The sequence below is a fragment of the Leptosomus discolor genome, chromosome 2 (genome assembly GCF_034619465.1).
Source record: "Leptosomus discolor isolate bLepDis1 chromosome 2, bLepDis1.hap2, whole genome shotgun sequence".
In the NCBI taxonomy this organism is placed as follows: Eukaryota; Metazoa; Chordata; class Aves; order Leptosomiformes; family Leptosomidae; genus Leptosomus; species Leptosomus discolor.
The window spans coordinates 109307079-109379167 of NC_141392.1; positions in this window are offsets into that span (position 1 = coordinate 109307079).

Genomic DNA, 72089 nt, shown 5'->3' on the forward strand with positions numbered 1-72089 from the left:
CTGAGTATTGTATAAATCTCTTTCTAACCAAGAAACCCAGCAAAAGATGAATTTGGGAGAGTAGTTTATATCTTAATTTGATTTTCTCCACATTCGAAAGAACAATATGCATATATCTTTTCAAGGCTTTTAAGTAACCAGGAAAATGATGGCTTTGTGTGCAAATAATAATTTCCAGACATACACTACTTAAAGCCACTGTTTGAAAGATGCCTTCAAACAATATTCTAGTATCCTAAATGACTTCATGATTCAACAGGCTAGTGTCTGTCTTCCAACCACAGGCAGCATCAGAAGAAGCTACAGAATATCCTGCAACAAGGTCTTGTGCAACCACCATTTCCATGGAATGTCTCAGACTCTTATGTAGTCACTAATGGTCCTCTTATATCATGAACCATAATCCTGGCCCTGATTAGTGAAAATTAAACAGGGAAATGCTGAAAGGATGCTTTAACAAATGTTCCCCAAATGTACAAACCAGACACACAAAACATCCTACTTTTCCAGAACTTTCAGTGTAACAACTTTCGTAGATACTGAATTGCATGTTGGAGAGGATATTTGATGTGGTTTAGACATTTTGAAACTCTTTGAGAGGTTAAAATACAGACAACACAGATATAACAGCATTTATTAATACAATTCCTGGGAAAATACCTATTTCCACATCCAGTACCTCACATTCTGTGGCAGAAAAAAAATCATGGTAAACACAGGCTGCTCTTGTTACTTGGAAAATCACATACCTCTTCCTGATCTCTTACAAGCTGTTAGCTACAGCTGGCCATGATAACAAGCCCTTAAAAATCACAATGCCCTTTAACATCTAAATTGCCATTGCAACATTCCTACTAAATGCTCAGCATGACTGGTGATGTTTCAGAAGCATGCACACAGCTGGTGCCAAATAAAACAAAAAAGTAGTAATTTGTAAAGTTCACATCCTGGTCCAAATAGTCGGATAAAATGTTCTACAAGGATTTAATCCTATGAAACAAATGGTTGCAATTAGTTTTTGGGGAGATTATTTTTAAATGTTTCCCATTTTATTTAGTGCTGTTTTAAATATCTCTTTATTTCTGTATTTAGCTAGACATGTTTCAAAAGCCATTTGTTATGACCCCCTGTTCTGTGGCAATTCTTTTGTCTAATGCATTAGTGGCATAGCACTGTCTAAAAGTGATGTAAAACAGATCGGTTCAGCCAGCAAGCAAGGCTGCTGAGAGTCACTTTAGTGACCCAAAGAAAATTTGCAAAAAAGCAGTACATTCAGTATCTATCTAGAACAAAATTAATGGGGAAACCACACTATTGTGTTCACAACTTTACCCTTTCTGTTCCCCATTCCAACCCCTGCCTCAGCATGACTCCTTCTATAGACCATTTGAACATGCAATGTTTTGGGGGTAGAAGGGTTTAATTGAATAATATGTAAAAGGTCAGGTTTTTTCAATTCAAAATGTAAAACTTCTGTTCAACTTACCCTCGGAGTATTTTGATGATTGGATGGTTCACTGCCCAAAGGTCTTGAATTGACTCTTGCACTGAGGGAAACTGACAATGACCTCACTTGGACTTTATCAGGGTGCAGGCTGCCCAGGGCATGTTCATGACCTTTATACAACTACATAAATCACAATATTTGGGATGAAGGATGTCTTTACCGAAGATATGCCATTCCATCCTTGTGGGTAAGGTTCAGGAGCTCACAAGAAAATATTCTTATATTTCTCTGGCTATTCTCTTACAACAACAACAAAAAAAAAATAGAGCTTTCACATTTCCAAATCAAAAGAAAGAAATAGAATAAAAACAAACACGAAGGAAGAAAGTACATCGTTCAGAAATTAAAAGGAGAAAAACATAATTAAAATAACTATTACCAGGTTACCTTCAGCAAGTGGTTAGGTAACACATCATTGACATAGCAGGTTTTATAACAAGATTTTACTTCAATAACCATTATGCAGAAACTGCAGACTGTAACAGTTGAAAAAGAAAAATGTATTTCCTTAAACAGTGGCAATCTGTGGAGGGGTCAAATTCGAACACAATCATTCAAATTCAGATACTAATTATACTATCTTTTACTGATTTGAAAAGATGCTCTGTAAGAAAATAATCACATTCTATTCTTCAAGTAGAGATAATTAGAAAGCTATAGGTATTTAAATAAAACAACATAACCAAATTTAATTTTAAATTCACAGTGGTTTTTCAGGTTCCAAAGAAAAAGAGCAAAAAAAGAGTCTTATAAAAAAATATTTTCTAATATTGAATCATTCTCAGGAAGCAAAAAGGTCCATGAAAAATATTTGAAGAATATAGGGATGTTGTCCTTTTAGAAATGTTCTTTTAAAGGCTGGCTTTTAAAACAACTTGAGTTCTAATTAGGATTGTCACATATTTTTTATTAATACAAATCGGATCCTGTGTTTTCAATGTGGTCTATCATCCGTGAGTTGGAAATCAGATTTAGTGAACTGAAGTCAACCTACATAATGACTATCACTGCACCAATGGAGTTACCCTCCAAGTAATTATTGTTGCGAAAGGAAAGCACATTAATATAGCCCATATTTGTGACTTTGTATTCAGAGGATCTCATGTTTTAAGGCACACAAAATAACAGGGATAATTTGCAAGGCTTCCCAGAGAGTACCTGGTTATTCTCAGCATATTGGTATAGAGCTTTCTCTATGCCTTGAAACAGAACAATACAGAAGAAAAAGGGCTAATTAAAATTTTTGATGATTGATAAATATGTATGATCTATGTGTTTATTTTCCTATAATGAGTATTATTTTAAAGAGAAAGAAAGTATCAGGCTGCATAAATGTCAGTGTAGAATGGAGATATATGAGGTTTAGATGAGATCCAAAGAATCAAATATATTTGTTTCAGGTTGTGCTTGAATTAATTCAGGATATAATCACCTCAGTGCATAATGCATCCTTGTGTTTCTTTGTACTGGAAGTGCAGCAGATGTGACTGCGCATTCCACAATTCAGGACAAAGCTGATAAGTCTTTTATCTATGCATCAACAGAAATGTGGCCAGCAGGTTGAGGGAGGTGATTCTTCCCCTCCACTCTGCTCTTGTGAGCCCCCACCTGGAGTGCTGTGCTCAGCTCTGGGGTCCTCAGCATAAGAAAGACATGGATCTGCTCTAGTGGGTCCAGAGAAGGGCCACGAAGATGAGGAGGAGGCTGGAGCACCTCCCCTGTGAGGACAGGCTGAGAGAGTTGGGGTTGTTCAGTCTGGAGAAGAGAAGGCTCCAGGCAGACCTTCTAGCGGCCTTCCAGTGCTTAAAGGGGGCCTACAGGAAAGGTGGGGAGGGGCTGTTTATCAGGGAGTGTGGTGATAGGAGGAGAGACAGTGGTTTCAAACTGAAAGAGGGGAGATTTAGATAAGATATCAGGAAGAAATTCTTCACTGTGAGAGTAGTGAGGCAGAACCAGAGAACAGGTTGCCCAAAGAAGCTGTGGTTGCCCCCTCCCTGGAAGTGTTCAAGGCCAGGTTGGATGAGGCTTTGAGCAATCTCATCTAGGTCTAGTGGGAGATGTCCCTGCCCATGGCAGGTAGGTTGGAACTAGATGATATTTAAGGTCCCTTCCAACCCAAACCATTCTATATAGGATTCTATGAATTCCTTCTGGAAAGATGGGTAGGAAAAACAGATTTTCATCTAAATATCGGCTTTGAATACATTTCTTTGACCCAATTTCTATTTTGTACTTAAAAGAAACAACCTATGTTTTGGGAAGAATATTCTTAACCAACATATCTGGCTCTTCAAACTCCTTCCTCAACACAGTAAGGGGATCACGAAAGCCCACAGTCTTCTGGAGCTGTTAAAGACCATGACTGAAACTCTGTTTCAGGTACCCTGTGGTCCTGGGCAGCCAGGGAAAACTTGGCACCTAATTTAAAAGAGATAACTCAACCAATGAGATGACAATGGCACAGTGCACAACTACTTGAGACACATTTTCACCTATCTCTAGCAAAATTACAAGGTTACTGGAAGGTATTTCAACAAAACAGTCCAGACCACCTACAGACCTCTGTACAAAAACTCCCTTTCCCAATTCTCTAGCACATATACAGCCATGTCAGGAGACAACCCTCAATACTATGTGTTTTAGGCTTAAACTATAGTACATCTTTAGTGGCAAGAGAAGGGTGGAGCCTAGAGGAAAATTTAGTTTTAAATTCCGGCTCTGATTCCATATACACGTTTCTTCTGTTGGGCCCACCATTTGCAAAATGAGAGAAGCAGAAATCTCATAAAGTACTTTGAGTCTTTAAATGAGGACTGTAAGACCTAGGAGCTGCTTATTAGGCTCCCAAGCGCAAAAACTGTGATTGTGGGTAGTCCCTGGCCTATATTTTTAATCCTCTGGAGTCCTTCCCCTTCAGGTTGTTAACTGGTCTCATTTGTGACAATTCAGGCATTCACAAACTAATGGAGTGGGGAAGAAATCTCATTTCTTAGCAAGCTAGACTAGTGTTGTTGAAGCATCCTCCTGATCATCAGCAAGTCCAGAGTATAATATTAGGTAAAAGCCTACACTGCTGCCAGTCCTTGTTCCAGAAATGTTTACTGGTCAGGGTTCCTTTAGCTACCACCTTGACATTTGAAGGAGGGTGTATCTGGTAGTCACAGTGGTACCTGTACAGCACTCCATCCTGTAGAGAAAAGGATGGCCTGTGCTTCCCTATTGCTGTAGTTGTGGGCCATTTTCTGAATTATTTTTTCATGTTTGAATAGAAAGAAAAAAAAGACTCAGAGACATTCTATTTTCTCTGAGGTTCAAAAGCAATTGGAAAAGAAAATTAAGAGATTGACGGTTTAATTTAAGTGAAAGTTTGTTAATGTCCCATTTAAAAGCCAGCATTCATGGTTTCGTCTTACATTTAGAAGCTTTTCCCATACTGAGATACTTAATGGTGTTTCTATCAGCATTTTGCCTCCCCTGTTCCCCCTTTCTTCATCCTTCCCCACTAAATCTGTGTAATTTTTCACTGTCTCTCATCAAAATTAGTTTTATTTTTTTATTTAAGAGGAGAGGTGGCAGAGATCCACATGGGTGAGATAGTGGTAGGCTCACCTCAAATGAGCTGTTACAGTTCACGTTTTTTCCCTAGACTTGCAATCTTTCTAAGATATCTGAAGTGGGAACCATCATGTCTATTGGTGTGATCAGTTTAAACAGGATTTCCAGAAGGCGGGTCCCGTATTAATGAACACACACTGAGAAAGGGATGCTTGTTTGCAAAACCCGTGGCTGTCTGGAATGATTTTTTTATGTGGATCCATGACCATGACTGGTAACTATACTGATTGTGGCCAAACCCTTGTGATTACTTTGTTAAGCTACACTGAAGTGCAACTGGTATATAAAATTTCCCAGGAACTACATAAGAATATGTGTTTAGTGACAGCATTTACCTAGCTGCTTCATCTCCTGGAAAATAGTTCGTGTCCCCTGCCACATAATACTTTGGATTCCATTTCCAATGGCATTTTGAAGCAAGAAGCCTGGAAGATAATCAGTTCTTCTCTGTCTTAAATGCCATGTAGCAAGGAAGCACTGAATGTGGCTCCTTGGACACTGTTGACCAAAAGATTCTTACCTCCCAACCTTGGTTCGCATGAATACCACACAAAGGACCTGAAAGAAGCCTGTTTTTTTTGTCACAACAGTTGCTTGCTCCTGACCTTTTATCATGGAACTTTTTAGGGTAGGGTTCATTCTGTTCTGCCACAGAGGCATTGCAGAGGCATTCTAAAACAAAAAAGAATCTATTTGCCATTTGCAGTTTTTCTTTTTACAATCTGACGATACGCTAGAGCTCTTATACTCCTCTAAGATATTTTCTAACCTCATTATCTTCTAGTTTAGATCAGTGTTCTGGCCAACTGTCAGATGGCTGTGAATGCTGCTGCTAATGAACTGTAAACTGTCCAGGGAATAAAACGTTGGCTTCATAGTTAGTATACAGATTTGGAGATTGTATATATGGGATAAGAAATGGTTATACTTCTTTTTTTTATCTTTACAGTTGTTAACACTTAAACACATTATCTGTAACACACCTGAGACAATTGTGTCCTTCCAAGGATATATTTCAGTTAAAGGAGGAAAAGAAGATCATAATTCACAACGCGAGTGCTCTTTCTGAATTCAGCTCAGTTAAAGCTATGACTTCATTTATAATGCATTATAGTGCACCCAGCTGATAAAGTTCTCCTTGAAATTTTGACTTGCACCATGAACTGCAATTCCTAGGAAAAGCACAGCCTGGACATAATTCTGATTGCCTGTGAAACCCCATTAGTATTAATACTCTTACAGTGGCATAGCTCAAATGAGAATTAGCTCCAATTAGGTTGTATCAGAGTGGTTTATGAAGGCTGTGTTTTCTTTGGTACTTTATTGTAATGTAAGACTAAAATGATGCCAAAAAAATTGAATTATGTTTTATAGCACTTCTGAATTTAAGTTTTCTGTAACTTGTTATTGTGAAAAGAACATCATCAGATATGCCCCTTCAAAGCTCCACTATACAAAATATGTTCATGTTCTGTCAGCCTGAATCCTGATGGACTGCATGTTGACAGGCATCTTCAGGGGAATAGGATTCAAGGGACTAATAGTCAGATTGACCATATGTAACTAGCCATGGATACCTAAATCCCAAACAGCACAGAATTTCACTGACCCCATTGCAGCATGCACACAACACTCATGTTTCTTGCCAGCCGGATTAGTTAGACAGATAAAAGTTACAAAAAGAATGTTTTGAGTAGATACGATACGTCTCTTTTATGTTGAATAAACATGTAATAGAGTGCTGCCAAACATGAAGGCATATTCTCCTTTCACGTCCACTGAGTATAGAACAGTTAGTAATGGGCTTAAATTTCAACAAAAGAGTTTTAAGTTATCCATTAGGAAGAAGACTTTACTGTATGGATAGTTAAACATTGCAAAAGCTTATTTAGGAAGACTGTGTAATCCCGCTTTCTATAGGCTCTAAGACAGGGCTAGCTAAATATCTGTCAAATATGGTTAATATGCATTCATACTGTCTTTGGCCAGGGGAGTGGGTTACATGGCCTCGTGGGATTTAACCATGAACAGCAATTTTTTGCTAGTGGAATAGTTTTTGCTAACAATAAAACAGTTTATGTTTACCCTAAAAATCCACTATCTCATATTTTAAATCATCAGATCATCTTGATAAAGTAGAAGATATTAAGTGTAGGTTACATCACATATCCATATCTAGCTAGACATCCCTATTCTTTCCCACAAAGAAATGGCTCATTCGCTTCTGCAAATGGTACGTGGCATTAATGTTTTGTATTAATTTGTAACTTCAAGGAAGAATAATTTGAATACAAAATATGCATGAGGTATTTAACTCCAGCGTTCATCCTACTCTGGATAGCGTCCTACCAATATACTAACATGATATATAATATACCAGGCTATTTAAATTCAAAGATAAGTTCTGGGCCACATACGGAGCATGGAAATGACAAATCCTGTTCACATCTGCTAAAATTCAACAAATTAATGAGTGCTATACCCCTTAATCTGTTAATCTGGTCTATTTCAGATATTTGCTTTAGAATTGCATCCTAGATGTGTCCATGTCTCTCTGATGACTATAAGAGGAATCTAGATGACTAGAACAGAGGTAGATGTTTCTACTGTAGAATGCTGAAGTTAGATCAGTTAAATCTTTGACTGGATTATTGTCCTACTGTTGACTTAATATTATCAGCCATCTAATTATTGGTCTAACACATGTCCTAAGGAAATGTAAAAGTACTGGAGTAGTTGTCTAACATGAGTGAGGACAGCATCTGAGAAACCTTCAGGGTTGGCCAACCTAAATCAAATTACCTAGTATTTGCCTGTGTCAGGAGCACTCACAAAGACAATTATCATAGCTCAGCTAACACACAGTAACTTTATAAGCCACAGTAACAATATAGTTCTTCCAAGCCCTGAGGCCTTTACTTTGGAGTTAGATGTAAACTTATCTGCATCTTGGTCTGAGCAGCATGTATGATAGCATGCAATTGCTTCCATAAGTACAATTATACTTAAAACTCCTTTACCTCATTAAAACATACCCAGTAACTTTGGCAGGAATGATTCAGGACCTGAAAGTCTTCTCTACACATTAATGCAGTTAACTGTCATGGCTAATATCCATTACAGATAATTGTTTATTTTGTCTCACGCTTTCCATGCTGTGCATTGTTTTAGCATGGATGCGCTTATTTAAACTATGTATGTATGTCTTATATTCTTTTGGTATTATAAGTCTCTAGGCTCAAAAGTAGACTACCTTGCACTTCCATTGAGATAGGCAAGGTAAAATATATCATAAAAATTTAGTTTTTAGTTGATCTCCTTCCAGATCCTGAGCTCAGCCAATAGCTGTCATAGTAACATATGAAAAAAAAAAGGGTTGGGTTTTTTTTAAACCTCTTGAAGAAGGCAAATTCCTCTGGTCAGAAGCTTTTTTCCCCCTTTCAAACTCTTCAGGGCCTTTTTTTTTTTAATCTCACCACTTCTAAAACACATGTGGTGAGAGAAATCCAACACAAATATGTAAAAATACATTTAAATTTTAACTGAAGTCATTACTTAATGTGATGTATAATATAAAATCTTATACTGCACCTCAGCATGACACAATTTGAGTCAAAGTTGTTGTTCTCTCTTAGAGTTTTGTTGCCTCTTTAATTTTGTTTTTTTTTTTCTTTCAGGCAGGCAACCAGTTCTTTATGGACATGTTGGTTTTTTAAGTTTTATATATTGTGTCTGCATACTTGCCTGTTTACTAGATGATAACAAGGAAGACAGAAGAGGGACTGATAATGGAAAATAACAATGGGAGGGAGAGGATTATTAAATACTCTTGAACCTCCAGAGGCAACGTATTTCTATTGCTACCTCTGGCACCAAAAGTAGTTGGCATGAGCACAACTGTCTCATTTACTCTTCTTTAGTGTAAGGAGACAAAGTTACTGGTAAGATTTGTACTACCCAAGCAAATTTTTTGAAAAAGGATTGTTTCACTAATTGTCATATCTGTACTGCACAGACTTCTTCCTTATGTGCTTTTCAAATTAGCGACATGAAGCATATGAAAGTGATTAATAGCTGCGTGAATTCAGGATCAAGCTAGCTGAAAACAATGGCTTGCACTTGTATGTCTAAAATTACGGGACATTGAATAATACTGGTAAAAGAAGAACGTATTCGTAATCAGTTAGAAATTAGTATCAAATTTTAAACGAAATTGCTATCACATCGACTTAAATTTACTAACGCCATCAAGTGTGGTGTTACATCTTCACATTGTTCTCTTAGATAAGCCTTTTGACCTAACTAGGACCTTGGAGGATCCTAGAAATAGGACCTCCAAAGAAATGTTTGTGCATAATATAAGCAGGACCAGATAACACAATCCCAGAAGTGTGTGATGCCAGCCAAGAGATGGAAATCTGAGAGTGTGGGAATGAGGCCGTGAGGTGAGATAGTATTTTGATTTAGTAGGAATCACTACAGCCCCCATGAACTTGAGGAATTAAGGCTCCCAGAATACAGTGGCAGTACAAAAGCCATCTGTCCTGTTTCTGGGTTGAATCACTTGCATGCAATTTGTTATACACCAGATAGACTTTGGGGTATTGTAATAATTACAATATATGGTCTAAACTGCTCATAGTTTTGTGTGAAGATGAAAATAAGAAGGAATATTATGCTTACAACACAGAAGACTTGAACTCGGGAGATCTTTCCTTTTCTATAGACTCCATGTATGACTTACATCATCTTCCTACAAATACTTATGCCTTGGCTCGCTATCTGCATAGCAATCCATATTGTTCCAACAGCCTACTAAGTGCATAAAATTAACTGTAGGCGTACAATTCTGCATGGTTAGCACTGTAATATCTTTCTGTACCTCACTTACTGCAGAATACTTGAACTCCCAATGTAAGGAAGGGACTGATCCTTGTCTTTTCCTTTTTTGGGGTTCTACCTCATGTTGGGTCAATCTAACAGAGCATCTGCATGGAGCTGCAAGAGGGATGTTGTGTGAGAGGATGTACACACATGTCCATGTGTTCTCTGACAATGGTGTATCACAACAACTTCTGCAGCTTTGAAGGAGCTAGGGAAAAACATGTGTGGAACAGGAGTTAGGAGAGTGTGAGATGCCACAGCTGCAAGCAGGGCTGTGAGGAAATGGCTTATTTGGTTTGGCAGAGCAGCAGAAGACCAAAACCAGGTTTTTGATGGCCCTCCATGTTTCAGTGAGCTGTTGAAGAATGAATGAACTGTGGATAAACTTGTTTTTTCTCCTTGCAGGCAGCGCTGCTACTCTTAGGCCTTATGGATGGTATTCATCTTGCCTAGCTTTAGAGCTGACAGCACAGATGTCTACAAGTACTCAATGTAGTGTCTCTTTATAATTCATAGAGGGCACCTTGGGGTGCAATTGATCTGATTCTAAAGTAGGCATCTAAAATAGGCCAGAAAAATCATGTCTCAGAAGTATAATATCAACCATTTACTGGATTTGAATCTGATCTATCATATCCATGCTCAGTATGCTACACAATAATTTGTGCATTTATAAGTATCTTCATTGCCTGTGTCATCCTGAGGAAGGGTCTTAAAAAGATTTGCAGTCATAAGAAAGAAGAACAGATGGTATAACAGCTTCATCTGGCAATGACTAACATATACATATGAGGCCTACTCAGGACTGATGCCTTTCTCCTCTAAGTAATTGAACAGCTTCTTAACAGGACAGCTGGAAGGAATGCTGAGCCCACTTCCATTCTTCTGGACACTGTGGCCTGGATCTGAAACAGAACAGAGGAGCTGAGTTCCCTGGCATGACCAATTTTTTTTGCTCACAAAATCAAACACAAAGAAGGAGAAAATAAGTACAGTAGTACCAAAAAAAAAATTGAAATGTGTTTCTATGTTCCTTTTGCTTATTGAAGTAAATTTTAAGGTTTGTATACCCATGAAGCAGGTATAAATTGGAAGTTGAGTCACTAGTGGTGTAACGAGCAGATGGACAGGAATACTCCTTTAGCAGAAAAAGAATAGATCTTGCAGCATCTGAGGAAGGTCATTCTCTACCAGGTGCTAAAGGTAAACCTAGTAAAGCTATTTTGACTGAAGACACTGGTAAACAGATTCAGGAAGGATTGAGCCAATACTCTAAATCTTGGTACTGATCATGGTTCATAGATAACACTAACAGTTGGTACCACAGCTGAAGATTTCCATGTATGCAGACCTAGGATGTTCTGTGACTTCATATTAAAGTTGCATCAATACTGATATACAGATAGTAAGTGAGCTCTAATATGAAATACTGGCATACAGATAGTAAGAGAGCTCTAATAGGAGGGTCCCTATATGCCTCAAAGTAAGCTGGTTTAAGCTGGGAACTATGTTCTCAAAAAGTGGAAAAGGGCAGTGGAAGGGTGTTTTTATTTTTGTAGATCTAGGGCAGAAATCCACCTTTATGTACCAGGATATTGCTGCTACCTTTTTGGCAGAAAGGAAGCTCTGGGAGCTAAAAATGCTGAGAAGTGTTCCAGGGAAGGAGCATAAACTATAAAATTTAATGAATAGATACAGGCACAGTACATTTAGAAGACTGTTCAAGGACAGGTAGAAACTTAGATTCAAAGCAGGTCTCAGTGATTTTTCTAATAGAAGAAGAAAAAAACCCAAACCAAACCAACAACAAAATAGAAAAAAAAAATCTTTTTTTTGGGGGGGGGGAGAGGGGAAAAGATCCCAACAAAACAGATACTCTGCAAAGAGACTGAGAAGGCAACTTTTCTTCCATGAAAATGTCAAACCTTGAAGAGGCACCTAGCTCAGCTCAAACATCAATTGAAAACAAACTAGGGACACAGAAGAGGAGGAGTTTTCAATCTATGTAAAAAATTGCAAAATATTCTTTTAACTACTGATCGTAAACTGTTTAAAGGGCCTTTCTGTACAAGGTTCTCCAAAAACTAAGGCAGAAGATACAAATATCCTGCCCACTACAAGTACCACTTAGTTATATCAGATGTTTCCTAAAGCAGCCACCAATGGAAACTGGAAATGGTCAAAGTTTTTTTGGCAGATCCTTACTGTAGTCACCGCTGCAATACTCAATTGTTGTTCTTCTTTATACCTTATTACATATTCATCATGTATTACCTCAGCATTTTATACATGCTAGTGAATTCAACAGATGTACTTTAATTCCTTAAGAAAACCAAAAATTCCAGGACTAAGGTTTTTTTTTTGGTTGGCTTGTTCTGTTTTGTTTTGTTTTGGTTTTTTTTTAATGCTTCCCAGGTAAAAATCCACTTAACCTGCTTCTTCATTAAGTCTCACACAGAATTATCGTGTAGACCTGAGGGGAGAATTACTAGTGTAGGCACATGTGTGAGCAATGGGAAACTGGAAGAAATATTAGGTATGAGAATATCCTCCACCACTACTACTGCTGAACATGGTTTGTCGTGAAACCACAGCCCCACTTGCTGGGTCACTGGGCCTGGCCTAATTGAAATACCAAAGCAATTCAGACTCTCCTGCAGAGATTGGCTCAACCATCAGTCTTGTACAACCACGAGCCTGACTGACATGTGCAACATTCCTGCCTTTCCTCTAGCTAAGGCAGACAATACCACTGCCCTCCTGTTGACAATGAAAACTGGAGGAAGCTATTCTATAGCTTAACTATCCTTTGTAGAGCCAACACAATTCCTACTTTCCATCTGTTGTGTTCACCTAACTATACGCTGGCTCTTTCAAGGTCACAAAACTCAACAAAACATTTTAAACCACTCTGTGAAAAGGAAGTATTCCACCACTGGAACTTTCTAGATGTGGGTTAATTTGCTTCTGAGACCGACTCTTTCCTATCCAGCTTCACTGAGTGCAAGATATTTACAGTCTTAGCCTGTGTACCTTAGGGAGAAGCATTGCCAAGTTTTGCAACCAAGCCATTAGGTGATATATCTGACGTATATGGTACCTCACACTGAACCAATTGGTAAATGATCTGAATGATCAGAGAATTGAGAGACAGAAGGTGCAATGATATATTTGAGCACCAGGGATCAGACACCTGACAGTGACAAAGCAAAGAATTGGAAACAAGTTTCCCTGTGGGTCCTGGCATTTTCCGGACATAAAGGTGACACATATTCAGCCTAGGCTTGGGAGTATGGATTTATATAGTGCAGACAAACACATCTGCTGCATGTGTAGTCCTCTAGTTTTGGATGAAACATTGCGGGAGGGGGCAGGTGGAAGAGAAGGGGAAAAGAGAAATTTGTTGTTCCCAGGTGGTTCTTTTAATGAAAGATTATTTTGCCACTGGAGACTAGGGAGAGTTAGAATAGCTCCCAAAGTTGTCCTAAAGCCTAACTTCACCCAGGCAATGTGTATGTGAGTTGGAAAAAAACCCACATGCAAAGAATGTCAATGAAAGTAAAAGATGAAATAAAGCTTTCTCCTTTGCCAGGTCCATGCCAGCTGAAAGAAAATCGTTTGACATGAGTGCCAAACAGTGAAAAAAATATTCTTCCAGAGCAAAGCATAGCTCAGTAGGCAAATGAACACTTCGTTTTTCTCTTTGTCCTATCATGAGAACAAAGAAATTTCACCTTCTGTCTGTCCCATCTCCTGTGACTCTATGCCTGTATGTGGTTCCAAGTTGTCCAGTTTTGAGACAGATCTACCTAAAATGTGTTACATGTTCATTAGAATATAAATAGGCATCTTTAACTTTCAAGTAAGGGAAACCCAAAATGAGTAGGCAAAATGCAATGGAAAAGAAAAAAATGGCTTTTAATTCAGTCTCCTACTGCCCACTCTGTCTGCTGGGAAGGTCCTTGTTATCAGGGCTTTTGGATAATATCTTGATTGTCTGAGTAGCAGAAAACTCAGCAATTCTCTTCTGGTCTTTAGGAAGTTGTCTTTTGGTGCCAAGGCCCAGCTCCTTGCACCTCTCTTCTCTCAGTAGCTTCTCTGTCTGGGCTGCAAGCTCTTAGTTGCTTCAATGACTCTCTCTTTTCTGCTTGCGAAAACAGAAAGCCCACACCCTTCTGTAGGGCCAGGCCCAGTAGCTCCGAGGGGAAGGGGCAGTCTCCCCTCCTTCCACCTGACCCCCTCATTCTCTCCTTGAACTAAAAAATATATCCCTAAGAACAAATTATAAAACAGATCAAGTAGGTTTGTGAAAAACAGTCTAAATAGCCTTCAATCTGCAATAATTTCCTGCTGTGTCCTCAACCAACAGTAATAATGGACTTGAATCTGAAGAAAACATCTGCAGCAGAACAACTCCATAATTTATACAAGCTAAAACACTTGCACTTAGTGCTAGCCCTTCTCTATATACTGAATGCGTGAAGCCAAATGCCCCCAGGCTTCAGGAAAGTTTGCATTTGTAGCTGAACTTTGTGGCTTATATCCAGCTCTGATTACCAGCCAGACTTTCTGTGTTGGCCCCTCACAGATGATGTGTTGCAAAAGCGTTTGAGATTTTGCTTCTTCCTCACTTTCTCCAAGTATTTTTGGTTCAGCCTTTATATGTCATCACAGCTGGCCACTTTTCTTATAGTTTTGGAGACAGATATACCTTGGAGGCAGACATACATTCATATTGCTTGGCAGCAGAGGGTATATTGCTGGAGCCAGGAGAACAAGATTAGAAGGTGAGATAAACTTATGTTTTTCTCTCTCAAATAAAGATTGGCTTCTGTAGTACCCTAACTGTGAAACTTTGGAGCTTTCAAAGGGCCTTGGAGCTATGAATTTATAGGAAAGGGAGCCTTTTTTTTTTTTTTTCTCAAGTTAAAACATCAGGTACTTTCTACCATTTTTAGCACTTATTATAAATCAAACAGAAATGTGAAACTTGTTTTTATCACTCAACACAAAGACCATTTGGGATGTGTAACAGATGGGAATTTTGATCAACAGTTATCGATCAAAGTTAGTTAGAAAGTGGTTAGTAGTCCTAGAGAGCATGTAACAACAGTGTAGGAAGGTCCTAGACAGAATGTAGGAATAGTACAGGCTTCATTTCATAAACCTCCTGAGTGACTTTGGAAAAGTCTTATATTGACACTAGTGGTCTGCTGAGGTCAACATGCGATTTTCAATTAATTACAACAGAGTGAAGAATGAAGCATTAATTTTGCTACAATTGTGTTTCTCTGTATAAAACAGAAGTAGAATAATTTACATTTATGAACAAGATTGCATATGCCATGTTTTAGGATGCTTAAAGTGGGAGCAACTATATCTATATATACTGTGCAACTCATATACTATACATAGAGTCAGCCCTTCATGTCTGTTTCGTAACATAAACATACACACACACTTGTCTTTGTAGTCAAGGTGATGAAACAGCTTTTTCTTACACAGCTTCCTTCTACAATACTAAAAAGGCTATATTTAAAAGGCTATATCGGTTGCTCAGCATGTGTAGGTAACGTATGTTATTTTGACACACTTCTAAATCGAAATAAAAGCAGTGAGCTGTATTCTTTCATTTCTTGAGATATTTCTTCTGTAAAGAGTGTTGCTTTTTCTCCTATTTGGGATCAAATGAGCTTTTGAAGCACCAAAGGCATCTTTGAAAAGAAATTTAAAAGGTTTTTGTACTTCACAATACCCCAATATTGTTTAAATGGCTGTGGCTGTACTGCTAACACTGAAATAAGATAATACTATGAAAATCAAAACGGTCAGCTCAATGTGAATACAAAAATTTTATGTTCAGTCTGCAAGTAAATAAATCAGCAAAGAGTTAGGATGCTTTTAGGTCTGAATCCATCAATGTACATAACCACTTTTAGCATTAATCATATAAGTGCTTTGATTGATTTCCATTGAAGTACTCTAAATCTGAAGAACTTTGCTAATGACTGAACATAACACTTTGCAGGACCATATGAAACTATAAGGGTTTGTAAATATTCTCTTCTCCCTAGCACAGGGACAAAAGAGAGAGTCAGACAAAAGGACAATGGACACAATGGACAAGTAATGCCATTTCAGAAAGCTATAATTCTTATAAATACAATTTACTTACAGTTTACCAAGCTGTTATTTATCTGATGCAGCAAATATAACAGAGAAAAAAAGATGGATTCTGGCTCTCTTGATGTTGATTTTACATGACACACAATACTTGAATAGCTGAATGGCTATCATTCCAAATGTGAAATGTTAAAGTAGCGCACTGTACTCCCAACAATTAATTACTTAGTTGGTGACTGTGTTTTTGCAAAACTCTCCTGAGAAAATTTACCTACAAAGTCAAAAAATTGTGAATGACATATCAGTTTCTATATATTCCTTCCTGCACTTGCAAGAAAAGGAGGTAAGTGTACAGTGTACTTATGTTATAATATTGGCAAGCTTCGGCTTTGCAAAGACAAGTGCTGTAAGAGAACAAGTTAAGGTGCATATGAAAGGTGTTGTGCTGGGTGTTTAGAAATTCTTATGTTAGAAAGCAAATCTACTTTGATCTAGGCTGTGCAGTCTTCACAGCAACTCTGTTCAGTTTGCCACAAGTAAGTTCATGTCTCAGGATTTAGAAAAACATACCAATCTACAAAAACATGATTCCATGATTTTGTTCTTGAAGTAGAGTGTGCCTTAAGGCTCTGCAGAATAAAGTATTTAAAATTTAAGGTTCAGCCTCAAGCATTATTGTCCTTGATAGAACAGCAGGAGGTAAGGACTGCAGGCAAAATGTTCATAGCCTGAAGCCAACCCAGTTGCAACAGGAGAGAGAAGAAGGAGCCAGACAACCTGAGAGAATCATAAGCCGGCAGCAGGACAGTAGTATGAAAAGGTGAACCCAGCCAAAACTGGAGCCACTATGCTATCAGCAATTGGAATTGAGGGTTATAGGAAGGCATTGTTTGATTTGTGAAGAAGAGATGACATAACTGTGATTCATGCATTAAGTTCACTAGGAAGTGAACACTGCAAAGAATTACAAGAGTCATTTCCCACTAACATTCAATGAGGAAATGAGTAAGACTCGCAAAAACCATCAACAAAAAAAAGCTGTGTTATAAGTGCATGATTAAGTTAAAAGTTCAAGTAATGCAAAGTTTGGACCAAAAGTATTCAGAAGTTTGGACGGTCTTTTTCTAACCCCTTGTGTGCGTACGTTATGAGATGACCATTAATTGCACACTCATTATTTTCTGAATAGGAACCCTTCCTCATTGAAGTGCACAAAATGGGTGATGTTCACTGAGCAAATGTTCAGAATTGTCTAATTTTGCCAAGGAATGTTTTTCATGATCTCATTCCTTTGTTCTTCAAGATAACCTAATTGGTTTGGCAAAGCTTTTAAAAAAAACAGACAGAAAAAAAATGAATCATCCAAAATGCAACAGGCAGAGTCAGGTACCCAGCCTGGAAAAGCATAATTGAACCCATTAAGGTTTTCCATATTCCTTAGTAATTTTTAAAAGTTTCGTATAGTAGGCAATAACAAGAAGTTCTAGTAACAGGTGATGTTAGCAGCCACATCTAAAACAAATTATCTGCAACCTTCCACGCTGAATCTTCTCTTGTTCTCATGGGCTATCTACTGTAAGTTCAAAGACTGTATATAACTCCTATCCTACTTTAATTTTGTATTTTTTTTTAATAAAGGTAATATTTACATCAGGTTATAAAATTATAATGACTGACTTTGTAAGGATATGTGTGTCATCCAGTGAAGTGTGCCCGTCTGAATCACGTGGGTTATCAAGCGTGGCCTACCACTGAACGGACATAGGTCTTTTCTCAGAAGGTTAGCTCCCTTTGAGTCTGTGATGTCTTGATCTGACTGAAACATCTTAAATGCAGCATCTTTCACATCCGTTAATCAGTACTGCTAAACGTGAGAAATATTCTCCAGGACTACAAGCCCTGCTCTTTGTCTGTCTGTCCAACAGAAACTGAACTGGATGTATAGAGAGAGAGACCTGTAACAGCTAAGTAGTATTGTGTTAACATTGAACTCATCTCGCAAACATTTTAGTCACTTATACTGTCCTCCAACAATAATTTTTTAAGAACATTTATTCATCATTCCTGCTTTATTTTCCTACATGGAGGAGCAGAAAATTAAAAAGAACAGGTGGAATGTCGGAATGGTTTCTGATAAATAGCAAGAAAAGGCAGAACTGTATGCAACACCATTTCTGCTTGTGCTAATGTGGGACACCAGAGGGTGTGGGAATAGTGGGAGGACTCCTAATTCTTCCTTCTGGTGGGAATCTGATAGCATAAAAAATACAATATTTCATCTTTGTTAAGTTAAGAAATACTACACTGTTTGTAAGTGCTACAAATATTTGGGAGTTTACCTAAATACATTAATATCCAATAATTTTTCCCATAGAAGACATAAGGATAATTGTGAATTCACAAAAGCGCAGCATAGAAAGCTGAATGTTGATTGACTAGTTATGGGTAGTAAGTAGAGTACTGTTTTAGAAAATTTTCTGAGAAGGCACCTCTTGCAGAAAGATTATATCTCCTGATTTTTTTTTTTGCTTGCTGTATTCTTTTTTCTCTTTACCTTTCTTTTTGTCTGTCTGCCAGTCTTACTGTCTCTCTATCTGTCTCTTTGTTTATAGCCACCAGCCTTGTTGTCATCCAGTTCACAGCATTTTACTGGATTAATTGTGGCCAAAGTACAGAATTCATAGATGTGTATTTACATTGCGGCTAAAATGCCTAATTTAATTCTCCCAACCATATATCTCACCCAAATGGACACATCTGAGTTTGCCCTGAGTGGTAGTTTTGTCTTAAATTTCATTACCTTCGTTTTTGGCGTAAGTAGAAAGTGGCACTCCATGTCTCATCTTACCCACAGTGAGCTTCCAGTTGTTTTTACTCATATTACTGCTAGACTTGGAAATGCAACTTCTGGATGTTCAGATACTAAAGATTTATACACAATGCAAATATTCCATATTTCTGTGAATATCTAATAATGATGGATTTTATTTGGGTTACATGGAAAGAAATGTGTGAAGTTAATGAAATCCCTTGGGGACCTTTTTCACACAAACTTGTTTTTCAATACATATTCATCTGAGGAATACTTTATTTTTACTACTTGTCTTGAAGTATTCTTCAGGTAAATTTTTTATAATACAGAGCTTATGAGTTGTGTTTTTTAACTCTTTTTTTTTTTCATATTCTCAGTTTAGCTAACAATAAAGGAAACATTGAGCTGATTATCAGAAAACTTTATAACCCAAAATTCAATTTTTTAAAATCACATTTCTTGCTGTGGAAGAAAAACTCGCTATGGAAATCACAGTGCTGATTTGGTGCACATTCCTACTTGAAAGAAAGTGACAGATTCAGGTGGCAGATATCTGGGATGAATAAATATTTTGCTTATACACTTTTTAAAATTGTGCTTTTGGCAAATGTACTAGGATTTCTTTGATTTTTTCTGAATTGCGGTATCATGTGTCAAACCAAAGTCACCGTAAATATTACTAACAGTAAATAGTGATTGTTGGTGCTGTAGATTTTATCATTAGTGATACTTTTTTGTTTTGCTGTGTTTTGTTGCACAGGTTGGGGCAAAGCACTGTGTGATCTGAAATGAATGGTGCACCTGAAGATGGGAAGGAGCAGCAACAACACGATCCCATAAAAGCCATCACAAATCCAGAGGATCCATTCCTTTCCAGAGCTTTATAATTTGCACACAACCTTTCTGCATGCTCAAGAGGAAGACAATAGACAGCAATCAAAATGTTCTCTATCATTAAAAATAGACAGGAGGCTCCCTAGGGGAAAAAAACATGACTCCAGATTTTCACCAGGGGACACTTTCCTCAACACTGTTAAAGCATATTGTGATTAGTCCCACAGGGAGAGCATTAGCTCATCCACCATTTGTCATCTTGTCTATGCTGCTCGCTGAGACCTCTTGTCTAAGTAATGGAGAAACATAAATGGAAGAATTCCTTTTTTGCAGTGACTGTCTCCCCAGCAGAGGAGTGACCTGGCCAAGTGGCTTAGTCTAGGCATCCAATTTTGGTGAGGAAAATGTAAAATGATTGCTATTCCTAGCAATTTAAAGGAACCTATCTGGAACCTTATAGCTGAAATTCTTCTGACTCCACACTTGGAAATGTGACATTCCATGTCTCCCATACACAGATGAGCTGTTTCATTTTCTCTGAATTATGATACGTTTTACTCACAGCCCACCATTTTGCTGTAGAAATGGAGAAAAATATAAAGTGAACACAGTCTAAAGGAGTTCAGGAAAACTGCAGTTCGGTGTACTTGCAACTAGAAGCCTTCAACGGTCAAAACTACAATGAATTTTTGCTAGAAAGCTGCTTACTATAGCATGAACACCTAAGAATGTATCCCCATCTTTATGAAAATGAGCTGTTCTGGTATCAGCAGAACTCATAAACTTTAGTTTTCATTAGATCTTTGCTCTGGAAACCTCTACACTCTTCACCACAGGAGTAGACCCTTCTAAGGCTTGCTGTGACAAACCCAGGGTCTCCAGAAGAACAAGCACTGTGGAGCTGTGTACTGAGATACATGCATGGGCAACAGTCAGCCAATTCATACATGCTGGTGCGTTCTCAGGCTATCATCCAGCAGTGTGGGTGACAACTGTGTTCTACTTGCCTTTCTGTTATTGCAAACGGGTAATCTCTCCATTTTCTTTTCCATCCAGCTGAGTTTCTGAGTTGAGTTACCTCTATGATTCTGTGCCTTTTCCAAGGATGCCTGAGAATGGATATGACTTTGCATTAGACACTGGTGGTTGACTATGTCTTCAAAATAAACTAAACTGTCATCATAAGTGTGATGTGCCAATACTAGGAAATTAAAATAGTCCAGAGTGAACACAGACAGTAAAGCTATGCAGCACTGTGGTATTAGGAAAGGATTATCTCTTTTTTTTATGAACTATTCAGGACAGTGAAACTGTAGATGCTTCTCAAATTTGGGTAAAGCCACTGGGTGCCAGAAATACTGTCTTCAGCCATGAATTGGTGCAGGTCTGCTCTCTGCCTAACCAAATCTCACCACTAATTTCACATACTAACATACATACTGACAGAAACCCAAATGCAACAGCTCCCATTCTTCTTCCCCATTTTTTAATGAAACAAATGTCTGTGAGACTAGAGAATGCCATATCAACTTACCAACTTGCTAATGCACATATGAGAGTTCCTTTCAGCTCCAATACATGCTGGAATATCAGTATGTCCATATAAATATATGGAAAAGTATTTCTATTTATTAAACACTGTAATAGTACTTTTAAAATATACATTCTCATTTTTCTCATAGTACTTTTAAATACATATTCTTATTTTCTTATATCAGTAGAAATTATTTTCATCAGAATGGTGCATTGATTTATCCTTTGCTTTTCTTTTAACTTTCTTTCCAACTTTATTTTACAAAGGAAAACCTTCTCTGCCATTAGCTTTTGACACTATGCATTAGCAATTTGGAGACTGTTGGCATTTTCAGAGCCATGATTAGAAAATTTGTTACCCCCAGCACTTACAATGCCTTTGCATGTCATAGCTTGACAACATAGAAAAAACCCAGGTGATGTTTTAGAGAAGAACTCTGGAACTGTTGGCAGCTCTACCATAGCACATCAGGTGTCTGTGGTTTGCCGTCAATGGATAGTAAGTTTTCTTTATTAACTTGCCTGATCACGAAAAAGTATTATGAAATACCACACAATTATCTTTGTGAAACACAAGGCACTGTCTGCTGATGTTTAATTCCAAATAATTTTAAATCTCTGTTTTGGCCAGAATAATTCTGCTCTCTAGAATTTAATTCCATAATGATAGCCTTTAAAAACTAGAAAACTATTTTAGTATATGTAGACATTTCCTTTCCTCCCCACAATAAAGAGTTTATTTAAAGAAAAAAAAACATTCTTTCTCTTTCCAGCCCTTGTTCTAGCTCCCACTTAAAGAAAAGCTTCTTTTATCAAACTTCCTTTGAAGACTGGATAAGATATAGCCAAGATGTCAGATCATACCATTGACTTCATGCAATGACATGCTATAAAACATACTTAGATTGCAAAGTAATCAAAGACACACAAGGGTTTTCACCTATTTCTATTTCTTGAATTTTACAACATGGAAAAGTTGATTTGGACACTATTAAAGAGTGCACTAAGTTTTAAATGTAAAACCAGACTTTGGAACTTACAGCAATGGAATTGAATTAAACTAATTTTAGGGAAAAAAAATTATTCTGCTGAAGATGTACTCCTCTAAATTACTGTTTGGGACCTAAGGACAATGAAAAGAGATACGCTTTCCTGGGAGAGCTGATCTTCCCAAGTAGACAGATTTGACAGATCATTCAATTGCAATGTTAATCAATCAATCATTTAAGATGGTCCATGTATGAGCATAAAAAGTTTTTTCAACCACTAAATCAATTGGTAATGGGGCCCAGCCTTCTAAAACAAGTCCATAATTTGGTAAAACATTATGATTTCCCTGGGTGAAAGGAACACAATGGCCATTCCTGTTGACCACGGTGCCCCTCTACTGGGTTGAGTGTGACTTTCTGCATTAAGGAAGTCATCCTGTGTTAACTGGCTGTCTAAACAAGCCTTTGAAAGAAAATAGGAATTGTCAATGCACTGGGTGGTCAGTACCCCTGTCAGGTCCAGTGAGATGTTCATCTTAACAAATATTGTAGACAGAGGGGGTTCCTCAGTGCCAGTCACTTCTGCTCCAGGACCTTGTATGAGTCAGGTCACTGCTCCACAAAGAGAAGTAACAGAAACCTTTGCTTAGGTTTTAAATAATTTATTTGTCTCTTGTCAGTGTTACAGAAAACAATGCACAAAATGGGTTTGCTTCCTTCACAGGTTTAGTTTTTCACGAAGTAAGGCATTGACAGTAGTAGATGGCTATAAAAATAAACTCCGGTGTGTGACTTGTTATATACATTTCAAAAAATGAAAGAACACAGTAGATTCTAAAAGCTGATTATTCACTGTCTACAGGACTGAACTCAAGTGAAATGCTGCATTAAAACTTTTGAGTCTTCCTTTGAACAATCAGGTCTAAGGATTTTTGTTGATAAAGCTGAACAGATCAGTGTGGCTAACAGTGACCTACTTGGTTTTATGCAAAAGTTATGATTAAGTGTTTTCAACTTATACCTGGTAAATTATTAATTTTTTTTAAAAATGCCTTTTTAGTTTTCTACTGCTGTAATAAATTCACAGAACATTCAGGAATAGCAGTCTACCAGCCTGACATAATAAATAAATACATAAATAAATAAATCTAATAGACAATAAATCAGAACAGTTGATTATCTGTCTCTCTGTCTCTCTGTCTCTTCCTACTCTGAAGCACCTGGTGTTCTTACCTCTCCAAAATAAAAAAAAAAAAAAAAAAAAAAAAGAGAAAGAAAGAGCATAATTTTCTAAGAGTCGTTCAATGGAGTGAAGAGTGAAATCCTGGCCCCATAAAAATTGATGGTAAAGTAATGGAACTCCACTGCCTTCAGTAGTGTTTCTTATTAAGTATTTAGCAAACCATTGATTCAGACCAGTTCTTACTGAAGACATCTGGAAGCCAAATCATGGCCCGTATCCTCTTCTTTTTAATTTCTCTCATTTAATAAGACTATTTAATGTAAAGAAATTATTTCATTTTTCCTTACCTTTTCTTACTTTACTTAATGATTCTGAGTGAGTATATGATTAAAGATTCTGAGTTTGTGTTGTGGAAAAATGGCCTTGTCACTTTTCTGTCTTTTCAATAAAACTTCATTTTTATAAAATATTACCTTTGAATTAATATTTTTCCAACATTTCCAATATTTATTCTAGATACTTTCCAAAAAGCTTTTAGTTCTAAACCATACACATCTATTCTTCATTGTTATAAACATTAAACAACTTTGCCTAGCTACCAGCTGCTACTCGGCACAGCTGTCAATATGGCCAAGAGCCTTATTCAAGACCATTAAAATAAAAGAGCACCTATTTTCTGCTACAAGCTACCACCTTTCACCCAAGATGATGCACAAAATGGATGTGGAGTACCATTTACAGGATTAATATTATCCAGTGTTTACAGCTAATGGATTTGTGTTACTGCTTCATTTTACAAGGCCTCTTTTCGTCTTTTAATTTATCCTCAGGTCTGCTGCTTTATTTTTGTTCCATCATTCTCATAAAAGCCATTATCTTTCCATTAGCAAACCTGTTAAATAACTCTTCATATGCTCTTTGATCTGTCCAGCAGCCGTTTGCATTCTTTGCAGTGAGTTTTTCAATTACACTCAAGAATTTTAAAATATGAATTTGCTGAGAGCTACTTCACACACTGTGGTACATTTAATTAACATAGGATGGAAGAAAGGTTTGCAACCATGTTGCTGCTCTTTGCTGCCATAACAACTCCTGGTTTCCTTCTCTTTTATGCAAATTGGTCACAGACATTTATGTAAAACTTTTTTTACATAATAGTGGACCAAACGCATTTCTGAAAACCTGCATGAAAACAATTGTGCTTTATTTTTTCATTTGTCGGTTTATCTGAAAAATTGTCTTTCCATGTACTGGATCTCGAAAGTAACTTTCTGAGTGAGTTTGTGTTTGCTTGACTTCACAAGTCATATTCTTTTTATTTATTCCTTTATTTCAATATTATTATGAGTAGCAAATGTGGAATGTAAATCTTTTCTTAAGGTACATTTACTTTGTACCCATTGTGTGATCATAGTGTTGCTTAGTCATATCGAACAATGATTTAGAAAAGAAACTTTAAGCTTCAATTTGTACATTAAAATGCATCTATCAGTGTTGTCTCAGCAGTGAAGTGACCCCTTGGTTATGAGACATACTAGTGAAAAAGGTCTTTCTTTTCCATCACTCATCTCAGACGTCAAAACATCTTCTTTTCCATGGTAGTCTGCAGAAAGGTTGTGCTATGACTCTGTGTCCTTCAGAGAGATTTAGCAACACAGAAATGAATGCATAAGATGATACCTTATGGTTCTCCTTTATGCTGTCATGCCAGAAGAGAAAAATGTTCGATGGCAATAATGTTCAGTGGGATTGAAACCTAAGATTCTTCTTACTAGTAAGACCAAAAAGCACATTTTTAGCAATACAGCTTATCTGGTGTCCTAATATCAGGAAACAGGGAGATACCCTTGGGGAGTTCAAGATGATGAACAATTTCTTTAAGCTCTTTCTTTACCTGAAATGATCCCTCATATTCACTAATTTTCTAGAAGAACATCTAGAAATCCCTCCTCTGACCACCAAATTATTGTTCTCCACTAGTCATGATTCTTTTTTTATCTGCAAAATAGTGACAAACACTTTACTTTTATTCTCAGAGGGAACAGTATCCTGCCATGCTTTTTATCTGCAAGCAGTCTTACAGATGCAATAGGAGAAAGAGGAAGGGAAGTTTTAAGGATGTGTGTTCATTGTCAGGAACAGATGATCAGGGACTACAATGTATGGAGGAAGTCCAAACTCACTGGGGAAGAGCAAGAAGGCAAGCTGGACCACATGTGGGACTTTGGTAAAGCATTTAGGATTGCAATAGACTGTCATTAGAGAGCAAACACTGGTGCATATGACTTTCAGGCTGCTATTAAGTTTGATTTTCACAATTGGTATACTATCGTTGCACTTGTCCTTTCAGACCATTAATACATAATACTGTAAGTTTCAATATCCTTTGTGGAGAAGTAGCATGGTATTATTATACTTTCATATTTTCTTTTCTAAAAAGCCTTTCTTTATTTTGTGATACTGAATTCAAATGCACTGTATGCTGGTTTTTGATTATGTGTCTATTTCCTGTGGGGTCCACTCCATATTTTGTATGTGTCTGCTACTCTGCTTTCTCATGTAGGGATGTAAAAGAAAAATTGTCGAAGGCCACAGTGTGCTGTGTGGGTTATTCTCTCTTTAGCCATATCCAAGCACTTCTCTTCAAACCAGTTCTTCTCTGAGCATGTTTAATACTAAAAGCAAGTTCAGGACAGAGAGCAAAATTTGATCAGTGACATTTGGACCGAAAAATGCCTCAACCCAATACCCATCTCAAGACTTGCAATAGCTGCTGGTAAATGAACTTCTATATTAAAATAATCCCATTACCATTAGTTGTAGAATATATGTCCTTGATGGCAACAGCTTTCTGGGTTCACGCACTTTACTGCTTCTAAAAGAAACTTCACTTTGCTGCTGCCAAACCAGGAGAAATCATGTCAGCCACATTCAGCAAGCCACTGAATTGTTAAGAAACATTGAAAGTAACATACATGACTTTAACCACCCCAGCTACAACTCAGCAGAGCTCTCTGTAATTGATATCAGGAGTGCAGGCCACTAAGATGGAACAATGTGACACTTGAATAATAAGCATTTTGAACTTTCTAGTGACCTTTCCTGCCTCAGGGATGATTGCTTTTCTGAGATAAAGGTGCAAAAAATTGTTTATGAGCTGAGTGGATTGCAGCCTCTCTGTCATTTCATTTTGCCATTAGCTCCATTTACCAAAGGAGTTACAGTATTGTGATCTGATTCATCTGGGAACTGCTAATACAAAGCTTACTTTTTTTTTTTCTTTTTTTTTTTCTTTTCAGGAAGTGTTTACTGCCAAATGAAAAAATCCCAGAATCTGTCACAAGAACAGAAGTGTTTGGAATTGCTCTTGCAGTCTTTTGCTGTCATTTCCCCTGTCCTGAAAGCAGAGCAAAATCAATCGCTCCATCTAGCTTGCCTTTTCAATACCTTCAAACCCCCTAAGGCCCTTTGAAAGACCTACATATTCCGGATACATTCACATTTAAGTGTTTAGAGTGTCATTTTGGCTTTTTCCTTCCACAAAATCTGTGTGTGTTATCACTGGCCTTGATCCATTTCCTCTGAGGTCCATAGGAGCTGCGTGAAAACCCTGCTTTGGAAGGTATGAATGAAATTCTGAAATTCTGGCTGTAGGATTTTCCATTTCTTCTGTTGTTCCAAAGAAGTTCTCTCCTTGATATCTGTGGAGATTTTATGATCTCCCTATGGTGTTGTAGATTTTTTTGTTGTAAAATGGATGGAGTAGAGTAAGAAAAAGCCCTCCATGTTTCTTCTATAGCCCTTGATTTTCTAGTACAAGATACAATATTATAGGGTTTTTTTGGTTTACATGAAATATTTATTTTTAGCATTTAGCATAAATGTGTATTATTATTCACCCCTGTGAATATCAGAGTATTGTTTCTACTACTGAAACTTTGAGAGATAAAGTGTACTAACAATCAATAAGCAAGACTAGAATGAAAACCTGCTGTGATCATTTAAAAATCATCACATGGTATGTACTAGCTTAATTATGGTCAAGAGTAAAAAAATTACTACTCTGTCCACTTAGCGTCAGGTAGAGGTAGGTTTTAATTGCTTACAAAATAACAGACAACCCCCATGTCTTTCACCCCCACCCTTCTTTCAGACATTTTTGGGTTTACTTCAAGAATGAGATTGTTGCATACTGCATGCTTTCTGAAGGTAACTTGGCCTTTCAGTTCTGCACCGAATGCTGGATTAAGTAGGAGATCAAAATGTTTACTGATGTCTGTTCTAGAAAGATTTCTGAAATTCATTGATGATTCAGGTTAAAAATTACTTTGATAGTTATGTGTGGTGTCGATCTCTGGGATTACTAAATCTTTTAATGTTTGTGTTTACGATACTGGAATACCCATGAAAATGTCATATATCTTTCTCTAGAAACCACTCTGTCTCGTCATGAAGGAATAAAAGGAGGCATGAGGCATTTGTATTCAGATAGCCATAAAAGACTCATACTTGTCAGTTTATTACAACTCTCAGAGTTCTCACTAGAAAAAATACGCTTATCTTTACAGTGATTTCATGAGCTCAGTGTGATGCTCTCAATTTTGTACACAAATAATTGAAAAGTTAAATGAAAAGACAAAAGATGGGCTTGGAATGCATTTTTGCCTTGTTTGGAAGTGAAAATATGGCAAGTTTCTATTATACATGGAATAATTGAAAAAGAGATTTGAATTTCTATGCAAGTTTCAAATAAAAAAAAAAAAAACAACTAGATATTTGAATGAAAGCAAAGAATTGTACAAGCCAAAGAATATGGGTGTGGACTTGTAGTCTTAGACACACTGCAACTGAAAGCCCATTTCATGACTGCACTTTAAAGAAGGCAAGCTCAGGACTGAGACACCCAAGTCCATATCATTAGGAGGTGGGATGAAATGAGGAGAGGTCTTGTGACATTATGCAGGAAATAGAGTGAGTCAGTGCTGGCCATGGCAGAGAAGGTGAAGTCCCCCACTTCCACAGAGCTGTACTACTCTTTTTCCCAAGTACTTTGCTGCTTGTGTTTTGATATTTCACTGCAATTTTTCAGAAAGACAGTGAAGTGCAGCCATTTCGTATGCCTAGTTAAGGAAGGAGACTTCATTCTCTGCATAGTATTAAATATATGATGGACTTAGAGATCTAGTGACTGGGTAGCTGTAGACAAATCAGGTAAAGAAATTGCAGATGGCTGGTGTTGAGTGAAGAACTCAGGTATGAATTCAGAGCCTGGTTTCTTTCAGGGACACCCAGAGGCTCCCATTCAATGGCTGGAAATAAGTAATTGTGTAAAAGTGGTAATGAAAGAGGGCTAATGCAGCACAAGCAAAGAGGAATTATGCAGCCAGACACTGTGACATACTGATTTATAAGTCACTTTGGTGGACTGAAGGTACAGTGTCATGCTATAGTTCATAGTATAGCAAGCAACATCCAGAACAGGCAGCTTACTCTCTGTGCTCCATTGACTTCCCTTGCATTTACTCTTGTATTTGTTCATCCCTATAAAATAGTTGTTCAGGGATCTTAACCAGCAGAAAAGTAACCTTAGAGATTACATTTCTGTTGGTTTAGTTTCTTGAAACAGCTTATCTTGGGATCAGAATAACGCCAGTGATGGCATGAATGAGGATGAAAGAACCTACAGCCAGTTGTTAGTGGCAGTTGTAAGTTACATCACTTGTATAAGCAGCAGTGAGATACTGTTTCTGCTCAACTGTACTGCCAAAACTACAACCTAATTTTCCATATTTTTAATGTAATCCCCAACATACAATATCATTCCTTGAATCAAAATTTATTAATACATTTAGAACAAGAAATACTGGGGTTTATGCCCCTTAGTTCCTGGCATCATAAAGGCTATTTTAACTACATGGTTATGATCTGAGGTGGTACTTAAAGGTATTTAACATTGCCAGATTCCTCTGAAATCCAGGTTATTCAGTTACTGCTATTCAGCTCACTGCAGGGCACAGGAAAATGTAAAGGAAGATTATAACGTTTGAAAGGAGAAACGGTTTCTGTGAGTTTGAGCAATTCTATATACAGTTTATACTTTCCTCCTTTAGCACTTTTATAGAGCTTTTTTCTCTCCACATTTGAAAGAACTGTTGCTCTAATCTTGTTCCTGTTTTTCACAGCAGGCCTACACAATCCCTCCTGCTGTCTGCGAAGAGTTATCAAATTGGACCTATTACATTGTTCCCGTATGCAGAATGACATGCAATCAGTAAAACTCCTTTTGTTTATACTGTTAATAACAGATGTTGCTCTGCTACATCACACATGCTGGTTAATATTATCAAAACAATTATTCATTTATTCATATTTGTGCAGTGTGTGCAAGCTGGCATTACAGATCTTGCAGACGTGGCCTTCATGAATGCCTAAACAGAAATGCGTGTCGTATATAATACATCTCCCCCCATTCCCATCACCATTTTTTAACCTTATATCAAAAAATTTGATGATAACTTAATTGCTTACACATTGTCAAGAGGGTGACAGAAAAAACTCTGGGCATATAGAAAACCTACTGAAATAACAGAGGGTCCCTTCCTGCAGGGAGCTGTTGTATATGCATGAAAGGAAGCAAGATTTGCTTTGTCAGGGTTCAGGGACAAGCACTCTGGTATTACTTCATTCTTCTTCCCTTTATCCTCTCAGTCCTCCTCCAAAAGAAAAACATAAGAAAGAAAAACAGTTCAAGAGTTGGTTTGATTCCTTTTGATTGAATTAACAAGGGTTCATTTTAATTGAATTAACTAGTGGGATAACAGCGTGACTGAATTTTAGAGTATAATTAAAGGATTCATCTTCTACTTAATGACAATGTGATAGAAAATTACCTCAGAACAGACGCTACACAAGTTGTCTTTTTTCCCATTATAGATGTGCATTTTCAGGTAACGTGGCCATTAAACCTTTTTCTATAAATGACACAAGGTTTGGAACAAAATTCATCAGTTTAAAGGAAATCAGTTTATGTTCTTGTAACCTTAAAATGTTTACATTGCTTATGATGACATGGCATTATTTGTTTTGTTTAGGATGTAGGACCTCTTGGGTTTTTAATTAAAATAACTATGTTATTAAGATATTTTCTTCAAGTAAAACAGTCTTTTTTGCACATATGAATGTAACCTTACTGAAGCAGCATGTTTATGTTCCTGATAATATGTTTGTGTTCTAAAGAAGTATATTTTCTTTGTTTGTTTGGTAGAAATCAGATTTTCATACTAATGAGGTAAAACAATATTTTCTGTTCCCTTCTCTTTCAGTATCACCTTCATTGGAAAAATGAAACAAACTTATCATTATAGGCTTATAGTAGTTAAACAAAACTTAAGAAAGAAATTTATCCATGAAAAAAAAATAGTTTGAAGTGAACAGAGTTTGCCCCCTCAGGACTGAAGGTAATAGCTTTTCCTAGAAGTATATTCAGAAGATAATTATCAGCTACCCTGATACAATCTTGTAGACCTGCAAGCCAGCAGTCAGTAGGTTTATCATTAACCTTCATAGCTGGATGACCTAGTGCAAGGAGGATAGAGGTGACTAAGGGGAGAATTGAACGATTTCTATCTTCCCGTTTCTTTGTAGTTTGGCTTGCAGAATCTGGGTTCTCTTTTGAGTCTATTATTGAAAATAATGGTTTGACTACAGGTTGGTTTTCAGTTATTTTCCTTTTGGTTTTCCTTATGAACATATTTTCTTCGCAGAGTTGTTGTTCACTCCTGTTGGGAATGCTCAGTAGAAACATGGGATCTTTCACACTAAATTAGACCTGTGGCTGCTGTAGATCTGTGTCTTTCCTCTGACAGTGACAAGCTTTAAGGTCTGTATTTGTTTTCTGAAACACAGGCATCTAGAGTCATCTGAGACACTGTACTGTGTCCAAGACATCCTCATGAGGCCAATATGACATAGTATATCTTGGAGTATCTGAGATTGCACTAGAGGTGTATGTATGCTTAGACCCAGGTGACTGGATCAAAACCTAAATACCACAGAAAAAAGGAAACCTGAAATGTGACAGTGAATAGTTCCCAGTGCTATTAGTATGCAATTCATCCCCTGTTCATCCAAACACTTTCAAGCCTTCTGAGTTTCATGTCAAAGACATACTCTGACAATAGCTTCCACAATGTAACCACAAGCTGGGTAAAAATGATGTTTATTGCTTTTGAAACTTTTAATGTGTTGAAGGGCTATTTCCTGTAAAGTCTACTTTCTCAATTAATTCTTATTATTTCATGCACTTTTATCGTGCTCTCCTTTAATCATTTAACATAATAATCTTTTAGTCTTTCTTTGAAGTAGAGATATTTTTTTCAGTACCAATAACTTGTTCTTATCTATCTTCACTCAACCTGTCTATTTTTGCAGTGTGTTTTCTCTGATAAGAAACCAATCTAAAGCAAGAAGTATTAGGGGTTACATCAGTGGCAATATAAAAGACATTTTCCGTATTACTTACCATCTCATTGTTTATGCTTCTCAAGAACTTACTTGCTTCCATTCAACACAGGTGTACATGGAGCAGAAGTTCGTGGTGAACAGTCCACACCATTTCGCTGCTCCCTTTTCCGTAAGACGTCTAAGCAGCCTGTATTTTAGCATTATGTATCACTAGTGTAGAATACTGATTATCCCATTGTCAAAGACAAGTTCATACATGTTACACTATTAAGCTATATTTTCTTCAAGCAGCTCTCCAGTTATCAGCAGGGACATTGTCTGCCATTGTGTTGACCTTTTTCCCCCCTTGATTCAGTCCTGTTTAAGTTCTGTAGAGGCATCTCTAGATTTAACCAAATGTAATGATAGTTTGGGTTATTTATACTTGGTTTTTTTTAACCTCATTATTCACTTTGGGGTTTGTAGATCATTAAAAATGTGTTACACAGTGATCCTCATACAGAACCTTTAGAAACCCATCTGCTAACTTTTTACCGTGATGAAAACTGACTGTGAATTCACTTTTGCTATCTTCTGGTTGTTTTTTGGTGCATGGATGAAACGTAAGGTCAGGTGATTTCATACAGAAAGCTTTTACTATGTACCAACAGATAGCAGGCAGTTCGGATATGAGGTACTGGGCAGACTTTAAAACATCATTGCAAAACCTATCTACTCAAAATGAAGTGCCTAAACCATCCCTTATCAAAGCATTCAGGAAATGGTCTGTGTTTATACAGATAGCGTTTTGTGGAGAAAAACAAGCAAATATCTGTTGATGCATACATTCACACTGTAGTCTATGTTATTACATTCAAAATATGAAAGATTCACACCTACCACTGACTTCAAAACTGATTTAAGCTTCTGAATGAATGTGCTGCCCTGAGTTTTAGGCTGTTTCTTGCACCTCTGTCATGTCTAAGCCAAATAATTCACTGGTAGCACTGACTGCAAAAAGGAGACACATTGCTTTGCAAAGCTACTGAGCTCACCAGCAAGCTGCCAATGGTTATCTTCTTTCAAGTAAACACAGCAAAATTACTGATGCTTACAAGTTTTCTGGTGGCTTCACTGAATCTTTGGCAAACTTCTTCATAAGGTTTACATAGGAGATAAAGATCTAGATCTAGATCTAGATCTAGATCTATTTATCTCAGCAAAACCTAGATTCCAGCTGTGCTTCACCTGACATCTATAACAAAGGCCGTATTGACTGTGTTCGGTGCAGCTTATTCCATCGTAATTGAGAAAAAATACTTGCTTGATTAAGGGTCAAGGGTCTGAGCTCTTCCAAAGCGTATGAAAGGCCTTCCACCTAGAAAGAATAGGTAGCTGCATTTTAAGCTCTGCCATCTTCAGGACATTTAGTTAAGGTTCTGATATTCTGATATTTTATTCATTTTCAATGAATATTGTGTGTGAAATTTGGGAAATTTGTAATACTGTTCCCAAACTCAGCATTCAATGTACCTCTGATCTAAGCCTGATTCCTATTTAAGGGCTTAGCTTTTCGGTGTTAAATATCTTCTTATTGATGCAGAACATCCTCAGTGCTCTTTTTTCCATAATGAGAATGGAAAGAACTTAAAATCCATTAAGGTTAGTTCCTGTGGTTTTCCCCTTCATCAAACGTAGCTCTTTAACTACATTTACACTCTTTACAACATTTCTGTGTAATTTCACAATACATTGAGATTGCATGTGTCAAACACATTTATTGACAATGATGTATTAATTAGCAAAAAAATCATTGTGATGTGTGAGATGAGAACAGAAATCAAGCTAGCATTTCAAGCAGCAATAAACTATTGAAGTCCACAGACATATAATTTTAAAATAAAGAAATGCCTGGTTAGGCAAACATCTTCAAATGATCGGGCTGCTTCAGGACACTGGTTAAATAGAACACATATGTCCACAAAAGATAACACAGATGAGGGTGTTATCAGATTTCCAACTCTGAAAAATGGCTATAATAATAGTGATACTATTCCACATGCCCCAGAGACCTGTATGCACAATAGTCTTTAAAGGTGGGCGAGTATTATTGTAGTCATACTACAGTCAGGGAAGTTGAGTCATGAAGAGGTTAAATAAATGTTGCTCAGAGTTAAGCATGAAGTACAGAGCTTCAAACAAAGAAATTCCCTGGATCATTCACTGAGGTGAACACCAAGTTTAAGTACACCAACTGCTGAACCCTTGCTGGGTCTGTACACATTGCGGGCTACTAACTGTCTCCAGACTTCGAGTGTTGAGGAGTCCACACTGTGGCTGGGAGGAGTGGGGCTTGAGGTGTTTGCAGAGAAGCCGCATGCTTGGCCCTTGCAATGTCCCAGAGTTTGTAAGCATACTCAGACTCTTCCAAGCACTGGAAGCTCTGGTGCTTGTTAGTCCAGGCCCTGAACATGCATTTACAGTGCGCTGCTTGCACTGAAACCATCGGGCTCTTAAGAACCAGTGTGACATGATAGCTGCCAGATAGGTATGCTGCTGGCATTCATCCTGTCCTAGGACAAGGTAGAAAACATAGCACTTGTTTTTCTCAGGGAGTGACTTTTTTTTTTTTTGCATTGAAATCTATGTCAAATAATGATATGCTACAAACTTTCTGACCTTTTGAAGTATTGTCCCACTTTTCCCTGACTTTAGTCAGAAGTACCTCAGGCTAAAAATATTTGAATTTGCCCTGTTAAGCTTCTGTTGCTGTATTTCCTACCTATTCCAGAAGGTTTAATTCCATTAGTACCTCATTGACAGCAAACTAAATGTCCAGCTCCATCATGGCACCTTCTGTCAAGCCCTGATACGTATTAAAAATGCACCCAATTTAAACTTCAGCTTAGAAAGGATTATGAGATAAGAAGTTTTGATCAAGGCATACATATGAATCTAAAATTTGCCTAATTCTGAAGTTTTACTTTGTATTTTCTTCCAATTAAAATGTTAGTGACACCTTATTAAATGACACGTTGTATCTCTGTTTGCATAAAAGCCTATCCTGCTCACAGGGAACCAGTTGTTCATTTAATTTTGGTATTACGGAATTTTTTTATCCTGGGACCATGCAGATAGAAGTACAAGGTCAGACAACTCTCAAACTCTAGCTGCTGTATTTAATTCTGCCTTGACTCGTTGACAGCAGCTGCTGATACAGATCTTTCACAAAGCTGACCCTTGTTCGCTGCCACTGCTGGGACTTTTCTATTGTAAGGGGACTCTCAGAGCCTAAACTAAAGGTCACAGTTGTTCAGTGCACTGCATCCAGTTCCCATAATTAAAAACATTCGTTACACTCTTCGGTTAATGTACCTGTGTTTTTATTTGAGAATTCATTAACAATTACACACATCAAAAGACAATTTTAGAACTGCAGGGGAACTGCCTTGCTATGTAGATGTGTGGGAATCAGCTGTAAAATGAAAGAGAATAATGCATAATTGTTCTCCAGGAATGAGAATCATATACCCAAGGCCCTGGCAATGACAGAAGAATTCACCGAAGCCAGAAAGTTAACAATTGCTTAGTATGTTCTGTCTTGCAAGGATAGTGTATTAGTTGAGTTTTCCATATCTGGACAATAGACAGCAACAGTTTGTTCATCTCTGGAGTTTTCTTTTGTGATTTTCAAAAAGTACTCCTGGAGATTATGCCTCTATGCAAAATGCACGGAGCATGAGGAACAAACAAGAGGAGTTAAAGATGTGTGCACGTCTACAAGGCTATGATGTTATAGGCATCACTGAGACGTGGTGGGATAGCTCCTATGACTGGAGTGTAGGAATAGATGGGTACAGGCTCTTTAGGAAAGACAGGCAGGGGAGAAGAGGAGGGGGTGTCTCCCTTTATGTCAAGGACCAGCTGGAGTCCATGGAGCTTAGCTTGGGAATGGACGAGGAGTCAACCAAGAGCTTATGAGTCAGGGTTAGAGGAAAGGCAGGGGAAGGTAATATTATAGTGGTGGTCTGCTACAGGCTGCCCGACAAGGATGACCAAGCAGATGAGACCCTCTACAGACAGATAGGAGCAGCTTCACGTTCACAAGCTCCTGGTCCTCATGGGGGACTTCAATCACCCAGGTATCTGTTGGAAGGAAAGCACAGCAGGGCACCAGCAATCCAGGAGGTTTCTGGAATGCATTGATGATGGTTTCCTTCTCCAGGTGGTAGAGGAACTGATGAGAAGGGGTGCCACGCTGGACCTTGTTCTCACCAACACAGAGGGGCTGGTGGCTAAAGTGAAGCTCAAGGGAAGCCTTGGCTGCAGTGACCATGAAATGTTAGAATTCAGGATCCTCAGGGCAAAAAGAAGAGTGCTCAGCAAATTCACTAACTTGGACTTCAAAAGAGCAGACTTTGACCTCTCCAGGGATCTGCTTAGTGAAGTACCATGGGATGAAGCCCTGAAGGAGAGAGGGGCCCAAGAAAGCTGGTCCATATTCAAGGACCACCTCCTCCTAGTCCAGGAGCAATGCATCCCAAAAAAGAGGAAGGCAGGCAAGAACGCCAGGAGGCCTGCGTGGATGAAGAAGGAACTCCTGGACACACTTAAAGACAAGAAGAGAATTTACAGAAAGTGGAAGAAACAACAGGTAGACTAGGAAGAATACAAAGAAGTTGTGTGAGCAGCCAGGGATCAGGTAAGGAAAGCTAAATTCCAGATACAATTAAATATGGCCAGGGACATCAAGGGTAACAAGAAAAACTGTTATAAGTATGTCAGTGACAAAAGGAAGACTAGGGAAGCTGTGGGAAACAGGAGAACCAGTCACGAGGGACATGGAGAAAGCTGAGATTCTCAATGACGTCTTTGCCTCAGTCTTCATCAGCAAGGGCTCTAGCCACACTGTCCAAGTTGCAGAAGTCAAAGGCAGGGACCAGGAGAAGGAAGATCCGCCCAATGTAAGTGAAGATCAGGTTCATGACTATCTAAAGAAGTTGAAGTTGTACAAGCCCATGGGACCTGATGAGATCCATCCACAGGTACTGAGAGAACTAGCAGAAAAAGTTGCTAGGCCACTTTCCATCATATTTGAGAAGTCATGGCAGTCTGGTGAAGTGCCCACTGACAGGAAAAGGGGAAACATCACACCCATTTTCAAAAAGGAAAAAAAAAGAAAACCTGGGCAACTACAGGCCAGTCAGTCTCTCCTCTGTGCCTGGCAAGATGATGGAGCAGATCCTCCTGAATGCTCTGCTACGGCACATGGAAAATGTGGAGGTGATTGGTGGTAACTAACATGGCTTCACCAAGCAAAAATTGTGTCTGATAAATCTAGTGGCTTTTTTTTGATGGAGTTACAGCATCAGTTGACAAGGGAAGAGCAACTGATGTCATCTATCTGGACTGGTGCAAAGCCTTTGACACTGTCCCGCATGACATCCTGGTCTCCAAGTCGGAAAGATATGGATTTGACAGTTCGATCACACAGTGGATAAGAAATTGCAAGAAGAAGTTGTAATAAATTGTAATAAGTTGTAATAAATGCCTCGATGTCTGAGTGGAGACCAGTGACAAGTGGTGTTCCTCAGGGATCAGTACTGGGATCGGTGCTATTTAACATCTTTGTCAGTGACATGGACAGTGGCATCGAGTGCACCCTCGGCAAGTTTGCCGACAACACCAAGTTGTGTGGTGAGGTCGACATGCTGGAGGGGAGGGAGGCCATCCAGAGGGACCTTGACAGGCTGGAGAGGTGGGCCCAGGCCAACCTCATGAAGTTTAACAAGGCCAAGTGTAAGGTCCTGCACGTGGGTTGAGACAATCCCAAGCACAGATACAGGCTGGGCGATGAGTGGATTGAGAGCAGTCCTGGGGAGAAGGACTTGGGCGTGCTGGTGGATGATAAGATGAACATGAGCCAACAGTACGCGCTCACAGCTCAAAAGGCCAATCGCATCCTGGGCTGCAACAAAAGATGTGTGGCCAGCAGGTCGAGGGAGGTGCCCCTGTAGATTCTGCCCCTCTACTCGTGAAACCCTACCTGCAATACTGTGCCAGGCTCTGGAGCCCCCAACATGAGAAAGACATGGAGCTGTTGGAGCGAGTCCAGGAGGGCTACAAAGATGGTCAGAGGGTTGGAACACCTTTCCTACGAGGACAGGCTGAGAGGGTTGGGCTTGATCAGCCTGGAAAAGAGAAGGCTCCCGGGAGACCTTATTAGAGGCCTCCAGTACCTGAGGGAGGCCTACAAGAAGGCTGGGGAGGGACCTTTTACAAGGTTCTGCAGTGACAGGATGAGGGGTAATGGTTGGAAGCTGGGAGAGGGCAGGTTTAGACTAGATACAAGGAAGAAGTTCTTCACCCTGAGGGTGGTGAGACACTGGAACAGGTTGGCTAAGGAAGTTGTGGATGCTCCATTCCTGGCAGTGTTCAAGGCCAGGTTGGATGGAGCCTTGAGCAACCTGGTCTAGTGGGAGGTGTCCCTGCCATGGCAGGGGGGTTGGAACTAGGTGATCTTTGAGGTCCCTTCCAGCCCAAACTATTCTATGATTCTATGATTCTACGATTAGAAATACCATAAAATGAAAAGAACTGGCATTTAATTGAGGACCATAATATTTTCTTCTTTTCAACCAAAATATGAGGGTGCCAGGAGTGATGGATGGGATCATGCACTTCTGTTCAGACTTCAGCGTTCTGCCTGGGTCCTTAGGAGAGAAACACTGGCCAAGCAGTGAAAATGTCTCAATTAATGTTTTTTGACAAGTCAGTAGAACTGAAAAGGGTCTTAAGTTTCTAAAAGTGCTTTAACCTCCAAAGGGCCCCACTGAAATTGTCAACATCCGTGACAAATTGCTGTGTAATCTTAACCTGCCCAAATCAACTACCTAATCTTGTAATGGTGGGCACATATGCAGCTATCAGTGGGGAGCTGCTCAGGGCAGGACTGTAAGTCCTGTGTGTAAGGATTCAGACCATTTCACCTGCAGGCTCTGTCACTGTATTTTCATTTTTCAGAAATATCTCATTATTTTGTAGTTTAAGGGGCCAGCAGGTAATACTGGAAAGGCCAGTGGCAGATGCGGGTTGCAACCTTTGTGAATAACTAAAGCATTTTGTCTGAAGAGAAACTAGAGCTGTCCCTTTGTTGTGTCATCTCAAAATAACCTGAGATCCAGTAATATGGGGAAGTGAAAGACATAACCACACATCCAAGTTAGGCAGCTGAAGAAGGAGCTGAGCTGGGGATCCAGCATGTTACCGGAACGCTTAAGGGGATGATGCTAGTGTTCTCTTTGGAGACTTGTTGAGACACCACGATCCAAGGATGGGCTGCTATTTCTGATGGCTGAGTAAGCAGATAAAGCACTTTTTTTCCTCTGGTCCTGGCAAATAGCAGGTTTTCATCCCACCTGTGTCCTCAGCACTTTCAACTAATTACTGTATCAGCTTCTACATGTTGTGGCTTCTGTGAATCTCATTATTGGTACTTGAATGTTTCCACTGTATGGAAAATTCAGTCTCTAGGTTGGAGCTAACAATTTCTGGACACTTCAGGTCATTGTAATGCTGTGCCTCTTTGAGGAGTCAGTCAGCCTTAAAGTAGCTGCTTTTTTTTTTTTTTTTTTTTTTTTTTTTTTTTAACAGCATCAGTATAGAGTTAAGGTGGTTTGAATAACTGAGACCCGTTGATACAGGACAGGTGGCAAGTTGGCAGTTCCATACTGATCAGTCACCTGCAAGCAGCTTTTCTTCCTTTTGTTTTAAATTAACCATTAAACTCATGATAGATGCTGAATAATAGCTTTGTTGTGTTGAGGGTCCCAAGACTAGACGTGGGCGTATTTTGCTCTAATTATTAACAATTCAGTAGGATCAAAAATAGAAGTTGTTACCTATGATTAGTGGTCCCGTGGTACACAGAAATATTTTACTTGATAATTTTTCCTGTTTATTTGAAAACATACATGAAAGGCTTCTGTCCGTGTGGCTAGAGAACTGTATACACAATTGAAGCGGAGAGGTTCATAATTAAAATTGCTTCATGTTTCTGATTTATTCTTTTTTCAATTGCTTTGCCAAATCCAAGAGCCTGATGCAGTCAGGCTGAGTACATGGAACATAGCAATAGAGATACAAAAGGAGATTTAAATTCTCTTTAGTCAGTATACTGTATCTGGTAGTGCATATCAAATACTTACCGTAGTGTTTGGAAATGTCTTGAGCTTGAGATTGCGTTATTCAGGAATTTCCTAAAGCTTCAGTGTTCACTTTCAAACTTGTCACCATTTTAATTTAACTGCGACATAATTATTATCAGACTAAAAATGTGCAGAAAATGTACACAGAAACCAGATTTTAAATATTCTAATACACTTTTGGTAACCACTCTCCATGAACATTTATGCAAGCAAAGTTTTACTGCTGTGAAATTTCTTTGGAAAAGTGAATTTGAGGCCAGTAGCTGAAATTTATTTTCTGATTAACTGTAAATCCTTTTAGGCAGAAAGCAATATGCTTCCTTCTTTTTCAACTCAATCTGTCCTTAAAACGCTGACCTTTCTCTGAAGCAGATCCCAGTATTCAGCAGTATGAAAAATATTCCAAGTAGAGATGCTGAAGTTATCTCTTGGTGACCATGTCAGGGTTGCTTCTTAGCAGGTGCTCTTGGCTTGGACAGATCTTGTGGGCAGGTCCTTTCTTCATTCTGTGGCTCCTCATTTGTGCATTGTCTACACTGCTGACAAGTAATGAAAAAATTACTGCTGTGAACACAACAAAGAGCAAGGCCCACTGAAATGTCCTCCTGAACCCCCTGAAGTATAAACACTAGGACACAACTGAGATCTGGCCTTCATCAATAAGAATCATGTACTGCAAAGTCATGCCATGTTGACTGGATGCCTAGCGTACATTGCCAAGCATGAGGAATGTGAGAAAAATAGAAGCCAGACTGTTACATATCAGAAGTATGGATGTCTTTAGGATGGCAATATTTCAATAGTATTTTGTCATCAATAATCCTGTACGAATTTTGCTACTGCTAACAAGGATATACTTACAGCTTCTTTGACAGAGCTTCTTATAGCTTCAATGCAATAGCAAAGCTTTGTGGCAGTGGAGAGAGATGGCAAGTCTGTACACGATTAAATCCCACTAATGCATGTTGTAGATCTGTGAAATTTTGCCCAACAGTATTTACTAGCATATTAGTGGAGCAATGAATGATACATTTGTCTTCAATGGTTTCAAATTGTTGTGAAATGTTGTGTGCAAAATTGTTAGGAGAATTTCAGGAATCTATTTGATCTTTATGCCAGGGACAAAGGGCTGGTCTTGTGAATTTGTGAAGAAGAATGCTGATCAGCTTCACAGTTATAACCATACATAAATTGACTTTGATACTGGTGGCATTTGCCGTTTATCAGTGGAAAAGGAGGTATTAGGTCCGCTTCATGTCAGGGGCATAAAAAAGGTAAAAATCAATATAAATTTGAATTCTTATGCAGGGGGAACATTTATTAATTGCTGCGTTTGAGTTAATTATAGAATATTCACTTCCGTTTTGTTTGGCAAGAAAGAGAGCAAAAAGAGTTCATCAGCTCAAATTCTTTTTCCTGTATTATTCTGGTTATTGGTGATTTCCAGTAAGTTTTGATTTTGTCATACTGATGCCTGAATTCTAACCTCGTTCTAGGTTTTGTTGAAACGGTAATGTTCGTCTTGCCCAGTCAGGACACAGTTTTCTAAGTGAACGCAGTGGTTTGGGCCCAGCCGGGAGCAGGGCACCACGTGCCTCTCAGCTGGGAGGGGAATCGGGAGAAGAGGGCCAGACCCCAGGGGGTGGGGTAAGAGCAATTTAATGGAACACTCAAAGAGAGAAGAACAACGGTAACACCACTGCCACTAACGAAATAAGCCGTACAGGGAGTGGCACGGAACGCAACGGCTCACCGCCCTGCCCCGACATGCGCCTTCCCGGCGCTTCCCCTTATATACTGAGCATGACGTCAGCATGCTATCGAATACCCCTTGGCTACTTCGGTTTGGCTGTCCTGGCTGTGCCCCCTCCCAGATTCTGGTGAAAAGTAACCCTATCCTAGCCAAACGTAGGACAGAGAACTGAGGAGCTGTTTCAATCACTAGGGATCAATTATTTTAGGAATTCTAGAAAACCAGGGATGTAAGCATTAATGCCTGGCAAATGCCTACACAAGTTTTTCACTGTAGTTTCCAGTCCCTCAAGGAGTCTGTTCCATGCAGAACTGTGCTGTTTTGTCTCAGGGGTTTTCAGTTCCTCTATCAGGCATTTGCTTTCAACAGCAAATCATTCTCCCATATTACCGATGTGTTTTTCTTTCTGGACCACAAGTTTGTCTTGTATAATTTTGGATTCTTCCACTGAAAACAAAGGGTGCTTCTCTGTATTCAGCCAAAGAGCACATTGCCAGAACCATAAGCAGAAGCTCAGAGAGAACTTAAAACATAGAAGGAAGCAGTCGTTACAATAGTTACAAGAGCATGAGCTGGAGTAGTCAGGAGGAAAAATGCGTATGGATAGTTTATTAATGAAACAAGGCTCTTAGCAGATCTGGAAGTTGAGACATCAGAAAAGAAGGTCCTGGAGAGGAAACTTAAGGAATAATTACTGGTAACAATAGCCAATGAGAAATGAAAGTTGCAGAGAATAAAAGTATTGGGTAGGCATCATTTTGATCAGTAGTACAAACAGCTAAGAAAATTTTCAAGATTACTTTTAGCTGAGCAAAGATTCATTTGTATGCTTTTTCTTTCTGCATGGAAATGATCTCACATTCCATTTAAGCATAGCCTACTTACCTAGGCTATGTTTAAAGAAAATATCAAAAAGGGCGGTTCTTGTGAATTAATGAAAAAGAATGCTGATCAGCTTCTCAGTTATAACCATACATAAATTGACTTTGATACTGATGGCACTTGCCATTTACCAGTGGTAAAGGAAATATTAGGTCCACTGTATTTCAGATGTGACATTTTACATGTAAAATGATGTCACAGGAAAATGTAATCACAAAAGCGACCTTCTCCAAAGAAATAAAAAAATAATTTCTCAGTAAGAGCTGTGAATCATGCTTGGATAATAGGGTCATCATATCTTCTCAATACACAGCAGATCTTATACTGAGGTTTGAGGAAATTCTGCAGTAAGACCAAGGAAATCCTAGAACAATGAAAATGCAAGCTAATCATTGTGCTGCACACAAAACCCATTCCTGTTGCCTCCCACTCTTTCTCTCCTTAGGCCTCAATATTCATTATCTCTCTTTTACATTTGTGTGTTCTCTCTCTTCCCTTTTCTTCCTTCATCCTACACTTCTGCCCTGTGATATACACTGTTGATAAGGTTTTATGTGAATTAATTTTTTTAATAACATTTCTCATAACTGCTGTTTGTCCTCCCTGCGTTTGCTCTTGGCAGGTGGGTTTATGTACCCGGGATATCAAATAATTCCATTTGGATTCTACTGGAGATGAAACCTGTGTATTTTCTAAGCTTTTTCTTCTGTGAAGGAATCTGGAACGGCATTTGGCGTTTACAAAAGAAATAAAGAAACAAATAATATCTCCAAAACTAGAAGAAAATTGTTCTAACTTTTCTTAGTAGCAAAACTGTGTATGGTGATACTGTGAAAAAGTGCTTGTAAATCAAGCTTGTTAAAAAAATTGCGGAAGTAATTCCTGTTTATTAGTTCCTTTGAAGAAATCCAGTGACTGTTTTGAAGGGTTTATGAGAAGTCCAACTTCCATGTGAGGTTTTAAAGCCCCTTAGCTTGCCAATAGAAAAAAAAAAAATATTTCCAGTCACACAAACCGGTCCAACTGAATAGACTCTACAAAGATAACAACATGTATTTGACACGAACATACATTTCCACTGTAATTTACTTTCTATCATATATTTTAAAAAAAAGAGAGTCATTATTTTGATTTTTTAACAAGAGGTGCTAATTAACAGTATATTCCCTCTTCTTTCCCTTGTTCCATTTCCTTCACCAAAACACAAATAAGCTATAATAAGACAGTTCAAGAGTCAGGTATGTTTGTGTGCATGCCTGAACACATACTCGTCTGGACACACAAAGATTGCAGCTGTGATTGCTGCTGCTACAGAAATTGGCACAGATGATTCCCAAAATGCTTCAAATATATTTTAGGTACCTTTAAAAATAAAACAAAGGAGGAAGAGTGCGGGGGGATAGGAGAAGCAGAGGCAAAGAAAATAAATAACCCTGTTGACATTAAAAAAAAAAAATCTTGAAAGAAGGCAGAGATACACTAAAGACAAGAATTGCTGATACAGAAAAAACAGCATAAATAAGTGCCTATGACCATTATGCTATCTCTTTGCTCTGTACTTATAGACCACCATTAATGGTGATGCTCAGCTCCAGGCTCATTGCCATGGCCAGGATCCAATTTCAAGATCCATTAGCACTCCTTACCTCTTGAAGCTTCTTTAGATCAGCCACTGTTCATGATAAGGAAATTACGCATTAATTTGCTCAATAGAATTTAAAATGAGACACACCAAGATTGCCCTTGGCAACAGACATGGGCTGATCGATGCTAACTGTTCCGTAATTTCATCTATTGTTCAATGTTGTTCCACTTTGTTTTGCAACCCATGGTATTCATAACTAAAAATAACAGAAAATCACAACCTCTCAGGCAGTTCTAATATAAACAAAGCTCTAGGGTGTAATGGATCTACAAGCTAATTTAGAGGTTAACTTGTTGCAAAACAGCTTGTAGGAAGAGATTCATGGCTAATAAACATTTAACTAAGGTGATGTGGGCAAATCACTGTCCCTGTTTCACATCTGTTTAGCAGATATGACTGAACGATTGAATGGTTAACCCATGTACTCAAAGGAGTACTGTAGGTTTATATTTATTCAGTGTTGGCACTCAGTAGTCTAACTTGTGGTGTGGGCAGTTTGGCTTTATTTAACAAACTACCACTTTGAATAGCTTAGATAAAAAGAGGTCTGTAATGCTATGTCCCAGGAAGACGCAGAGGTACTGTGCTGGTATGTGAGAACAATGTTCCTCCTCAGGCCTCTTAGTCTCCTGACATCTCCTTCCACTCAAGTTAGAGACTGGTAAAAACACCAAAGCAAAGAAAGCTGAAGCCTCGCATACCTGTATTCCTTGTTGCCTTAAAACTCCCCTGAGTCATTTTCTATGGCATCTTGTGGCCATCTTTTGTGTAGAGAGAAGACAAAGCCCTTCCACAAGTACCTATTGGCTTTTGAAAAGGCATTTTGTGCTCTACCTGCCAGCTGCAAAGTACATCTGGAGTTAAGGGTTTCAAATACCAAATCCTTCTCCCCTTCCTGACAATAGCAGTGTTACCACTAATTAAAGACAATTCTAGAAATCTCCTCAGGCAGATGTGGCAGTTGGTGAGGTTTAACAGTCTGGGCTCTTACCTTTTTGTTTGCCCTTCTCCATTTAAATATCCCATGCTCTGCATCCTCCATGCTGGTGATGTCCAAGGTGCAATGCACAGAGGTGCAAGATCTAACATGCTGCCAGCAAGGCCCAGCAGAGGAGCTGTCAAGCCTGTTTCTAAAAATAAAGGGTGATGGGGTGCAGATTCATGGATGATTTTATGTAGAATAGGATAGCTCATTCTCTTTCTCAGTGAATTGCGGACAGCTACTGAGTTGCAGTATAGTGGTCTTTAATTAGCAGGAAGAAGAACATATTCAGAGTGTGTAGGATAGAATAGAACAGGGGAAAAAAAAGTCCAAGTAAGTTCTTCTCAATAAATTTTTCCACTTAGAAAATCTGCATGGTTTTCACGGTGCTAATTTAAATATCTAGTACTCTCTGACTGGTGCCCTCTGTGAATACAAGTAAGTTGTTTTTTAGAAAGCTTTGTTCAATGGAGATATTTTTATATTTTGCATTTTAAAACTGTACTTCCATGTTAGTAATAAAACCACCTTTTTTTTTTTTTTTTAAATGCATAAGTTCATTTTGGAAAGTGTCCCTGCTGGGTCCCTTGCAGGCTGCCTACTCCTCTCATGTATAAAGTTCATACCTTTTGTGAAGGCAGTTTTAAATTCTGACAGACTGGCCTCCAAGCTGGCACTCTGAATGCTGGTGACCAACATGGGAACGAGCACTTTCCCAGCCGTCTGTGCAGAGCTGGTTTAGCAGCCCCTTCTGGGACACACCAGCCGTGTTTCCAGACATCCTGTTGGAGTGCCACCTTTCAGGATGCCTAGGGAGTACACGGCTGCTCCACACCAGGAGGACTTAGCTCAAAATAAAAAATGACAACAATGCACTTTTTTCCCACCTGGAACTGCATAGCAGTGATCATGCCATTTCCTGCTCAGGAAAGCTCCGTTAGGACTTTTTTAATAAAATTAAACATTTAAAATGTTCAAACTGGATGTGATTTGTCTTTTGGCCATCTGGAACCACAACCTGTCCAGATTAGATGCACGTATCCAGAGCATTCTTATGCCTGCCGTTGGCTCTGTGCTGCCTTGTTTATCCCAATGAGATTTAACATACACGAGCTGTCGCTTTTGGGTTTTTTTAACCCACCCTGTTCCTTTCTGCACAACTCTCTATGACTGAACCTTATAGACTGTGTCATTTGGTCTCACTCTTGACACACTGTATAACTGATGTCCAGTCTCCTGTTCCTGCCTTTAAAACGTTATTGCTTTATCTGCATTGAGCCGCATATATATGTGATTGCCTTTAACGTTTCTGCCACAATTATTTATACAGAACCATCACAATTTGTACACTGCCATTGCAGCTATGCTTTCTGATCAAACTACTGCCTTCAGCACAAGTTTGCAAGTAGGGAGGTGAACTGGCTTTTGATGTAGAAATCTGTCTGGATTGTCCAATACCCATTAAAGAGTAACTTGTCCATTTGTCCCTTCTGAATGGCACTAAAATCTCCTAGGGTTTACTTAAATTTTCATTTTCACAGAACTGGGATACATTGCTTTACTCCCTAAAACCACCAGCATGTTGTCAAATTTGGTTGGAAATATCCTCTAAAATGTAAAATTGGTATGGGACTCACACTGCCCTTCTCAGGTTAAGGTCTTCCCTTGAGCTTAGCAACAACAGGGCACAGGTTAATAGTCAGGTATATGCCAAAACCAGTGCCAGTTCTGTTTTGTTTTGCAGAATTTAATAAATCATTCATCTGGAGGCCAGAAGAGTGGAAGCAGGAATCCAACCCTAGACATCTGCCTTCTTACCGTTGAGGTGAAAAGGAAATAAAGTTCTCAATGATCAGTCTCTTCAAAAACTTAAATATTGACACTGAACTCCCCTCTGTCATATGCTTTATCACTTTTAAAGTTTAACTTTTAACTTTTTTGCTAATATTGCTCCTTCCATGAATCTTTCATTCTTCTCTACTGTTCAAAAAAATAAACTTCATTCCAGAGATGCTACACTCATTATAGAGTAGCTATGAACCTTTCTTTAGATTTCACAATATACCATTGAAGTTGTCCTTGAAACTTACCTCCAAATGAATTCTGTCATGGGGTTTTCTAGCAATACCAAACACTTTACCTGGCACTCTTTAGCCTTCAAATATCCTTGTATTTATATTTCTCCACTGGTAATTTAGTAGAAGCTACCACTGTAAACTGTCTTCTTTTTTTTTTTTTTTTCCCCTCACAAAATGTAGCAGCATCATGAGCTAAATGCAGACAGTCCTACACATTTAATCTGAAACTTTGGTAGATCGTATTTCTAGATGGTGGTTTTTTTCTTCTACAGACATTGCAGTATGTACTATGCTGCCAATATTCAGATTAAAGATCTGCTGGAATTTGGCAATAGCTACATTAAAAAATTGCTGGAAGGGTCTCCAACAGACAGTCCATCCCTCAAGACAAGATTAACTATACATGTTATCATTGCTGACAGATGGCTGTCTAGTGTATTCCTAAAGACCTTCAGTGGTGGAGAGTCTGAAAACAAAGTATTCAACAGTCTCTTTTTTCTTCAATTTTCATAGTTTAGATTTTCAACTTCATTCTTTCTTGTCACAATTTATTCCATGGGCATAGAACATATCTTCTCACCCTTTTACAACAATCTCTCATACTTGAAGGTTTTTATCATGCCCTCCCTAAGTCTTCTAAGGGGAAAGAAATTTCAGCTTTTTCGATCATTCCTCATAAATCGTGTTTTCTAAACCTCTAGGCATTTGCATTTCTTTCCTTCAGACTGTCCACTTCTCACCATGCTGAACCCACACCTGGACACCAGACTCCAGCTCAGGTCTTCTGCTCTGCCAGATGGAGCAGAAAGAGTCCATTCACATGTCTTGTCATGTATACTCCTTTGTGATGATTACATTCTTCACAATAATGTTTTATCTGGCTTGTGGTTCAGCGCAGCTCTCTTTCACCTCTTGCCTATAGATTCTTTTCTAAGGGACTGATGTTCCTCATCCTTTTCTTCATTTGGTAGTTTTTACTTAAGCACAGCTCCTTTCACTTGTCTGTAATGAATTGTATCCCATTTTTTCTAAATGCAGTCATGACCCTTTTCAATTCATGTTTTCCAACAAACACGTAGTCCTTCCCACCTAGGTGGCACCTGTAAATTTCTAATCATCATGGGTTTTATTCCATTAACCAGATTATTAGTGAAAACATTGAACAAAAACTGAACCTAGAACAAAGCCCTGCATTCAGAATGTCTTCCATTTTTACACTGAATTAGTGCTAATTACTTCCTGAGCATGGTGATCCAGCCTGTTGTTGACCCTCTCTGTGGCAGAGTCTGTCTGGAGCAGTATGGACTAGCAAGTTCCCCAGAGCTGGGCAGTAAGAGTCAAGGGTCACCTAGCACTGGCTGTGCCCTTATGTATGGGGCACAGTCCCATGGAGCTGGTAACAGGCCGGTCCATCAGGAGTCCCCAATATGGCAAGTGGTGAACCAGGGCCAGGGCCCAAACAGGGACTCCAGCCAGGAGCAAAAGAAGACAGGGGCAAAGACAGGGCTGGAGACTGGGACTGCTGTGGTGCTGCTGGGCCAGGGACTGATTGCCCTGGAGTGCCTAAAATGGGGTCCTGATTAGTGAGTGTGGGGGGTGTCCCAGGTTGGCTACAACTCTTGGCCTAGTTGGTGCCAAGGGCCAACATGTGCATGGGACTGTCCTGTGAGAATGTGAAAGGTGTTATCAGAGCTGTGGTGTTTGTTATCTACTGTGGTTCTGTTGCTTTCCCAAGACCTGTTATTGAAGGTGGTCTGTTTGTTTTTTTCAGTATGACTATTGGCAGCCGTTATTTTCTTACAAGTGATCAGTTTCCTTCTGCAGAGAACTTACCCTGGTTCTGATGTGAAGTAAGGATGTCATGTTACTTTTTGTGCCTTTTTCTTTTTTTTGGACACTTCTGGGTTTTTTTTTTTCTTGGTACAATGCCATTAGTACCAATGGAATATTAAATGCCTGTTAGCAGACAGATTATCTTTACTAAGGTTTTGTCAGAGGAAGTGAACACAGCTTAAAGCGGAAGTGACCAAGTGAAAGGTAAACTGAAGAGTGGACTCCTTTCTAATGTATCTGATGCATTTGAGTTGGTTACTATGGCAATCCCACCCATGTGATATTTAGTTTTGACTCACAGCTGCTGGAGTCTCTGGCATTGTTCCGGAATATTTTTTTTTTACTATAATAAAAATGCTCAGACTATAAGTATCCTGCTTGAGGCATAAGCAGCAGCTTGAAAAGGAAAGGTGCCTGCTGCTTAAGCAATGTATTTTACTTTTAGAGGTTTTTTTTTTAAGGGAAACGAACTAAATGGCATCTGCCTCATCTTACAATTTTCAACTTAGATTGCACAAAGTACGTTTAAAAAAAATTCTAAGCTGCTGCAGTAAAAGGGTATTTGTTTTTTCTTAGATTACAGACTTTGAGGGTCTTCACGCAAATGCTTTTTCATACAGAATAAATTGAGCAAGCCTATGTTTGAGCACAGAGAGCCATTCTGTTCTGTGTGTGAAACTCCTAAGGCAATGGGAATTCTGTACCAAAATAGACTCAGAATGATCCTATCACCTGCAGTCTGCAGAGTCCACAAAGCTCTTCTGCTATTTTTCAAAGCTTCCTCAGACTTCTGTTTAAGACCCTTGCTCAAAAAAGTCTTCCTTTAATCCAGTTTGTATAGCTACCTTGTCTACTTCTCTTAGCCTACCTTAACCCAGTCTCTTCTTATGTATCAGAAGATGGTCTTTCCCCCTGTCATCTCTATTATTAATGGTCTATAATTATACTTTTGTTTTATTTTCATCCCTTCGTTCTCCATCTCATTGCTTTAGGGCATCCTAATCCTGAAATAGCCTAATTTAAAATATAAGGTCTATTCTTGTGGGAACAGCAGGCCAAGAACTCCTAATCCAGCTGGTGATACCATTGTATTCTTAGAACATGAAAACAACTGCTGGGACATTATGTGGAGAAAGAAATCTAACATGTCTGTAATAATCAGTTTAATCTTATTTGGAACCACTAATATAACTTATGCATTGCCATATGGATACTGTGTGATGTATCACAAAGAAGTCTTAACATTGTTTCTTAGCTTCACCATGCACTAGTTATCAGAATATATTTTATCCTAAATTACTTCCACTCTACAGCTATACTTTTGGTGTAATATCTACTGAAAATACTGGCATTTTTAAAACACTATAATTTTTTAATTTGCTAAAGCTGACTACTGTATTACTACACAGTATAGAGGAGAAACTTAAGTGGGTTCCTAACATAAATCTTTATTTTCCTTGTCTGAAGAAAATTGCTTATAAATTGCCAGTTAATAGAACTTTTTAAAATACATTTGATGCGTACATTACAAGTTTGATTATGTAATCAGCAGCCTACTCATGTTCTGATGGTTTATTGATAGCTTAAAGCATTTTAGGAAATATGATGATTTTTTTTCTTGTTGTTCCACTAGGGAAATTTTAAGATCACATGAGAAGAACGGATTGACAAAAATAAATTCACTTCCTTCTGTTGGTCCCATTAAAAATTCTGCTTGGAAGCTTCGCAAGGTGAATTCACTGGGGAACTAACATACCTTGACAGTCCAACTTCTTTGATAAAATCAGCTTCATGAGTGCATATACCTTTTAACACACGTTGCAGAATACTACATGTTGGTATCTCCTGAAAAAAAAAAATTACCAGCTACTTGGCCAGGGTGCCAATACCTAGCCATCTTATTTGCTGTTTACTTGTTTTGCAATCTACTCACTTTCAGACTGCATGTTGACTCCTCAACCAACATTTGCTTAGCAAAAAAATCTTCTACTACTAAAAACCTCTCTGGTACATACTGCTCCTTTTTTGGATTGTATTTTATCTCTCATTTCCATCACTTGTTTATGGTCAAACATTTTTCCTTTGATGTAATTTTACATCAGCCATGCATGTAAGTGGGTTTAAGAAGCCTAATATCAGAATTTTGTACACTGTTTACAGTATTCTGAATCTAAAATGAAATTCCACCCTAATTTCTACATAAGTTTCAAATGCCTCACAAAGCATTTTTTCTTAAATATTTGGCCAAGTTTCTTACCCAGTCAATAGAAAGAGGTTGGTAAATCTAAAGCTTCCAGAAGGAAAACTTAATGTTTAATTTAGGTGCTTAAACTTGGTCATCTAGGTTCTATCACTGAAGGTCTTTAAAAGGGAGCAACTCTTTCATTCGATAAATTAGGCAAATGCTTTAGGAAGCGCTTAAGACACATAAGGCTTAGTCACAATTTAGGTACATTAATCAGATGGATTTGATTCATTCAAGGAATTTTTTCACCCCACTTTTCAATGACTCTGACATGCTACCTTCTCAGATACATAACAAAGCTGAACTTTAGGAGCAATATTCTCTACTATCTTCTATATAATCTGTAATCTAACATCGTCCTCTCCTTACATTTCAATATTGTTTCACATTAACTATATGTCTTAAGAGATTCTTTTGGATTTTTTTTTTTCCAGTATTCCCTTTAGATCACTTCTCGGTTGAAGATATTCACACTACATAACAAATCTGGTTCTTTTGTTTTATAAGGATGTTTTCCTGAGTGGTTCTGAAAACACCTAAATTTTAACATTAGTCCTCAATTTTTTTCCTTAAAAGGAGTTACAATTTTAAGTTACTTCAGACTGAGCATAAAAATTAGGCCTCCCAAATCCTCTCTGTAAGTCTCTAAACTTCCACTTTTTCTTTTTTTAAGATTTCACTAACAGCTTTCTTGCTCATTCAATTATTTTTCTTCCATTTCGCATTTAGTATTTTCCCTATCTCTTTGTTCTTCTCAGACTTGGCTGATTATCCCTTTAAAACTACTATCTATTCTTTGCCTTCTCTATCACTTAACTCATTCCACACCTGACTTAAACTCCTCTGTGCCTCTTAGTAAGAACTTGACTCATTATCTGTTCCATATATTTTGCAGAAATAATTATTTTTAAAATAAAGGAGTAAATATTAACAAATCCATGATTAGATTAGAATTACAGAGTGGTAAGATTGCATTATAAAGAGAACAAAAAAATAGCTGTTTATATTTGAAATGGAATATTACCTAGTACATTTTGTATTTTAGAAAACACTTTTCTGAAGATCTTGACTTTTGATACCAACACGTCAGTGTTTGAAGTCTACTGTTTCAGTGGCAAGGTATTGCTTCAAGTATATTTCTGTTTAATACAGTTATGTTCCCACATTCCTTTACATACTTAACTCCTCCTGTCAATTCTTTTTTTTTTTTTCTTTTAGTAGAAGCCAAGGAGTAATAAGCAGCGTATAAATGACTACACAAATTATGCAAATTGCAGTGTAGGTAAAAAATAGATTTTTGCTTATAACGGGGGGGCTAGTACATGAATTATGCTATTGGTATACATAGGTTCCCCCAATGCCCTTCAGGGGTACTGGTTCCAAGATACAGACACCACAACAAGTTTTTTAGAAAGTGGGGTTTGTTACAGAAGCAGTATAGCTGCACTTATGTGGTTAGTCCAGACACTGTTTAGTACAAACAAGTCTGATTTCTTCAGATAAGTCTGCTCTAAGTCACTGTTACTTACTGTTAGGTCTAGCTCTGAAACAACCTGCAATTGAATTCTCTGCCTGTAAATCTTCCTCACCCCCTTAAAATATTGCAAAGGTTTGGATGTTAGAGTAATAGAAAACACGATTAACATAAATAGATAGAAAATTAAAGTGTTTTAATTTTTTATTAAAATTCAGGAACATAAAGAAAAGCAAAAACAGTTTATTTTTTGATGCAGCAGTCATTAGGGCTTATGTTTGCTGCCACAGGTCCTATAACATTTGCTTTATTGAGCTGGAAAAGTGAGTTATCTTGCTTTACAGTTGTTGGTGCTGTATGAACAAAAAATAAACTTTGAGCTTCCCAATGCATTGCAGTAAAATAGCTAAATATGGACATGAACACATCCCAGGTTCAGAGGTTTGCCAAGACACATTGTATGTTGAAATTTCCACTCCATTTGTGTGCCCACTCCATTTTAAGGAATATGCAGATTGAATGGCTGCAACACCCTTTCCCATCTGCTCCTTACCTGTAGCGTCCCCATAATCAGTTCCATACTCTCATGGATCCTTTCTTCAATGAGGCGTATAGCCACAGTCTTTAGACAGCAAAGACACAAAGATACATGCAAGAGCTTTGTTGGCACACTGCCTATGCTTGGAAGACCAAAGACTATTTCACACATTGCATGCCGCAGACATACAATGCTGCTGTGGAGCATAGCAGGAGTATTTCTTATCTCACCGTAGCGTCTGCTTGTTCTAGTTTGAATTCCAGCAGCAAAACCAATTCCCAATTGAGTTTGTACTTTATTATATACCAGCCCTGAGAGGAATAGTTAGACTGCGAGTTCAGCTTATTTGGCAAGGAAATGATGTCTTCTTGACAGATACCAAATTTGTGCAGATAGCTGGTTGAATATTTTGCTTGCTCTTCTACTTTGCTTGATCTATACAAGTAACTGGATACATGTGAGCAATTTTATGGAAAAAAAACTTCTTCCGTATTAAGAATGCTTATCCTTTTTCTAAGATTTTTGAGGGTCTTAAGCATTGTTTAATTCTGGTTTGGGGAGTATTGGGCTTTGGGTAATATATAGGTCTACTTCTGAATCACCTATTACTAAACATCTTTGAGGGCTCTTTAATATATATTTAATGAGAAATGACTCATTGATTTTCATTAAATTTCTTAGTTGTATTGAAAATGTTGTTAAAATAATGACATTTTGATCAGTGTGAGTGAGGTCTCTAATGGACTTACGTGGCTTTTTGCATGTTGCTCCTCAGTCAAAAAGAGTCACTCACAGAAGTTTTGCCAAATTCCCTACATGCCCCAAAGCTAAGAGACTTTTGATATTACAAAACCAATAAAGGCCCCTAGACCTCTGTTACTGTCCATGTCTAAGCATCTAGGCACTTATCTTCCTGCTTCAGTTTCAGGGGGGTCTAAATTAAAATTCCTCATTTTGGTGGATGGGTAACAAAGAATTAACAGAGGCATCTCCTACATCTCCAGTCTGTGTTCTGGTCTCTTGTCTTTGGAATAGATAACTTCAGACACGATGTAATCCTAATAACGGAAGACTGGAAGCCACCTGTGACCCTAGTATATTAGTACATTACAAGCCCAAAGTTACAGTTCTTCATGTTTGTTCTCTGAGTAGGCGACTTTACTGCACAGTAGCCCAGATTCAACAGGATGCAGTTCAAAATTGTGCCTGTTCCAGAGGATTGGCATTGTGGGATATGGCCACACATTGTCTTTTGGCCATAGCTATATTGGCTTGTAAGGTCCTGTTGTAGTTTACTGTGTGTGCTGCTGAACCCACTTCCGTTCAACCACATGGGTTCAGAAAAAGGCCTATTCTATACACTCTTTAAACCAACTGTTAATTTGGTTTCATCTCAGTTTAGAGAGTGATTTTCATAAGATCCTGACCCAATGGAATGGGTCAGTATCATAAACAGGGAACAAAGGCCACTGGAGGCATGGTGAGCCATTGCCACACCTCAACTTTGCCTTGATGTGACTATTACTTAAGAGTAATACAAGATTATAAACATTTCACACTTTCTTCAAAACCTTGTAGCAGCTCTTGAAAAAGCTTAAATGCAAGAAATTAGACAACGATCCATTTCTTAGTATGACAGCTTCATCCTCCTCTGCAAACACCTAATCATATGGCCTCATCTTTGATACATCACTAGAACTAGTTCAGAACATTGTAAGTAAGGCTTTTGATAAAGAGCATGAGCCTTAGAGATTACTTTCTTCCAGAGCAGTATAGTCCCTCACAAAATGAGACCTTTGTATTGTTCTGAGCTTCTGTGTGCTGAGGGAAAAAAAAAAAAAAAGAAAAAAACCTGAAAAATTTTAGTTTAGTGCAGAGACTGTATTTTGGAATGCTGATTCTCAAGTGCTAGTTCAGGTTATTATTAGTTTATAAATCAAACACCAGCACCAAATATGAGCACCTATATAAAAGAAGTACAGGGTTTTTTTCCACGGCTGTAAAATTCTGTTAAAATGTCAGACATGAATGCTTGGGGATGAGGGAACATACATTGTAATGCAGCAGTATTTTGCCTTATTACTTACTCTGATTACTGCTCTGATCTAAGCCCTTCCACTGCCCTCCAATTCATCAGTACCCTACTGCTCAGCTGCTGAGAAAAGAGAGCCATCTCGATAGTCCGACAGTTCTCTCCTAGTGACAATATTTCCCTTTTGGAGTACTGCTTCTCATTTGCCTCTGGCTCGCTCAATAGTCATATACAATAGCATCATGTAAAACATTTTACTTGGGTTATGTTTTGTTCATATTGCAAAGCTCTGAGGAGAAGATTACCCATCTTTTATTGACTAAGTAGCAGAGTCCTTATATACCAGAGATTATTATTTGAATTCTTTCTCCACCAGCTCTGAAGTATATTACTCTCACTTGCAATCAGACATCCAGATTTCTGAGAGTTTTTAATTTTTTTTAATTCCTTGCTGGAAAGCTGTTTCATGTCTCTCTATTATAAATTGCCAGATTGTACTTTCAAACTGAAAAAATATAGGAATAATGTTAGGAAACTAAAATGAATTCCAGCACAAAAATCCCCCACCTCTGCAGTTTCTCAAGGTTGGTAGATTTTTGTATGATAATCTTTTTTTAAAGTCATGTATTTTTTATGAGTCTGAGACACACCGATTCCAATAAGTCTTTGGGCTATAGAAATAGAAAAGAAACAGGATGTAATGTTGCATATCATAATATACGAAGCAATCATTCAAATGTAGCTTGCAGTAAGTCAATAAACCTCTACTGTATTGAGGCAACTGAAGTATAGGATATTCATGCAAAAGATATTTATTCAGTGCATGTGAAGGCCATTTTTTGGTTTGTTTTCAGAATGTGCCTGAAGTGTATTGCTAATTCCTCTCAACTAAACCAGTAACAATGTGGTAGGTGTGTTAATGGTAGTGAGAAAAACAGAGCATGGGCAGCTTTTGATTTTGTATTTCTTAAAACAGTAGGCAAAGTCATGTGAATACCATATTCTGCAATTCTTTAGTCTGCCTTGTAATAGCGGAAATTATTCCAGCTACAGGTGTACAGTTCTGTGAGGTCTCCCCATTTCTGAAGAACAGAGAAAGAGTTTGAGAATCTGTTCTTCACAGAATCTGAAGGCCTTTAGGCAGCTAAATCTATGCTGCAGAGTCCCTAGAAAATCCTGTGCACTTACTAATAGATGTTAGTGGTTACACAATATAAACTACACATCTCAACAGCCTTCCAATGTACCATGGGTAAGTTATTTTCATTGAGACATTGAAGGATGTTATTTGGACAAAGCAGAATGAGGTGGTCAAACTGAGGGTCTGTTCAGTGCAGGATGTGGAACACAAGGCCCAGGATGACTGGGCTGATTGCATTTAGCAGAAGCTACCCCCATGGGAAATAAGTGACACCTTCTTGTAATGACACACATTGCAGAGAAAGTCAGCCCCAGGAATGGGATCTGGGTCTGGAAATGGAATTAGGATGAAAAGCTTTTCTTAGTGCAGGAGCAGGAACATGACCTTGGCAAAGACCACATTCTGTGCACAGCAAGGACCGCGCCAGTTCGTGCACTCAGTGGCAATTGTAGCTTACTGATGACGTGTACTGTGGACACACTCTTGTCACAACCAAAGTCAGAAAATTAACTGTTGGGTTGTGGGATTTTTTGTGGGGCTGGCTTTCATCTAAGAGTAGCTGCAGGGTTGTAATAAGGAAACTACTGATGTTGATGTTAGGGACAGTCCCTTGCATAACCTGGGGCACAGAAGTCTGCTTGGCAGGAAAATGTCTCCATCTGCTGCTGCTGAAACTACTTCTCTTTGGTGTGTTGCAGTGATCCATTAAGGCAGTTAGTCTATTTTATAGAAGGCAGTACTTGACCAAATCAGAGGAATGAGATTTTCAAACCTCCTTATCAAAGCTGTTGACATAGAAGCAATTAAGCAAGGTCTGATCACACTGTTACAGCAAAGACTACACAGACACATCCAACTGCTTTGAGCTAATGTGAGAAAAGTGACTGGAGTGAACACTCTTTTCCCTGACTCCTCTCCCCAGACCTACCTAACGATGCAGGACTGTAGTGCAGCTCAGAACAATAAGCATCTCGCACTCACATCAAAAAGGGCAGTGATGCAAAAAGGAAAAGGCATAGAATTAATCTATAATATCTTAGCTGTTACATTTATTTGCCTGAAAGAGAGGAAAATGGTTTTGTTATGCTGCCCTCTAGGTTATAAGAGCAGCATTCATTCAGGGAGAGGGAGAGAAAAAATGCTATATGACTTTTCTGATAAAGCCAGCATGAGTCAGATTTCAAACATTAAGTAAAAAATACTTATCTCACGCTGATCACAATCAGTCTCCAAAGTAAAAAAGACAATGGGAAATCAATATACATTTCTACTCATTTGTACTCTCTCAGCAGAAAAAGAAAGTCATGTAATTGAATAAATCACTATGAATTTTTCATTCAGCTTTCATAGCCAGGACTGAAGTCTCTCCATCAGTTATCATTATATAATCTATTTTACATTTCAGGGCCACAAAAAATTTTGTATTGATAATTCATGGAGAAGTTTCAGGTTTCTTCAAGTCAGAAACTTACTTCCAACTATTTCCTGCTTTCAGGTGTGCAATGCCCTTCTAGGGATCTTTACATGAAGTTTGTGCAGGGCTAAGGCTCAAAAGGGAGAATTAGTAATAAGACTTTTAGAAGCTGAATTAATGGAATAACTACAAATTAATTTTATGCCAGTGTAACATTTACTTCTCGTAAACTTAAAAACAGGCTAGAATGCTGTTCATTGAGCTACTTCTTTATCAAAATGTAGAAACCAAAGAAACCAATTGTTTTTATAAAATCCAACTTTATAACACACTCCATGACTCAGAGAACATTCTGACAAACAGAATGCAAGGGACTAGGGGCAATTTAATTATAATTTTGTGTGTATGGAGGTTCAACAGATGGCAAATTTCTTTGCTGCAAGAAGAAATCCTTGAAGACAGGGAATGTACAAAGTTCAGATGGTACTTTTTATATGTTTGATGTTAAGTAGAACTGGAGCTAGTGATAAATGACCTGGTAAGAAAGACTCAAAGTTGGGTAAGACTTAGGCTGAGCCCCTTAATTACCCTCATGTTTATAATGCATTGTTAATTCTAGCAAGGGTGTTCACACTTCAAGTATGGCATATGAGTACATTTAGATAATGCCAATAATAACTTGTTTGTACAAGGCTGAGAATCCTCTAAACATCTGTTAGAAGTTTAGTTGTTTTTCTTCCACTAGAGAAAAATACTTTCCTGGAATTACATGTTGTCTTGGATAATGCCATCCTATTTTCCATTACATCATCAACGTAACTCTAGAGTGTGAGCCAGGGTACAGATTGTTAGAATCTGATTTACATTCTCAGTTTAGTTCCATGTAGCATTCCAGGACACCTACTTTTTGGGTTTATGCTGAATTTATTAGGCACCCTTATCTTCAGCTTGAGTGTTCCTGGTGCACTTAAGTTTAATTGCTTACATTCGTCCAAAGCACCTCTTCTACGAAATAAAGCACTAATATCCCAACAGTGCTTCATAAGGATGTAGATAAAGTCAACTGGGAATCTGAGCTACATTCCTAGGAAAGCTGCAAAAGGAATAGGTGTACAGGACTGTGATCAGTGATTCATGTGATATCAGTCGTTGTAGGCACTACCTATTCTTTGTGCAATAGGCTAGAAGCTAAAGCATGTATCTAGGAAATGAAAGGCCATCATGTCTCTGTTCTTCACATTCTGAATGCAATGGAGACTGCAATGAAGTTACACAGTGGGGTGTCTTAATGACAGCCCTTAGCATCCCTCAGAAGGCTTTTTAGAGCAGCTGGGCAGATGAGGCATGCAGTTAGAAGATGCCAAACCATGTTACACACTTTACTCCCTGGAAAATTTATTCTGAGCTGGTGACGATGTAATGTAAAATACACGTTTTGCTGGATAAAACATAAAAATATATAGGTGGATAGTTATAGGAGGACTTGCTGAAGAAATTTATGTACCAGGCCCCTGGAGCAGTGATATGGTTTAGGCATCCCCATGATGAACGCAAGGTGGTACACCTTCCTCTTCCTGCATCATGTAACACTCTTAATCTTCCCTCTCCATGTAGCCCCAAAGTTTTTGCACAGTTAGAAGGGAAACAAGAGAATAAGTAAGTGCATGAAGGCGAGAAAGAACTAGTCAATAATATATGAGCAGAGCTGTTCCTACTGAATTTTTAGTGTCTTGATTCAAATACTCACTTTTACTGTATCTTAAATTCTCCATTTGTTTTTATCCAGATCCAGCCACTAGTGAATTGTTCCTCTTTTTATCCAGGTTCAGTCTTCGATGAAGCTGTGTAGAGAGGCATGACAACTGTCTGTGCATGAACTCACCCTTGTATTGCTGGAGACTGCAGTTCAGAAGATCCCGCACTGTGTCTGCTTGTGTGAGTGTGGGTCCGGAGGCAGTAAAGATGTATTTAGTGGGTTATCACTGGGGCTCACTAGCTCCAGACAGCATCATGCAACCATAATCAGGTTCTTTACAGGCCTAAACTGGTACAGTAGTGTATTACTGTAGGTTGGCACTAGTTTGCCTTCCCTGTGTTCAAATTGAAAAACCCAGAAAGGTGTAGAAACAAGGTTTCATATTCATATTTACAAGCACATTTCAATATAGGAGAAAATAAGGAAATTATTCTGGCTACATCTACACTATAATTAGAAAATATAAATAATGTGTATTTCATTCAAACTGTCCCTGACACCAGTAACACTGAAAGCACAACAGAACAATCTTCAGCCCTGGCAGCACAAGGTTATCTGAAACCAGGGATGTCGTCTCAGGGGCTGAACCTGTGCTGGTTTTTAGGTTTCTAGTTTCTGAGCTAAGTAAACTGAAGTAACTACGTATATGTTTCTGTGGGCTACAGCCACATGCCTGACTGCAGAGTGGATATATCTTGAAAAGCAGGAGATCCTGCTGCACTTACCAAGACCTGTATTGCACTAGGAAGACAGTAACGTCAATTTTATGGTATTTGCTCTGAAAGCAATGCAGATCCAAAGTGTGTTTTAAAAATACATTTGTTATCATTTCATTGGTTGCCTGCAATGAATTAGTCATAGAATCATAGAATCATAGAATCATAGAATCATAGAATGTATTGTGTTGGAAGGGACCTCTAAAGGGCATTTAGTCCAAACCCCCTACAATAAGCAGGGACATCTCTGACAAGGTTAGGTTGCTCAGAGCCTCATTAAGCCCCTGACCTTGAATGTCTCCAGGGATGGGACTTCCACTACCTCTCTGGGCAACCAGTTCCGGTGATCCACCACCCTCATATTAAAGAACTTTTTCCTAATGTCCAACCTGAATATACACTTTTCTAGCTTAAAACCGTAACCCCTCTTCCTATCGCTACAAACCCTTGCGAACAGTTCTTCCCCAGCCTTCTTATAGGTCCCTTTCAGGTATTGGAAGGGCATTATAAGGTCTCCCTGGAGCCTTCTTTTCTCCAGGCTGAACAACCCCAACTCTCTCAGCCTGTCTTCATAGGAGAGGTGCTCCAGCCCTCAGATCATCTTCGTGGCCCTCCTCTGGACACGCTCCAACAGGTCCATGTCCTTCTTGTATTGAGGGCTCCAGAGCTGGATGCAGTACTGCAGGTGAGGTCTCACCAGGGCAGAGTGGAGGGGCAGAATCACCTCTCTCGACCTGCTGGCCACACTTCTTTTGATGCAGCCCAGGATGCGATTGGCTTTCTGTGCTGCAATTGCACACTAGTGGCTCATGTCCAGATTTTCATCCACTAGTACTCCCAAGTCTTTTTCCACAGGGCTGCTCTCTAACGTGTTTAAGAGATGGTAGGTATTGTACTTAGGGACATGGTTATGGTGTTGATAGAGCTAGGACAAATTTTGGACTCGATGATCTTGAAGGTCTCTTGCAACCGAAACTGTTCTATCATTCTATGTCTCTCCCAGCCTGTATTGATACCAGCAGTTGCCCTGGCCCAGGTGCAGGACCCTGCACTTGGTCTTGTTGAACCTCATGAGGTTCACCTGGGCCCACCTCTCCAGCCTGTCCAGGTCCCTCTGGGTGGCATCCCTTCCCTCTGGCATATCGACTGCACCACCCAGCTTGGTGTCATCAGCAAACTTGCTGAGGGTGCACTCAATGCCACTGTCAGTATCATTAATGAAGATATGAAACAACGCTGGTCCCAGTACGGACCCTGAGGGACACCACTTTGTCACCGTTTTCCATCTGGACGTTGAGCCATTGACCTCTATGGTTTAGAACTAGATCTCATAAAAATATATCCCTAGTTTAATCTTCTGGCTTGCTCCAGAGTATTTTCTGCTCTACTCTAAAGTTCTCTTACCAAGGATCTTAAGGCTGAGTGAAAAGGAGTTGAGTGGAGAATTATTATTTCTCCACTATGCTTAATCTTTTTATTAACCTCCGCTGTCTGGATTCTTACATTAGTAATTTTCCCTCGTGGAAACCTGCCTTAGACCTTTCTTCTGTCCAGGTCAGTCCCTGAGGTTCTGTAATAATTTGCTCACATTACCACAACAGAGTTAGGGGTACTCTTTAACTGATTCATGCTAGGAGACTTGTAGTGTGTAAAGCTGCAAAGTCTTTACTACTGAGCTGCAATCAACTGATTGTGGACTCAGTGGTCCATTTATAGTTATAACACTGCATATCAACACACCAGCACCAGAATATAGGAGAAATAACTAAAATACTTCCTGAAAAAGACAGGCTTTCTGGCACATGATGTAAGTGTTGGCAAGATACATGACAGTGCTTAAAAAGAAGGTAATCTTCAAACAAAGGACAACTTTCTTTTTCACGTTGAAATGCTTACAGGTACTCTTAAACAGCTCTCTCTACTGCTCATTGTTTCCCTTTCTTTTTTAACTAGCAATCTTTGTTGAAATACAGTAAAGTTTCTTTTTTATTTTTAGCAGAACTTCAGAGCACTGGATGCTGGGGACAGCTGGAGTGTGTGGGATGTGGCATGCTATTTATTCTCCTCACTCTGAGAAAGCAGCAGATGGGTGACTACTTTATTAAATCAGAGTCCATGTATGATATCTTCCAGATGTTGACCACATGACTTGCCCTGCTATGGCATGAAGAACCTATTCCTGTGTGCCCGCTTTTTAAAATTCTGGTTCATAAGTGCTCATTCTCATGCTGATTCACATCTGTCTTGTTTTACTGATGGAATAAGGAAGATGGGCTTTAAAAAAGAAGAAAACAACAACTGAGATCTTTTCATATAATTTTAAGTACTTTCTGTTGCATTTATAAACATACAGCAGAGCTTGCAGTCACTTCAGGTACTGTGGTGTATGCTTTAATGGCACAGCATGCTTACAAATACATCAGCAGTAAAAGGAGCAGCAATATGGGACCTGTAAGAAAGAAGGGGGAGAGGACATTTTCAAGCCTTTATTAAGCAGAAGATATAGAAGAATAAACAGTCATTGAGTGGGCAGCTGATCAGTAGTGGAGGAATAAACCTCAATGTCAGCTAGAAGGCATTTGCAATTGGACCTCCACAAACACAAGGCCAATACCAAGTCCTGACAAGCCCCAACCAGGCCAAAACTGAGTCTTGCTGAGCTGTTTTTGTTATCCATAATCAGCACATGGAGACCTCAGCAGAGCTGCTCCACCTGCTTAGGTGCATGGGAGACACATTGTGGCGTGAGGGCTGAGTTACGTTGTACAAGTGATTGATGTCTTGTTTTCTTTGCTGAGAAGAAAAAACAGGTGAACATTTCACAAGTGAAGGAAAATTGTTTCATTTTCTCCAGGATATGAAAAACAAAGCTTTGAAAACTTACAGTATTTTCAAAGAGTCAGACCAAGTGAATCTAAGCAGCAGAGCTTCTCGTACCCAAGGAGGCTCCACATGGCTCCACACCATGCACTGCATTATGACAGATGTATTTCTACTCAAACAAAGTACCTGAGACCTGAGGTAGTTTGAATCTCACACAAGTTGTCCCTTTACATGATGGCTGCAGAGGAATGATAGAAAATTAAATTAATTCCCTTGCCATCTTGCTCAGCACCATGAGGAGTGAGCAGATAGCTGCACTGGGCCTGTGGGTGCTCTGTACTCCACGATAGGCAGACAACAAAGCTGAGTGCTCAGTGAAGCAGATATGATCTATTTCCTGTTCTACGTACACTGTGGGACAGAGCCATCCAACAAAACTTGTAGAAGTTTCTGCACAAAGAAACAGGTACTCAGGGTGGGTGCAGACTTGATTTTACAAGTACATCTGTTCTGTTTATTTTTGCTTCTTTGCAGTATTATCAACTTCTGCTCCATATGGATGATCCATATTGTGCCTTGGTGAAATGATACCACATTATGCTTTTATGCTTTTATCATCAAACACTACTCATGAAAAAATCACCAGGTTTGCCTAGGTTCATCTGTTCAATTTATTTTTCCAAAACTTTATTTTGAATAAAACACCTACGGTAAATGTGATTTATGTAAATGAATAAAACAAAACAGTTATATAAGCTTTTTGAATCATTCAGATCCTTTCTGTTGCTGTTAAACCATATGAAATACTCTACTAAGATATTTTCTTTGGGCTATTTCATTTCTAAAGTCTTACAGCTAAATATATGAAATAATAGGATATGTACAAAAGCTTTCATTTTGATTTTGTTTCCATTCTCTATGCCAATCTTTTCAGACAAAGCAGCTCTAATATTTCAAAGAAAGCTTTACTTATGAGTCTCTTTCCAAATGCCTGTTGCAATCCCCTTCCCATCTTGGAAGTGGACTTTCTCTTCATCATTTCCTCTTTCTTCTATGTTTTCCTGCTCCAGACCTCAAGTCAGAGGAAACAAGCCAAAAAAAAAAAAAAAATTATAAAAGAAGAATCTTGATAAATTTTTAGTCCTGTGTTGCTGTTTCCTCTGTGTCCTTTCCCTGTTTCACACTCAACCTTGCAGTCACTGGACAAGTCTTCCTTTCCTAGCGACCCCAAGGATATTCAGAGCAGTAAGGAGATCCGTACTGGGTCACAAAAAAAAAAAAAAAAGGCAAAAAAGAGAAAGTGAGAGAGGCCAGCCATTCAACCTGGACAGCTAAATTATCTTCTGCAGGTTCAGCTCAAACTTCACTCCCTGTACAAGACAGCACAGCCATGTAAGCCCAGCTAGGCCTACTCCCTGTGCCTGTCTGAGGGCAAAGGATAATGCATTTGCTCCATCGAGTAACACCTGTGTCAGAACTCCGAAGCCCTGCTTTGCCTTGTCCATCCCGGCCATGGGCCCCACTGAGCCTCAGCCTCAGCCCTCACCTATGCCCAGGGCTGGGGCTGGCCCCAATGCCCCTGGCTGCCTGCCCTGCCACCCCTGGAAGCCCCCACTGCCCTGGCCTCTGGGGAGCCACAGGCCCATGCTATGCCCTGACATTCTCTATGGCATCCAACTGGGTCCAAAGACAGACAAAAAAAAGCAAAATCAGTTGAGCTTTCCTTTATCCATTTCCCACAGGAGACAGCACTGGTCAAGCGATGCCACTGACCCTCATGCTGCGGTTGGACTCCCAGCCCCAGCAGGTCCATAAGCATGTCTTCTACTGCTGGTACGTCCATGTAAGGACATACCTGAATATAACCTGATAATAATCTGGATCCAAACTGACAAGAACCAGAGACTGCTGGGACTTGAGATTTCAAATAATGCTCACTGCCTTGGAGCATCCAAACTTGCCCAGATGGTACCTGTCTTGATAAGTAAAAGTACTTTCTCTTATTTTTGACGGATGGCATCTTTTACTAAATAAACAATTTCTCTGACTCATGTTTATCACACTCATGTCCATCTTCTACAAAATGACTGCCACTCAAATCTTAACTACTCCTTTACAAACATCAGTCCACTGGTATAGTTGATATTACTAAAAACACTGTAAGTGAAAAATGGACCTAGTCAAACAGTTGCAGTTAAAGTCAGATTTACAGAAGACAACAACAGGATATTGTCCCTGTCCTAACATGTCTTTGGGGTGATTCTAACCTAGCAGTCAGGCAATTCTGACTTCAAATCCTCTTGGCTAGTTTAGACTTTAGGCCTATTTTCTCCCAGCAGAGTAGCCCTGCCCACGGTGACTTCACTTCAGTGCCAGTTTTCTACACACAGAGATTGTACGGTTTTAGCTACATCACTTCATTATCGTTTGGTATGACATCAGCTATCATTAAGGGTGAACAAAACTATTTTGGTCTAGCAGCTCTTCATATTGTGGAATTATTCCCTGCAGAAAAGAACAAGTTATAATCATGCAACCAGTTTTTTAAAAGTGTGTTTCTGCATTAGGGGGTATAGTAGCACAATGATTTCATTATTTTTTTTTTAATCTCAGAAATGAACCAAGCCTGTATGTTGACAGGTTATGTTTCCCTGAGCCTTCAACTGCACTTGGACAAGAAAAATATTTTTTTCATCGGTTTAGGGGTATTTAGAGGGACTAACCAAAACCACTTCTACGCATAGAATAGTGTTGACAATGTATGTCATTGTTTTGGGGTATATTTTCTGTCAGTGGAAGTGTATTGGTGGCATGGGGAGAAATAAAATTAATTTGAACATGTTTAGTGGCAGAGGAAAAATAAAACAAGAGAAAAGACAGTATTGCTATATTTTTATCCTTCCACATTATTTATTGTGTTATGGGATTGACAGTGTTTATCTTTAAGAAGAGGAATAACAGGTCTCATTGTAAAGCAAAAAGATAATTAAGGGCATAGAAATGGTGTAATTAGGATCTTCTGTTCACTTTGTCTCATTCTGCAATAGCAGAGAAATATTGTGTGACTTTCAAAGGCAGCACAAGCAAGGAACGGAGTAAGAAATAACCTTTTTCACAGAATATGTAGATCCTGTGAAACTCTCTGACAGATGGTATTGCAGAGGTTATCTGGATTTGGAAATGGAAGAAGCAGTTCAGTTACAAAAACATCTACCATTTAAAAGAAAATATATTTACCGTGATTGAATTTGGAAATATCTTCCTTTTAGCTTCATGGTATTGGCCAGCCCATGCCTAATACACCGAGAGGAATTATCTGGTTTCCTGTCTTCTGAGGCATCTGCTAACTGCTTAATCAAACTAAACAAGATGGCAAATCATATATAGTGAGAATCTATTAAATCAAATGCATCAAGTAGAAAGCATAGTAGAAAGGAACAGTGTGATGGAATGGAGTGATGGATTGATAGAATGGAAAGGCAAAGGAGAGAAGGAAGGGAAAGAAAAGCAGTGATTTACTAGGATGATTTCACAGCTGTTGGACACTAAGTTGTACAGAGTATTAAGCAGAATTGAAATCACAGACATGAGTGTGCTTATGTATTTCACTCTTCTAATACCAACATTGAAGCCTGTGTAGAAGTGCTAGGTGGAGATGGCTGAAGGTACTGCTTAATATTTACTCCAGTTGTTAAACACTTCATTTTGCAGGGTCTGTTTTTCATTATGAAAAAGGGAGAACAATTATTCTGCTAATTAATTTTTTAACACATCTGCTACCACAAAATAAGAGCGCTACTCTTAAACCATACCTCAAAACTGCTTTGATCTCTTCCTTCACCAGGTGCTGTAGGCTGGCTAGCTTGCTTGTACGGACAACGTGCTGCGAAGTAGTGTCTCTGCTAGTTTGGAGCATTATGAAGGCTGGGAGGAATTGGTTTCAGTGTGATACATTTTGCTGGGACCAGGCATAGATGAAAAATCAGTCTTGTGTGGTCTGTATAGTACATGGGAAAAGTCTGGGAGGCCTTAAAACAGGTAGTTGACAGATGCATGGACAATGTTGATCGTGAACAGACACTTACTGGAGATCCTTTGCCATAAGGAATTATATTATCCACTGCTGGTCAAGGATAGCAGACTACTATTTTCCTTAACTGTCTAAGGGGAATGAATGGATGTGGTGTAGCTCTGTACAGCTTCTTCCAGCCTGAAATGGCAAATCTCTTCCTTGTAGTTTGGGACGGTGGTCTGTTCTGCTGTTAAGAGAGAGAGTCTTTTGTGAAAAACAAAATACTATCAGTACATAAAAGTATTTCTACTGGTAACCTGTAATAAACGATAAATGATAAGGCTGGAAACAAACATACACCACTTCCAGATATACAGATATATACAGATACATAGATAATAAAGCTATTATTCTGTTCAATATTTCCTGTTTAAGCACAATAACTCAATAAACATCTCTGGTCACATGTTATCCAAGAACTAACATTCAGTTATAGATGACTTTCATCTTTAGTCAAAATTTTCCCAAGAGTCCTTGGCTGTGTCTGTGCATTAATCCTTCCCAAAAAGCAAGCCACAAGAAACTTAAAAATTGTTTTTCTAAAATTCCAAAGAGTTTTTCTGAGTTCTGAGACCTCAGCTGGGCCTACATTTTGCATCACTGCAGTGCATAAGGGAAATGAAGTGGTGCTGCTGTCTAACCATAGGATGGGGTTATAGTTAGGACTTCTGCGACAGGCAGGTTATTTGTTTCCCAGGACAGATAGGCAGGATCAGTTTAATTTGCCGCTAGATGTCAGTACTGTTCCACGAAAATACTGTCCAGCCTGCATTTTGTGTGGCTGTAAATAAGGCAAACCATAGGAAGAAGTTGGAAAACCTATGTTTCAGCTTCACCTCTAAAGATCCACATGAAAACCCTTCAGGCTTCACAGCTATACAAGTCATCTTTCTCCACATCTTTCTTCTACTTGAATTCATCATTGCTTTAGTCTACAGTCTTCTAAATTACACATCTTTTATTATGCTGCAAATATGCAACATCAGCATCTTTTGCCTTAAATTGATTTACATTTAGAAGCCATTCACTAACTACATTTTATATTTGACAAATGGAAAAATATGAGATTAGGGATTGATTGTTCTGCCGCTTAGATTTTCCTTTCTCTGCAATATGAACCTTTCAGATCGATACAGCTGGACAATAATGTAAGCAGAGATCAAGTGTCTTTTTGATACAGGTATGTTGAAAAGCAGAATTTAAATCAGAAAAGACACTTGCAGGCCAGTCTTTCCTGGATGATAAACAGTGCTGGATATCTCCATTCACCAAAACCCTTATTGATTTCTAAAAATTGAACTCATCAGCCCACACTTTATTTGATCTCAGAGGAGATTTAATTTTATCTAATGTGGCCTCTGTATTCCTCGCATTGAAGCTAGAGCCATGTGCGTGCGTGCGCGCGCACTTTTCCCCCAACATTTCAAACACTTGACAGCTGGGTGAAGTTTTCCTTCCGCCCAGAGAAGGACTTTTTACATTCCATAATGGATTGCCAGTGCTGCCAGGGCTATTTTCTCTCCAGCTGTGAGAGTGGCTTTTTAAAATGACTCACAAAAGCTGCTAGCCAGCTGCTTCACCTCAGCCTTCACAAGGGCCCTGCATTCTAAACAGGGGTAGTGCTGACTTACTTTAGAAGGGCTCATTTATTTGGATGTTGCAGATGTATTCTGTGCACAACAGTTGATCCTAAAGAGACCTCCGTTCAGGCAGGTGAGTCATGGGCTTACATCACTGCAGGTGTTGACTTTGCGTTAATGTTGTGAAGAGGAAACGTCCCATGTGTTAGTCAGTCATCCTTGGACCCCTTCCAGAAAGCACACAAAGCAACGTATGCACGATATGCTAATTTGTAGCTACTGTATGTACTATACATCTTAAGACATCTGTAAAATTCAGTGCTTACATAGGTACTAAAACAAGAACATTTTTTGTGATGTCCTGAAATGGAAAAAATACTAAGCTGGTCGGTATTTATGTGGCAACTGGTCTTAAATCTATTCATAGAATTATAGTGATTAGGAATTGGAAAAACCTTTATGCCATTCCGTCTTCTTTAATACCAGCTCAGAAGTGTTCCCTGCAGTATTTTGCTAGTTTTTATGGGTTGAGAAAAAGAAATATTCTTATCAACAGTCGGGGATCAGCTAGTGCTCTCTCATTTGGTGTCAGGAAAGACATACTTTCAGAGTTAGACTTGAGGTTAACAAACATCTTTCGACTTCTTGAAAACATAAACATTTCTACCACAAATACTGAGGTTTTTGTAAAAGGAAGGGCTTGCTTAAACTCTGCTTTCCACTAGTTCAAGAAGTAGTATCTCATTATTATAAATCGTTGTTCATTATGTGTACTCTATAAACCCCAACCCACATTCGCTCTTTTCCCTTTTTTATTGGAATTGTAGATACAAGTGGTTGGAGATGGCTCCTACTTACATGATTTAAACATAAACAACAGAGGAAACTAGGAGTGCCTACAAAATGGGAGTCAGAGAATTATGGTATTCTGCCCAAGTTTCATTATCAGTTCAATGACACAGTGCAGTGTGGAATACAAGCCTTCCGCAATCTAGAGAGCACCAAAAGCAAGCCAATTATGGGAATGTTTGTCCAGACCGGAGCAGACAAGTCTGAGCTCCTTTGCAGTCTGGACAGATGCCTGTTCAAGTTTGGAATCTGCATAGCCATTATTTCCACCTGGATAATGCACCCTCCCTTGCACTGCTATGCTGAATAATTTCTCATGGTTTTCTAGCTCTTTGAGTCATGTAGGACAACATACCAGCTTACACATAGTACTGTTTTAACATTGGTAAATGTCTTCTGGACTGGACCTATCTCTTGCCTGGCCCATGTGGGACACAAACAGTGTAGGGTGGACCTGACTGTACCCATCCACATAGACTCTGGTAGCTAAAAATGCTAGTAGGAGCTTCTTCCATATAAATCTTTTCCACCTAAGTTGGGACTCAGTTTGCTTAAACATATTCCAAGTGTTCAGTAAATCCATCCATATTCTTTTCAGGACTACAAAGCTCTGAAGGCACCCACATTTGTATTCTGAAAGTGCAGAGGACGTTCAGCTGGGGAGAAAGTCTAGAAACCTGCCACTACCGCTACCATGAGGTGGAAGGCCATTCAGATTTTGCTCAAACTTGAGTAGGCTCAAATCTTCCATCCATGCCAATGCAAAAAAAAACCCTGTACCTTCTCAAAGCTCCTTTAAATATCATTAAGACCTTTCAAAATTAAAAGGGCTTCTTATACATAACTGACTACAGGGCTTCAGCTGCTAGCTTGGGGATTTTTCATGATACCAAAAGATCACTCATCACTGGAACATATTGCAACATCCAAATTTCAGACAGGATATTTTTAGTAAAATTTTGCACAGAAACTGTGGGTGTGACCCAGCAATTAGGATTCAGTTCTGCAGGTCAAGTTAGATGGACAGAACAGTTCCTACTCACCTGAAATCTAGGACTCCAAGGAATTTTTTTTAGCAAAAGGAGAGCAGGATTTGAATTCTCCATTCCTATATCACATTGTTTAGGCCAGAAATCAGGAAAATTCATTTGTTTTGACTGCACAGAGAAAAGAAGGATGAACTCAGGGGAAATAAATATGTTGAGAGAGAGATTTTCACAGTTTTATCCTGAGTCAATAACCCCAACTGTTGGCACTTCTAGCTTTCACTATCTGTTATTCTGACAACTACACCTATTTGTTTCCACTGCTAGCAGTTCTCTGTACAGTGTTTAGTACTGCTGTTAGCAAAGAATACAGAATATTTTTCAGTTGCAGTGAAATCTTCACTGCCTCAGAATTCTAGCACTTAGGTGTTTTTTTTCAGAACCTATTGTTTACTGTGTATTTATATTGTGTTTCTGTTTCCATCAGCCTCTCCGTGTGGTCAATACAAAACAACTCTGAAATCAATACCCTTTTCCTATGCCCCTCACATCTGCAAATGTAGCATATGTACTTCTGACCCAAACTCCAGTATGAATCCACCATATTAATTGCTCTGAGTATAGTTGGTCTTAAACCTGATTGTGTTTACTATTTGGGTTTTTGACCATACATTTTCATATCCCTTTTCATATCCTGTCTTTTCATATTCTGCTTGCTAGGAGACACAAAACATGTAAAAAGCTTAGTGGTCTCGTTTTTAAGAAAGAGAGGGATGTTTTCTGGGTGCTAATGAATAAGGCTCCTGGTGCTACATTCCTGTTAAACTAGAACAGCCTTTGCTTTGTTTGAATTCTTTCTCTTTGGTCAGGTCCTCCTCTCCTCATCATAGTGTCGTTGCCCACTTCCCCATAGTCATCACATTTATCCTCAGATTCCAGGAACAAACACTGATGTCTAAAAGCCAGAACAAGAATTACTCCATGGAAGTTTAATATATCCAATAATGGGATGCACGGAACAGCTAGGAGTAAAGAAAACATTCAGGAGAAAGTGTTTAAATTGTTTTTCTATTTGAGCACTTACAGACTGTCCTACTGACGTTTTCAGGTAAAACAACACAAATGATAACAATGAATCTACTTTCTCTTGGTTTAAAAGAA